The 60,948-nt window shown below is 37.4% G+C and overlaps 2 protein-coding genes across 3 annotated transcripts; one reads left to right on the top strand and one right to left on the bottom strand.

Moving 5' to 3' along the window:
- Positions 1–878: 878 nt before the first annotated feature.
- LYRM7 (LYR motif containing 7) lies at positions 879–9,122 on the bottom strand. 2 transcript variants are annotated; one of them, XM_053701651.1, is made up of 5 exons: positions 9,071–9,122; positions 5,819–5,891; positions 5,558–5,628; positions 3,256–3,337; positions 879–1,192 (listed from the first exon to the last, which is right to left on the bottom strand). In XM_053701651.1, the coding sequence occupies exons 1-5, from the start codon at positions 9,086–9,088 to the stop codon at positions 1,128–1,130; spliced, it is 309 nt and encodes a 102-aa protein (XP_053557626.1). In that variant the 5' UTR covers positions 9,089–9,122; the 3' UTR covers positions 879–1,127. The 2 variants fall into 2 exon arrangements, with proteins under 2 accessions (XP_053557626.1, XP_053557627.1); XM_053701652.1 differs by lacking the exon at positions 9,071–9,122 and adding an exon at positions 8,227–8,311.
- Positions 8,579–42,503, top strand: HINT1 (histidine triad nucleotide binding protein 1). The gene is made up of 3 exons (XM_053701650.1): positions 8,579–8,735; positions 23,087–23,191; positions 42,165–42,503. The coding sequence occupies exons 1-3, from the start codon at positions 8,625–8,627 to the stop codon at positions 42,327–42,329; spliced, it is 381 nt and encodes a 126-aa protein (XP_053557625.1). The 5' UTR covers positions 8,579–8,624; the 3' UTR covers positions 42,330–42,503.
- The last annotated feature ends 18,445 nt before the right edge of the window (positions 42,504–60,948 follow it).

The raw sequence follows: 60,948 nt of genomic DNA, 5'->3' as shown, positions 1-60,948 counted from the left end.
GTTTTCAACAAAGGATACCAAGAGAACAAAGCAAATGAGATATTTGAAGTACATTGGAAATACATTAAATTACTTAATTTTTTTAACATATATATTTTTAACAAGTTCGTAGTATCTAAATGATTAGACTTTGTTAGACATATAGCTTTGCCATGTTGCCAACGATAAAAATAACATGGTCTAAAGTATCAGAGCATTTAATTTTAGCACTATAATGGGCGGGAAATTTGGAAGTGCACATGAATGAATCGCAAGCCAAACCTTGCAACTTACTGGCCTCAGCAGGGTTTATTTGATAGCTATGGTCATTCTGTTAGCAAAATATTTGCAAAACAAAATATTTTGCTAACAGAATGACCATAGCTAGTCCTGTTTGACTACTCCAAATCATATAAGTGGCCAATGAAGATTGGCTTTTAAAAAACAAAATTGTAGAAAAAAAAAAAGCAATAATTTTAAGTCGCAATGTAATTAGCCACACACAGTTTGAGTTTCAAAAGATTGTCTGCTTGTGCCTTTTTTTGTGCAGTTTATTTCAGCAAGAAACCTCAGGCAGAAGCAAAACAGACATACTGATTCAGTTCACACACCCAGGAGAATACTGTGGGATATACTCACAAGGGTTAACAGGAAAACAAAAGAACACAGCAAATTTGATAGTAAAAGTAAATTGGATGGTTGTTTAAAATTGCATGCTCTGTCTGAATCCTGAAAGTTTATTTCTGACGTTACTGTCCGTTTTAACCATACATGAAAGACAACACCATTCAGTGGCTAAACTACAGATACATTAATGTAAAATAACTGCAATAAAGTTTAGTAGATGTATCTATAGGGCTTTAGAAACTGACCTAATACAAATATGCAATGAACCAGAATAAATATAAGCAAAATAATTTATTGACATTTTAAAAATCATGAGAAAACATGTTTGCAACAAAATAAGGGTCCAATGTAAATGAAGTCTCCATACAGCTCAAAATGCATTTCATAATTTATAGATTTTCAAAATATTTTTCTGTTTAAAATGTTTACACAAGAATGGACAACTATACAATTGAAGCAAAAAACAAACAAACAAACAACAAGACAGAACAGACTCCCCCCACCCCCTGCAAATATTTTGGCTACTTTTCAATTGCGTTGCAATATGGCACATTGTCAAGGAGAAGATCTTTCCTGGGCTGTAACACTACAAGAGGAATGGAAAATACAGTAAATGGAAAGACAAGTGAAAGTGAACAAAATGCAATACAGCTTTACATGTCATCTTTGCAGAACATTTGAATGTTTGAGGAATGCCACAGATACTAATGCAGGCTGGGATGCCAATTTTGTAAAGCTTGCCATGCACAATAATTGCTTTCATAAACGGTATCCTAATTCACTAAGAAACACGAACTAGGCTTCTGGGGTATCTCTGGTTTTTGATAGACCTTCATAGGAACAGCCAAAGGAAAAATACATTGTAGTTACATTTTTGGATATTGAGGGACAGGCTAGTTAAAGGGACAGTCTACTCCAGAATTGTTATTGTTTAAAAAAAAGATAGATAATCCCTTTATTCCCCAGTTTTGCATAACCAACAATGTTATATTAATACACCTGTGTGATTACCTTGTATCTAAGCCTTTGCAGACTGCCCCCTTATTTCAGGTCTGTTGACAGACTTGCATTTTAACCAATCAGTGCTGACTCATATATAACTCCATGGGTGTGAGCATGATTTTTTTAAATCTATATGGCACACATGAACTAGCACTAACTGTGAAAAAACTGTCAAAATGCACTGAGATAAGAGGCGGTTTTTAACAGTTTAGAAAACAGTTTGAGTCTACCTAGGTTTAGCATTCAGCAAAGAATACAAAGAGAACAAAGGAATTTGATGATAAAAGTAAATTGGAAAGTTGTTAAAAATTGCCCGCCCTATCTGAATCATGAAAGTTAAATTTTGACTTGACTGTCCCTGTAAGCACATTGAAAGAGTTTGTGTGAGTTTTTCATTTTTAAAATTAAATATCTAAAATGATTTGATGTATTATAGACACGCACATCCAACACTGAATACAGGGGTTACCCTTGGCCTATAGACTCAGATCTTTTTTCTGGTCCCATCCTCGGGTATCTTGCCTATCAGGTAAGCCTCTTACTATAATGAACAAAAATCATATCTGAAACTACTCAAAATCAGGTTTTCTGGTGGATTAGAACGGCTGTGAATTTAAATACTCTTTATTGTGCTGGTAAACCTGTGACAAAAAGCTCTTCTGTAGCTTACATAGGACTTAAAAAAACATGTTTACATGACAACATTTAAATATAGAGCATTGTTTTAATTGATTTAACAGGCAACCACCTCTGCAATGTTTCATCTCGTTGGCTATCGATTAAGTAACAGAAGAATTTGGCTTTGAGCATTAGTTTTATGGATCCTCAGTGGTGGGGCAAGCGCATCAAATTAGTGGAATAAAATCATAGCTAACACAAGTCCTAGATGATAATGGGAAAGATTTCTCAAAACATGACGCATATTTCAGTATGTTTAATTCCACCAAAAAGGACTGTACTTTGTAAGTTATCATATTTCAGGCTCTTCCAGTAAGACTGCACTCTTATGTTACCATAGCTAGTTGTGTGAATACAGGCATTACAGACTTGTGAGATGCGGATTATAGCAGTTATTTGGGTAAATATGATACTAGTTCCACATCCACCACAAAATTTGCTGTTTTATGAAAATCATATTTGAAGATGTACTATGTAAAGTATGGCATTCAATGGCTGAAATATTATAAAAAAACCCTCCTTTTTTCTGTTATAAGTAAAATATCCTGATGACAGAAACATGAATCTGTTAAAAAATATTTTTAAATAAATATTAATTTGGATGGAATAATTGACAATACATGCATTTTGTGTCCATTTTGTTTTCTATGTTTAAAAGAAATATATTCATTTTGCTGATAACTTTATATCTACACATTTATCCAGAAACAAAATGTAATTGGTTGCAATAATATCTAATACCTATTAATACATAATATATGAAATATGTCTCTGTAAACCTATGGAAGGGGATCTATAAATTGTAATAAGTCTTTTATAGCGTTGATGTCATTTGGATGGCTGGGAACAGTATTTATTAAATACATTCATAATTTTACACTAAAGTATAGCATTTGAAATCTGAGTTTGTGGTTATGCAATAATCCAACACACACTAAATATATTAATTTAAATTAGAAGAGCCTTTACCTATTGTATTTGAATCGGAGTGAATTCCTTGAATAACAGACGTCCGAAGAATAATTTCAACATCAGTTCCTATTTTTAGTAGCTGAAAAAAACCCAAACACATTATTTGTGTGAAGACACAGGTTTAACATATAAAAGGCTGATGGTTGCTTATGTGTAGACAAATGAATATGTAAGGTTGATAAAAAAAATAATATATATATATATATATATATATATATATATATATTTATTTTTTTAAATGTCTGTGTGTATATGTGTGTGTATAATTTTTATTAAGTCAAAAATAAATTACTTTTAAAAGTAACAGAATACAATCAATGCATCACTGTTTACATTTAAAGTGATAATTTGTGCAGACAATAAAGCCTTTCATAGAGATACAAATGTCAGACAGAGATTTACTTGTATGTACTTATCTGGTTGATGCTAAAAGACACATAATCTCCTTTTGAATACAGGTTGTGATGAGTAAGGGTGAAATATACTACAAATGTTTTAAAAGTAATATGAAACCACAATTTATTTGTTTAGATTTGTCAGATAGAACATACAATTTTAAACAACTTTCCAATTTACTTCTATTATCAAATTTGTTTCCTGCTCTTGGTATCCTTTGTTGAAGGAACAGTAATGCACTACTGGGAGCTAGCAGAACACAGGTGAGCAAATTACATATATGTGCAGCCACCAATCAGCAGCTAGCTCCCAGTAATGCATTGCTACTACTGACCCTGCCTAGGTATTATTTTCAACAAAGGATAAGAAAAGAACAAAATCAAATTAGATGATAAATTGCAAAGTTGATTCAAACTGTATGCTCTATCTGGATCATAAAAGAAAAATATGGGGTTTCATGTCTATTTTAAAAAAGCAAACAAAAGAAAAAAAAGTTTCTATTTCATTATTATTCATGAAATAAACAAATGTATAAGTTTAAAAATACATCTGTTGACTTTAAAAAGAAAACCTGTACATTGTCTATAGCAAAATCACATTTAAAAACAGCCCCACCCAAACTACAGCAAGTCTTTTTGTTTGGCCCTCATGGAAAACAAAGAATCATCAATAAATTTGTTTGTCACATAAGGTAATTAAGCAATTAAGTAATTAAAAAATAGTTACAAGTACATATAGGTAATTTCATAAATAGTAACTAATTGGTGCAATTTTGTAACTAAATATGTGGCGATAATCTAAAATGTAATGTGGATCCTAACCCCCTTAGAGGAAGTATTTTTAAATCAATATTAAAGGGACACTATACCCAAACATTTTCTTTCATGATTAAGGTAGAGAATACAATTTTAAACAATATTCCAATTTACTTCTATTACCTAATTTGCTTAATTCTTTAGATATACTTTAATGAAGAAATAGCAATGCACACGGTGAACCAATCACAGGAGGCATCTATGTGCAGCTACCAATCAGCAGCTACTAAGCATATCTAGATATGCTTTTCAGCAAAGAATATCAAGAGAATGAAGCAAAATAGATAATAGAAGTAAATTAGAAAGTTGTTTATAATTGTATGCTCTTTCTAAATCATGAAAGAAAAAAAATTTGGGTTTCATGTCCCTTTAAGTTCTGCCTTTAGAAAAGAGAAATAAATAAAAATTGACAATGCTGGAACAAACTGATGAATAAAAATAATCTGCTCAAATTATTTTGGTGCTCCATCCAAAATGACTTGTTACTACGCATTAGGGGTCAACAAATCCGTTTAAAATGTAGGAGCCATTAAGTGATTTGTATATAGATACATGAAGAATAACCCAAAAGGTTAGGAGCCATGGGTACATTTCTAGGAACCATTGGCTCCCAGCAATAGTTTCTTTCCAGATTATTTATGTCAGAAGCAGAGTAAATTATCAATAGTGTTAATTAGCTTTATTAAAGTAACAAGGTCATGCCCTAATATCAGACTTGATTAAAAACAAAATGGAGAGAAATAGCTCCTTGAATTTTACATTGAACTACTAAACCTTTGCAATATTTGGAATATAGTTATATACAAAACACCCATGTCTAAAAAGCATGCAGCTGGCGTATAAGTTAGAAAAATATATGCCAACCCACTAATGATTCACTCATGTTGAACCATGGGGTACATCAAATGAAAATGGATATCTCATAGTAAAAATAATAATGTAAATGCATTATACAAGTCTTTAAAAAATAAAATAAACATTTTAAATGATGACCGTACTGCTTCTATACACTGACAACAGTAAAGCAGGTAATTACAATAAAAAATAAGGTGATCTCACTTTGTATACAATATTTTAACAAATCTTACCTCTGATATTTTTCCAGGGGAGCTTTCCATTTTGTTCTTTTTGAATTCTTCATTGATCTTTTGCCTTGCGGCTAAAAATAAAATAAAAAGCAGATTTATTCCTGATTTACTTGTATATTATTGTTCTAATTTAAGACATTTGTAAAGAGATTGGTTTCTGTTATACAAATAAACTATACTCTTAATTTTCCTTTCAGGTTTCCTTTTAAAAGCTATGTACATTTTATTTTCCATACGCATTGTACCAAATCACAAACATACCTTCCAAAGCCCTCGTATCATTCTGAAACACAGCCTGTCTTGTCCTATGTAAAGATTTAAAAAGCTGCAGTACCTGCAAATCAAATAAATATTATGAACAAGTTAACTAAATGCTACATTTTCACAATCAGGGCTTCCTGTAACAACAGGAAGAGTTTATTACCACTATTGTGACATTAATTTGACAAAGATGTAAATTTGCAAACATAAAATGCAACCCCCCCCCAAAAAAAAATACAAACAAAAACAACACACAACTAAACAATATTACAACCTGCCAGAACACACAAATCAATAGATGATAGAAAAACATGAAATAATAGAGGGGCTTTCAATATGTAACAAATTACCTCCAACTTTTCAACACTGTTAAAGGGACCTAATAGCCCTTGGTTGTAAAATATTGCAGTCCATTCTGACAACCTATGTGGCTTTGCAACCTCTTAAAAAGGGCCATTATAATGAATTCATTAGAGCATGCAATTTTAGCTCTAGCAAGTCATTGAGTTAAACCCCCCACAAAGGGATTAAAAACATAGTTAGAGAACTGCTTAGGAGTCGCAGAGAACTGATGATACGAAGTGGAAAATGCAGGTTGACCTAAATTAGCAGTAGTACTTTACTTTTGCAAGGAGTTAAGCACATAATTTGTCAGAGCATAAAATTACATGCTCTGACAAATTACAGTATGTAATGTTTGCACTACAATGGCCCTTTAAAAGGTTGACAGGCCACAAAGGATGGCAAAATGTACTGCCATGGCAACCATGGGATTAACCTCTTAACATGGCCAACAGCTGGTGCCATTCTGATCTTGCCAAAATAGACAGAACATTATGAAAACTTTATTTTTGCATTGCAATTAGAGCAAATTATCAAAGAAACATAGAAAAATCAATTGCAACCACATAAAACAGTTGCTTGATGTGCAAAGATGTATTACCGATCAGGTATAGGATAAAACAGTGTCTTGAGAATGTGCTTACAGACCTAACATGTCACAGTGACTGCAATCACCTAGGTCAGTGATAACCAATTTCCTAACACATGTGGACCGCAGATCAATATGTATTTAAAAAAGCCTTAAAGGGACACCGAACACAAATTTTTTCCTTTCGTGATTCAGATAGAGCATACAATTTTAAGCAACTTTCTAATTTACTCCTATTATCAAATTTGTCTTCATTCTCTTGGTTTGTTTACTTGAAATGCAAGAATGTAAGTTTAGATGCCGGCCCATTTTTGGTGAACAACCTGGGTTGTCCTTGCTGATTGGACAGCACAAATAAACAAGTGCTGTCCATGGTCCTGAACCAACAATTTGCTGGCTCCTTAGCATAGATGCCTTCTTTTTCAAATAAAGATAGCAAGAGAATGAAGAAAAATTGATATGAATAGAAGTAAATTAGAAAGTTACTTAAAATTGCATGCTCTATCTGAATCACAAAATAAAAAATTTGGGTTCAGTGTCCCTTTAAGAGTCACATACAAACGTAGGACTATTAAACACACAAATGATAAGTCTCCTAAAATGTCCAGTGATTTAGGTTAGGTTACAGGGTAACCGCTACCTGCTGTTCTCTCCTCCAAGGGCTCTTTCTATTTGTAGCCATCTTGCTTGCCACTCTCCAGAGGTCCTGTATACATATTTTAGTTACACTTTTTCCTTTGGCAAAAAAACCCCCAAAAGACAATTCTAATTCAGTTTTTTTTTCCAGGGGTTGCAAAAATGATTGCAGTTAACTATCCCTGACCTAAGTAATAAATAACACTTGTCATTTCTGTTGACTACCCTCTCCTGGCACTTTGGTGCCAAGTCTCTTTAGCCTTTCAATATGTTATATTCATCCACTTGCCCAGAAACTCTTAATTCATCATTTTATTTTATTTTGGGTTGGGGGTATACAGTTTAAATCAACATGAAAGCCAAAATGTTTATTTTATGATTTGGATTGAGCATACATTTTTTTTTAAAAAAAAACTTTCATCTTGACTTCTATTATCTAATTTGTTTAATTTTCTTGTTATCCTTTGTTGAAAAGAAAACCTAGGTAGGCTCAGGAGCAGCAATGCACTACTGAAGCCAATTTGATATTGGGGAGTTGCTTAACATTGTATGCTTTATCTGAATAATGAAAAGAACTTATTTCAGATTTGTAGTAATGTGGATGTCAAACACAGCTAAATCATCTATTGAAAGCTATAGTAAATAACTCAACTATAGATCATAGGAGGATTTTCTGCATTTCTAGCGAGCAGCATGAAATAAAACAGATATAAAAGCTTCATATAGGAGACGTATTCACTAGATACAACTGTTTCCACAGACCTTCGCAAACAGAACACTGTATTCGTCGCACATTTAGATACGAACATACTAGTACTACAGTAACGCATATTACCCTCACCTTCATACTCTTTTTCCATAAAGACGCTCTCTCCTCAAGGGTCACATAGCCACACCCTCCTATAAAGTATCCAATCACTGCAGTTCTAGGATTCTAAATGACATCACAATGATTGAAGCTTTGACATCCATTATAGTGTTGGAGTTATTTCCCTTACTATGCAACATAACTATTGTCTGTAATAACAGTCACATCTAGAATTTACAATTCAGATAGAGCATTGGTTTACTGTATTAACTGTAGTTTTGCTTTGCATTAGTTTGCCCTCAGCAAAGATGTCTGAAGAGCCTCGTCGCGCGTCTTACATCGAAGAGAAGGTGGGGTTTTGCTTGTAAATGTCAGCGGCAGAGCCCGCCCCTAAGTGCTGTGCTGCTGTCACTCTAAGCATTGCAGACGTCATGGCTGATGAGATCAGTAAGGCTCAGGCTGCAAAGCCTGGTGGAGACACAATATTCGGGAAAATCATCCGCAAGGAGATACCGGCAAATATCTTCTATGAGGATGAACAAGTATGTGGAGTGGGGTGGGTGGCAGAGATTGAGGACATTGGGTACTGGCCTATAATGAAAAGTGTGCTGGAGGGAAACGTGGTACAAGTGCTTCTTTGTCGTCTCCTCAGCTAACTCGTTATTTAATATACTGCTAATTGTGTGCACACATTTAATACGTAATCTTAGCCAACATGCTATTGAAAAAGAAAAGGGCCTTTTGAACTTTAGCTAAGCATTGGTTGGAAAAGTAATAATCAGGTAAAGTGTTGAGGAGACTAAGACACAAGTAGCTGTATACAGACATAAGAAAGCCAATATAAAATAGGTACCACAAGCCCCAAGGCAGAACATACAGTGATCTGAGATGTCATCGCAGAAAATGCAGCATGTCTGCAGAAAGAACAGGGCACATGCAGGAACCGTTAGGGCTTGAACTTTGTACGAGTGCTGCTCCACATTAGACAGTTCTGCCTCTGGGACCACAAGTAGAATGCTAGAAGCTGAGCCTGTCGCCCTCTACATGGAGTTTCCAAGCCTTGGTCTAAGTGGGAGGAGGCGCCCCCTATGTATATTACTATAGCTTTTCGTATAACTTAAAGAGACATAAAACAAGTTGGGATAGAGACAACATATAATAATATGTACTTTAATTACTTTACCTGCAAATGTATACTGCAGTGACTGGCCATTAACCCTTTATTTTAAGTTTCCGAATTGTGCATCTCTAACTCCCCCCACACATTTCCTTCTATGGCTGTATATTTATCTATCTTTGATTTGGTAGAATGCAAACTTTAACACTCATTGTCTGCTGGAGCATGCCTAGAAGCAAATAAGCAGCTGTGAACTCAGTTGAAATACAATGCCTGTGTTTCTGATTCTAAACACTGAAATGGGGGGGGGGGGGGGATGAGACTACTCCAGACAGAATTGCTATGTAACTAATCTTGCTTATTTTTTAAACTTTTTTTGTGCAAACTATTTTTACTTAATTATCCCTTTTAGTATATGCACAGATCTCAACATGTTTTATGGCACTTTAAAGGATATGAAATCCAAATTTTTCCTTTCATGGTCCAGATAGAGCATGCAATTTTTAAACTACTTACTTCTATATTAATCTTTTGTTGAAAAGCAGGGACTTATTCTTAGGAGCTTGCCCATTTCTCAAGCCTTATATGGCATCAGTTTTGCAAGTTTATTATACATTAGCAAGGGCACTAGATGGCAGCACTACTTCCTGTCATGTAGTGTTCCAGATGCTTACCTAGGTATCTCTTCAACACCCAATATCATGGGAACAAAGAAAATTTGATAATAAAACTAAATTAATTTTTTTTTTAAAATTGTATTCTCCGTCTGAATCACAAATAAACATTTTTGGGTTTCATATTTGAGCTGTGCATTCAACAGTTTCGTTCACTGCCGAAAGGTTAAGTAGGAGGTTGCTTTCCGTGTTCAGCTCTTTTTGGAGCCAAATATTCTCTTGTGCAAATGACACACTAAGATTTATTATTGGTTATTTGTAGAGCGCCAACAGATTCCGCAGTGCTATAAACAACGGCTGAGTACAACAAAACAATTATAGGGATCAAATGGGTAGAGGGCCCTGCCAAGAGTCGCACTGTTGTAGTCCGCTCTTAAGAAGGTGATCTACAAACAGCAGGGCTCTTAGGCATACATGCTAAGGGGGTTCAAGGGATAGCAATGGAGAACTGGAACTGGTATAAAGTAAAGTTAGCATAGGTTGTATGCATCCCTTAACAGTAGAGTCTTTAGGGAGCGCTTTTTAGTTTTTAAAACTAGGGGAGAGTCTTGTGGAGCGAGGCAGAGAGTTCCACAAGATGGGAGCCAGTCTGGAAAAGTCCTGTAAACGGGAGTGTGATGAAGTAACGAGAGAGGAGGAGAGTATAAGGTCATGAGCGAAGGGAAGAAGAGTATCTGGAGACAAGGTCTGAGATATAGGGGGGAGCAGTGCAGTTTAGGGCTTTGTATGTCAGAGTGAGAATTTTGTGTTTAATCCTAGAGGCAAGAGGAAGCCAGTGAAGGGATTGGCAGAGAGGTGCAGCAGATGAAGAGCGACGTGTAAGAAAGATGAGCCTGGCAGAGGCATTTATTATGGATTGTAAAGGAGCTAGGTGGCAGCTGGGGAGACCAGAGAGGACAGAGTTGCAGTAATCGATGTGGGAAAGGATGAGAGAGTGGATTACAATCTTAGTTGTGTCTTGTGTAAGGAAATGTCTAATTTTAGAGATGGTTTTTAAGGTGGAAGCGGCAGGCTTTAGCCAAGGACTGAATGTGAGGAGTGAAAGAAAGATCTGAGTCAAATGTGACCCCGAGACATCGGGCATGTGGGGTAGGGGTAATGATGGAGTTGTCGACAGTGATAGAGAGATTGGGGGTGGAGATTTTGGAAGAAGGGGGAAAATAAGGAGCTCAGTTTTGGAGAGATTTAGCTTAAGGTAGTGAGAGGACATCCAGAAAGAGATGTGAGAAAGACAGTTAGTGACACGGGTTAGCAAGGAAAGAGATATATCTGGTGCAGAGAAGTAGATTTGAGTGTTGTCGGCATACCAATGATATTGGAAACCGTGGGACTTTGTTAGGGAATCTAATGATGACGTGTAGATTGAGAAGGGTAGGGGATCGAGGACAGAGCCTTGCGGTACCCCGACAGAAAGTGGTGACGGGGCAGAGGAGGCCCCAGAGAAGGCTAAACTAAAGGTACGGTTTGACAGGTAGGAAGAGAACCATGAGAGGGCTGTGTCACAGATGCTGAAGGATTGGAGGGTTTGGAGCAAAAGAGGGTGGTCAACAGTATCAAAGGCTGCGGACATATCAAGGAGGATAAGCAGAGAGAAGTGACCTTTTGATCTGTGCAAATCCAGTGTGTTCTACTTGCACAAGAGGATGTTCGGCTTGAAAAAAGCTGAATACCGAAAGCAGCCTCCTACTTCTGCTTTAGGCAGTGAACAAAACTGCCGAATGCACATATCTATTTCATAGCCTTTTAAATTTATTACTTATTTCGCTTTTTATGCATTTTAACTTTGGATTAAAGGGACAGTCTAGGCCAAAATAAACTTTCATGATTCAGATAGAGCATGTAATTTTAAACAATTTTCCATTTTACTTTTATCACCAATTTTGCTTTGTTCTCTTGGTATTTTTAGTTGAAAGCTAAGGAGGTTCATATGCTAATTTCTTAGACCTTGAAGGCCACCTCTTTTCAGAATGCATTTTAACAGTTTTTCACCACTAGAGGGTGTTAGTTCACGTATTTCATATAGATAACACTGTGCTCGTGCACATAAAGTTATCTGGGAGCAGGCACTGATTGGCTAAACTGCAAGTATGTCAAAAGAACTGAAATAACTGGGCAGTTTGCAGAGGCTTAGATACAAGATAAGCACAGAGGTTAAAAGTATATTATTTTAACTGTGTTGGTTATGCAAAACTGGGGAATGGGTAATAAAGGGATTATCTATCTTTTTAAACAATAAAAATTCTGGTGTAAACTGTCCCTTTAAAGGGACATGGAACCCAACAAAAAAAATTTATTTCATGATTTAGAAAGAGCATGCAATTTTAAACAACTTTCTAATTTACTTCTATTATCTAATTTGCTTCATTCACTTTATATCCTTTGCTGAAAAGCATATCTAGATAGGCTTAGTAGCTGCTGATTGGTGGCTGCACATAGATGTTTCATGTGGTTGGCTCACCCGTATGCATTGCTATTTCATAAACAAAGGATATCTATTAGATAATAGAAGTAAATTGGAATGTTGTTTAAAATTGTAATCTCTATCTGAATCATTAAAGAAAACTTGGGTTTATTGTCCCTTTAAATCATTTTTGAGAATAATGCCCCTATATAAAGATATTTCTGTTTAGGAGACAGCTTTCAGTGTGCACGGACACATGGAGCATATCTAGATATGCTTAGTGCGTTAGGATTTTAAACAGTGTGTCTAGAGAGCCTTGTTTTCAAACCTGTCCTCAGACCTCCCTAACAGGCCACATTTTGAGGATATCTGAACTGCAGCACAGGTGAAATAATCAGCTGATTAGTAAACCTGGTTATTTTACCTGCTCTCATCCAAGGTTATTCTGAAAACCTGGCCTGTTGGGGAGGCCTGAAGAAAGGTTTGAAAACCAGTGATCTAGACCTACTGTGCACAGAAAAAGCACTTACTAAAACTGTAATAGATTTGGCATTATTGCTAATATATGTGTGTACTGCATAAATCTACTCAAATTGAAATGCAGTGGTTTGTATTGCAATATTGGCATGGACGTCACTTCAAGCCAATACCAACATCTACATTTTTTTATTTTTAAAGGGCAAGTTAGACAGACAATAAGTTAAAGTGGCAGGAAACCCATTTTTTTTTCTTTTATGATTCAGATAGAGGATTTAGGCATCCTTTTGTTAAAAGCATACCTAGGTAGGCTCAGCACTTTGGTGCTATTTCCTGATTGGTGGCTGCACATATAAAATGTGGGACAGCCTTGCACACATTAATTCTGTTCTTTGTTTAAATGCATATGCACATATCATCAGCGGCAGCAATGCCCATCTGGGGCTTAGCTGCTTTTTACATATGTTCAATATAATACATCTATCATCTGTCTATAGCTCAAAAGTCTAAGTATAGTAACACAGCATTTTTAAATGATTTCATGGGTTCATCTGCATCCATGTTTCCTCTCTCACTTATAAAGTGTGGTGAAGTATGGTAGCAATTTCTTCTGAAACTGTTTTCCATTTCACATGTTTTTCTTAATCTATTTCCTTTAGGTACCAAATAATTGTTCTAGGGCTTAGATTAAACAAAAATCACTGACACATTCTCTCTCACACTTATGCAAAGTTGTAGCAGTTGTCTTATTTCTATAAAATGATTTTGTCTTTTTTAATCTCCATTATCAATTAAATACTTCTTTTTCATTGCTGTCCTTATTAAGTTTGTCGCACTTTCACATCCATTGGCAGACAAATTGAACTGATATAGATAGTGCCCTTACTGAAAATAGTCTATACCTAATCTCACATAAAATTGAACTGGGAAGTGATAGACACATTTTAAAATCCTTCCTAGTGTGTGTGTGTGTGTGTGTGTGTGTGTGTGTGTGTATATATATATATATATATATATATATATATATATATATATATATATATATATATATATATATATATATATATATATATATATATATATATATATATATATATATATATATATATATATATATATATATATATATATATATATATATATATATATATATGTGTGTATATATATATCTCTATATATATGTCTATCTATCTATCTATCTCTATTAGGGATGCACCGAAATTTCGGCCGCAGAAAGTTTCGGCCGAAAATGACATTTTTGGTTATTTCAGTTTTCGTTTTTTTTACCTTTTTTATTTTCGGTAAAATTATTGCGTAGCATATTTTAAAATTTGATGCCAGCCTAGAGCTGCTGTTTGAGTTCATTACTTGACTTACTGTTTTGCATATAATAATAGTTTTCTTGGACTATACATTATTTTGATAATTAGTAAAAAACAAACAAAAAAAAAAAACGGTTAAATCTGATTCTGTTACACAGAACTAAATAAAGAATAATACTAGCGATGCACCAAAATTTGGGCTGCCGAAAATGTGCAATTCCAATTTCGGCCCAAAGAGGACCAAAATGGCTAAAAATGTACAACCCGCCCCTGTTCTATTGAGTTACATGTCTATCCTTAGCATAAGGTGAGCAGCACAGCACTGGCATGGTACACAGAGCACATACATAAGTACCATGACATAATGATATTTGAAACCAGCAGTGCCCTTTTTTTTTTTTTTTTTTTTTTTTTTTTTTTAGAAGGAAACCAAAGTTCTGAACACAGTATTCAAAGGGGGATAAGTAACATGTTTATAAACACTTGATATTATCAGACACAGCCCTAAGCACACACATAGAATATGTATAAGCCTTAAATACAGTGCTTATACATCAGCCTCTTGTGCGTAGACATTCTATTCGCTTGAGGCAAATATGCGTGCACACTATATATGCATAAGCCCCAAGCTCGCACACAGTTGGTACAAATTAGCACCCACCAGACAGTGTATACAAAAAAAGCACAGTAACTTTATATAACTACCTTGCACGTAGGGTCATAGCTAAGTCCGGTGGTCCTGGTGATAGGTGACAGGCACACTCCATTTGGGGCTCCGGACATATAATCTGACGGTCAGTGTGAGACCCAAACCAGGAACTAGGCGGAGATACGATGAGACGATCAGGTGCAGCCACGCCCATCGCACGGATAACTACAACCAGAAACAAAACACATGTCCACCTCGTATTGTTGTCTGGCTATAACCACGCTCTCCCTTGTAGAGCTCCACCAGTTTCACTGCAGATCACGCCCTACGGTACAAGTGACCATGCCCATTTGTTGGAGCTTTCCCGCCTACAAGCTCTCTCAGCTACACACACACTGTAGTTAAAGGAACATTAAACCCACATTTTTTTCTTTCATGATTTAGAAAAAGCATGCAGTTTTAAACAACTTTCTAATTTACTTCTATTATCTATTTTCCTTTATTCTCTTTATATCCTTTGCTGAAAAGCATATCTAGATAGGCTTAGTAGCTGCTGATTGGTGGCTGCACATAGATGCCTCGTATGATTGGCTCACCCATGTGCATTGCTATTTCTTATGAAAATGATATCTAAAGAATGAAGCAAATTAGATAATAGAAGTAAATTGGAATGTTGTTTAAAATAGTATTCTCTACCTGAATCATGAAAGATTTTTTTTTTGGGTTTAGTGTCCCTTTAAAAAAGAAAAAAAAATATTTTGGTTCGGTTTTCGGCCAGGGGCATCCTGAATTTTCGGTATCGGTTTCGGTCCAGAATTTTCATTTCGGTGCATCCCTAACATATATATATATATATATATATATATATATATATATATATATATATATATATATATATATATATATATATATATATATATATATATATATATATATATATATATATATATATATATATCTCTATCTAATCTCCTCCCTTCCCTCCCAATATATATATATATATATATATATATATATATATATATATATATATATATATATATATATATATATATATATATATATATATATATATATATATATATATATATATCTCTGCTGAGGTGCTCTTTGCCTCCTCCTGCTGACCAGGAGGCGTGATCCCATAAGTAAGGATGAAATGTGTGTGTGTGTATATATATACTATAGTAATTACGGTAATACTCTGACACTAATTGGACAAAGAACTAATGACTTGTTTAATACTTGAAGCCTTGCCTGTCTTGACTTGTTCCTTGTCTGTTTTGAAAAAATCTCCACAATGAGTAGCAGCAAAAATAGTGTTTATTATATCAACACAACACAATCAATTAATAGAAAGTTGCCCTTGCAGCGCCACCTAGTGGTGATAAGGTATAAATGGAATCATTTCAGTATGGTACTTAGCATGAATAAGGTAGAAATACCGAAACGTCGCTGATTGTGTTGTGTTGATGTAATAAACACTATTTTTGCTGCCACTCATTGTGGAGATTTTTTGATGTCTCAGAGACTGGAATGGGTCTCTGGAGTGGCTGGCAAGAGGGTTGCTGTGTGCTGGATTAATACTTTGATTTGGGATCCTTGTCTGTTTTTGACTTGGGACTGGAATGCAAAGACTCAAGACTTAAGTGTGAATTGCAAAAAATGACTCGGTCCCACCTCTGCCAAACAGGTGCTAATGATCATCAATTTAATATGTAGTTTGAAACACAATCATTAACTGAAACATAAACGGCTGTGTAGTAAGAATAAAACTGTATGAGGAAGAGCCAAACTCTGCTAACAAGGTGAGATGGGGTTGGTCTTTATGGAAGACTTGCGGCCAAAAAAACATACCTCCTGACATGGAAACAAGGCCAATTGAATCAACAATGCACAAAAACTGGAACTGGAGTGCAGAAAAAAAGGCAGCAGATATTCTGGGCTGATGAAATATTTGGCTCAGCTGAAGGCAGTTTGTTTGCCAAAGAGCTGGAGAGTGGTACAAGAATGAGTGTCTGCAGGCAACAGTGAATCATGGTGGAGGTTCCTTGCAAGTTTCAATCTGCATTTCTGCAAATGGAGTTGGGAATTCTGGTAAGAATTAATAGTCTCAATGCTGAGAATTACAGGCAGATACTTATCTATCATGCAATACCATCAAGGAGACATCTGATTGGACCCAATTTTATTTTGCATCATGATAACAACCCCAAACATACAGCAAAAGTAATTAAGAACTATCTTCAATGTAAAGAAGAGCAAGGAGTCCTGGAAGTGATGGTATGGCCTTCACCGAGCTCTGATCTCAACATCATTGTCTGTCTGGGATTACATGAAGGACAGAAGCAACTGAGGTTGTCTAAATCCACAGAAGAACTGTGGTTAGTTTGGAACATCCTACCTGCTGAAAGTTAAAAAGTGATGTTTAGCGTTTAAGCTGAAAAGAGTTATGTAAAGATGCCCCTCTCTACAGTCGCCCAACAACACTTGCCACTGTAGAAACCATGAAGAAAATTTAAGACCGGGTGATGGGTGACTGAAGATTAATACTATCTAAATTTGCTGACTCCATAGGGTGTCATATGGCAAATTACAATCAAGTTAGTAAATGTCTTGGACAAGAGAAAATAGCACAGTGGGTACCCCAAATGTTGACTGGAAACCAGAAGAGACACTTGATAGTGAGATTCACAAGAAGTTCTGACTAGAATTCAGTTGAATGTTGATTAGTCTATAGGTGACTTCCTGACCCAATTGCCATACACCCACACGCAGTAAAAAACCCGTGGGTCACTCCCCTCTATTCCTGTCCGATAACTGGAAGCGTCGGCTTCAGGTGACAGGAGTGGCCTACACGCTAGAAATAGCAACAAACGCGTTTTGTCAGTTACCCGGCCTTTCTCAATGTTTTCATTATTTTCAACATTGAGAAAAGCCGGGTAATGGCCGAAATGTGTTTGTTGCTATTTCTACCGTGTAGTTCACTCCTGTCACCTGAAGCCTACGCTTCCAGTTATCGGACAGGAATATAGGGCAGTGACCCACAGGTTTTTTCTGTGTGTGGGTGTATTGTAATTGGGTCAGGGCTTCTCCCTGTTTTAATTTTATTATAACGATTAAAGTTTATTTTTTATGTTGTTTATCTTAGTAGCAGGAATGAGTGCTATTCAAGCCCCTATCTTTTTTTCTTTTTTCGTAATTCTCATTAGTATTAAAGGGGCAGCACCAGAACCCTGAGCAGGGTTCTTTATCCTATTATTTATCACCATCATAGTGCCAGTACTTATTTTCTATCCCTGTTCTATAGGAGATTTGTCAGTATGGATGAGTAGTAGAAACACCACTTTGATCCTGAGACAAAAGTACAATCCAAGTAGTAAAAGCACCATGGCTCCACCCCCTCAGAAACTTTGCATTCAGGCTAGTGCTGGCAAGATTATAGCGTCTGTATTTTGGGATCGAGAGGGAATTTTGAAGGTTGCCTTCCTGCAGCTTGAGACAGGTGATTACTTAGCCAACTTGATTGTAAAATTGAAAGGAGCAATTAAAAAGAGAAGCGATGTAGCAAGTTTAGTCAAATTGCTTTTCCACCAAGACAATACTACTGTGCACAAACCTTTTGTCGCTTTGGCTGCCATTGCTGAATTTAGCCTATTACATGTTAAAGGGATAGCAAACACTTTGAGATTTGTAAATTCTATATTTAGTTGTGTGTAATTAAAAACTTTGCTATATCCTTATTTTTGTCCTCTTTTCATGTAATTTTATCTCTAAAATTGAGAATTTTCTAATTCTCAGAACATGAATCTGTCCCGTATTGACTTTTACTGATAATATTGTACTTTATATTATCCTGACCACACCTAGCCTTATCTGTGCATTAAAGCCCAGATTGGTTCCTTCAAATAAGGCAAATGGTGGGTGGTGTTTGGTTTTTGAAAAACAATAGCAGACAAAAGGATGTTTTGTTTTAAAGGGACAGTCAAGTGAAAATTAAACTTTCATGATTCACATAGGGCATGCAATTTTAAACAACTTTCCAATTTACTTTTATCATCAAATTTGCTTTGTCCTCTTGGTATTCTTTGTTGAAAGCTAAACCAGGGTAGGCTCATATGCAAATGTCAAAGGCAGCCTCTTATCTCAGGGGATTTCTACAGGTTTTTTTTTTACACCTAGAGGGCATTAGTTCACATGTACCTTTATAGATAACAATGTTCTTACGCCCGTGAAGTTATCTAGGAGTCAGCACTGATTGGCTAAATTCATGTCTGTCAAAAGAACTGAGATAAGGGGGCAGTCTTAAGTGGCTTAGATGCAATGTAATCACTGAGGCAAAAACTATATTAATATAACTGTTGGTTATGCAACACTGGGGAATGGGTAATAAAGGGATTATCTATCTTTTTAAACAATAATAATTCTGGAGTAGACTGACATTAAACCACTTTCCAATGAACTTTTATCATCAAATTTACTCTGTTTTTGCTTTTGTTGAAAGCTAAACTTAGGTAGGCTCCGATGCTAATTTCTAAGCCCCTGAAGGCCGCCTCTTACCTCGGGGCATTTTGACAGTTTTGTTTTTTTTTTTACAGCTAGACAGCGCTTGTTCATGTGTGCCATATAGATAACATTGTGTTACCTAGGAGTCAGCACTAACTGGCTAAAAATGCAAGTCTGTCAAAAATACTGAAATAAGGGGGAGGTCTTCAGAGTCTTTGGATACAAGTTAATAACAGAGGTAAAAACTATTTTAATATAACAGTGTTGGTTATGCAAAACTGGGTAATGAGGATTTATCTTTTTAAACAATAAAAATTCTGGAGTAGGCTGTCACTTCATGGGACATTATAATGCAACGATAACATGCTCTAATTATATATTATATTTTTGCATTACCGTGTTTAACATTTTGCAGCTCTGAAGGTGGACATGACCAGTCAGCCAATTAGGAGTGACAACTGTATGACCTTACCAGTTTTACAATATTTGCATTAGAATGTGGTATACTGCTTGATTTGTTTGCATTATAAGCTATGTATAAATTAAAATATCCAGAAACTGGTGAGTTTTGGGATTGAAAAATAGTATTTAGGTAGAAAAATTCTGCATTTTATCTACAGTCCAATTTATATCTGGTCTTATACTAAAAATCCATTTGGCTTGTTGAAATTCCATAACATGCCTGGATTGTAAGCAAAGTTCAAAAGATTTTGTGTTTTATCTGTCAATATATAGCATAGGTGAATAACCTTTTTCTGTCAGCAGAGATCTGGTTACACTGAGCAGAGCTGTCAGAGCTAAATATGTCCTATCAAGGAAGTGACAGGAATAGATCAAGCACAATTGATTGCCAGTAAGGGCCAAATATTTTATAAAACTGAAATCAAACTCATGCAATGCTTTCATTTTACTTTGTTGTCATTTAATTATTTTAAATAGAAAATGTTGAATACAACCCTTCCATCATTAAAAAACAAAACAATTCAGTGTGTGCTAATTTTTGTCCCTTTTTTAAAAGAGCTTATTAAAATACTTAAATGTATAAAAAATAAAACATTAGTTGTATCAGTGTATATATATATATATATACATACACACATACACACATACACACATACACACATACACACATACACACATACACACATACACACATACACACATACACACATACACACATACACACATACACACATACACACATACACACATACACACATACACACATACACACATACACACATACACACATACACACATACACACATACATATACATATATATATATATATACATATACACACATACACACATATACATATATATATATATATATATATACATATACACACATATACATATATATATATATATATATATATATATATATATATATACATATACACACATATACATATATATATATATATATATACATATACACACATATACATATATATATATATATATATATATATATATATATATATATACATATACACACATATATATATATATATATACATATACACACATATACATATATATATATATACATATATATACATATACACACATATACATATATATATATATATATATATATATATATATATATATATATATATATATATATATATATATATATATATATATATATATATATGTATACATATACAAAAAAAGAGAAAAACAAGCATAATGAGTGCCTTATGCCAGCAACTTCCCTTTATACAAAAATATATATATATATGATAAATCAGGGTGACCACAGAGGTGGGATAGAGGGATGCACATTGCGACCCAAATATTAAAGGGCATTAACAATTTTATTCAACATACCAAATACCAACATATCCACCTTAAAAATCAACAATACTAAAATAAAACTAGTGGCCACTAGAAAATACGGTCTAATACGCTTAGAAAGGATGCTCAAAAAGAGCGCATATGTATAGAATAGCACCATAAATCAAACGCCAATTTAATAAAGTATAGCAGATATAGTCATAGAAGGCAATATCAATGTCCTCAGAATAAAGCAGTATTAGGTAGGTGAGAGGTGTTACCAGCTGACTGACTTATTCCCTCTCACCTACCTAATACTGCTTTATTCTGAGGACATTGATATTGCCTTCTATGACTATATCTGCTATACTTTATTAAATTGGCGTTTGATTTATGGTGCTATTCTATACATATGCGCTCTTTTTGGGCATCCCGTCTATTTTCTAGAGGCCACTAGTTTTATTTTAGTATTGTTGGCTTTTTTAAGGTGGATATGTTGGTATTTGGTATGTTGAATAACATTGTTAATGCCCTTTAATATTTGGGTCGCGATGTGCATCCCTCTATCCCACTTTTGAGGTCACCCTAATTTATCATATATATATATATATATATATATATTTTTGTATAAGGGAAGTTGCTGGCATAAGGCACTCATTATCTAATCCTATTCTCCACTATCTCATGCTTCCTATCTTGCCTTTTTTTTCTCTTTTTTTGTATAAATTTATATATATCTCAGGGTATATATCTCAGGGTTGATTTCATTTAAAGGGATTTGAAACCCAAATTTTTTTTCTTCCATGATTCAGATAGAACATTCATTTTTTAACAACTTTTTAATTTACTTCTCTTTTTTATAAAAAAAAAAATCTTCATTCTCTTGGCATCTTGTTGAAAAGCAGGGGTGTATGCTTAGGAGCCGGCCCATTTCTGGAGAACTATATGACAGCAGTTTTGCAAGAGCACTAGATGGCAGCACTACTTCCTGTCATGCAGTGCTCCCGACGCCTTCCTAGGTATCTCTTCAACACAGAATATCATGCAAACAAAGCAAATTTACACACACACCTCTATCTCAAGCTATCTCTATCTCTATATCTCTCTATCTATCTCCTCTCTCCATCCATCCATTATTTCTTTTGTTTTTGGTGATGATTTGTGCAATTTTGCTCCTCATGGCTCCCATTCATAATGTTAGAATACTTATTTGCATTGTGTTCTGGAGAAGTTCCCCAAGCAGTGTGTCATACTGTTTTGGGACTTTACTCTTCTGGGTGTGCATGCTATATATAAAGTATGATGGTTTTATTTAAAGAAATAATTAACAGCTAATGCTATTGATATTTCTTTTTATCCCTGAGTAAAATACACCCATCTAGCTTCTCTGTGATGGATTGAATGTGTTGCGCACAGTATGTTGTAGCTGTTAGCATTGATGCTCCCACAACTGAGACCCTAAGGTGCTCAGATACATATGATTTAACATCCAGCAAATCAGTAAAATTGATGCATGATTTCTTGTTTTCCCTAACCTTTCCCCGACTCTGTGTAGCTTATTGCTGCTTTGTCTCCCTATGCTTGTTTTTAATTGGTCCATCTATAAATATGTGCGCACAAATTGCTCATTTTATAGCTATACCATTGAGTAAAATTAACATACTTTACATGGGAAATGGTTATGGTTGTATAGTCATGCAAAACCACTTTTTATTGGAAAACTCCCAGAAGAACCAACCTTGTGAGATTACAGTACTCTATAGACACTAAAAGAAAATGCAGAAGTAATAAAATCTTTAAATCACTGATTTCTTGTGCATTTTATACCATTTCTAGTTTATTCCTATTTAACAATGTAGCTTCCATAATAGTTTATTTAAGCCTATTGAACATAAATACATCAACACCAATACTGTTGTTAGTTTCCTTATTAACTATTCTGTCTGATTTCTTTTTTAGTGCATTGCTTTCCATGACATTGCTCCCCAAGCGCCAACACATTTCCTAGTGGTCCCCAAGAAAGCTATCACTCAATTATCTGAAGCAGATGCCGCAGACGAAGCAGTAAGTGAACCTCCTTTTTCTGATGAATACTTATCTAGTGCCTATCAACCATCAGCAGACAAATAGCTGTATTTAAAATTGATGTCTGGGAAATATAAACATTTTTCTATGTTTTTTCTTTTGATTTTATGGTAGTAAATGTTTACATTGGATTTTTTTAAAGTTAATAAATATTATGGTTTTTGAAATCCATTGTATTTATAAGTTCTTGCCTTTAGTAGTTACATGGTTTATCAGTAATTGTCATCCATTTTCCTTATTATGGCTAATTTCTTTTATAAGATGGCAAGAGTCCATGAGCCATCACATGGTGGGATTATTAAAGTCCAGTCCTACAGGAGGAGGCAAAACACCCCACACAACTAAGCTTTAGCCCCCCCCCCCCCCCACACACACACTGATTGAAATGAGTTCTTAAACTGATGTGAGTCCCGATATCCCCCTCAGAAAGATGGGAATAGGACAGAAGGGTGTAAAGGAGTACATTAGCAGTGAGAGTACATCTCCTGAGGGAGTTTGTCACTTGCCTGCCATAGGTGTCACTGGTCCTGGTCCTGCAGCCTCTTCCTGTTGACCTCGGAGTACTCCTTCCTTAGATCCTGTGCCAGTGCATACCACACAAGATTTGCTATTCTACTGGAAACGATCCCCATGCATGGTAAAGTGAGTGCTGCCAGGTAACTACTCACTACTATTGGGCACAGAAATAGATTATTGTTATCGGGTCACTATAATAGATCACTCTATTAATTGTAATCTAAATAAATATTTATCACGTTTTTAATTAATAAGTAATAATTTGAGAACCATATAGTTATAGTCAACATAACATAGAAGTGCATTGCATTTTGTATTGAGCGGATTAGGATTATAATACATTTGTAAATTTATACACAGTAATCCTCATACATCTGTTATTACAGATACAATTACAATTAAGAGAACATCATTTCTTAAATAAGTTGCATATACACAAACACACTGAGCTAAAATAAAATACCTATCTAGCTCAGCAAAAGAACCTCCATTTTCTTCCTCCTGGACCCCATTAAACATGTAAGGCAGCATTAAATTAACAGGAGAGTGTTATGGTATGACAATTTATTGTCCTCCTCCTGAATGTAAACGTCACACACCAATAAAAACCCAATAAACTTGAAGTGGTAGAGGAATTGAAGCAAGTCTAGGGGCCACTTTAGGACCCTAGAGTAAGTAAAGCAAACTTAAGTTAGAACCCGCATAATGGTAAAGTATGTGTATATTAGTCTATACTAAAGAAATATTAAATTTATATAAAACTACATTGTGAGTAAACAGGCATAGCATAAATGATCATATATGTCATTATATTGCATTGTAATCTTAATGCAAAAATTAAAGCATAAAATAAAAATGCTACTGACTCCGGCAGAAACTATGAAAGTCTTACATAGATCTATTCTAGCAGAGTAAGCTCATAGATATGCCATCTTAGGGAAAAAGAAATGCCCATTCTCAGTCATCTGCTCCAGCAGTAAACTGTAACATAACCAAGATTGGGTGAGTACTGGAAGTGCATACAACGTTTAACTTCTTAGAGAGGATTGAACTACTTTATAATATCACAAAGATAAAGCTGAGGCAACATGTTTCTCACAATGCTACAGATCTATTGAAATAACAGAACAAACTGGCTAGAATATTTAGGTAAAGGGTTGTCCCATTAAAATGATCCAAATGTTCATCAATCTTAGACATTGCCAAATAATGTGAACAAAGAAATGTTCTCTTGGCCGAAAAATGAACAGGTTTGGATGTGAAAAGTAATTCAACTGTGGAAGAGAATATGTTCATACCATAGTGCCAGTTTATAGCTTTCAAAGTAAAGTAAATGTCCCTTTTCATATTTGCCAGAAAGCATTTTGAGTGGTAAAATCCTCAAGATGATTAGCCCACACCAGAGAATCAGGCGTAGTGCAATGAAACAAATGCCAAATAGATCCTGTGTCAGGTTGGTGATCAAGAAAATTGCCTGAGCATGCTTGGGAAGTTGTTCTACTAGCAAATTATATGACCCGTAGATATAACAAATTATTGCAATACCAGGCGCTCTCTGTTCCCTCTGAATCCGATTATCGCATAGGTCGCTCTCTACAAATTCTCCACTACTCCCAGTAGCTGGCTTCTCATATTGTTGCGGATCCACATAATCCACCCGCTTAGTCACAACAGGAGCACGGCTAACCAGACCCCTCCTCTCCACTTTTATTATCACCTCTGTAGTTGTGGGAAAAGCTTCAATCTGATCTGCATCACTCTCTGCAGCATCTAGAGTTGTAGTAACAATTGTGGGCACTACCTTAGCCTGCGCATCATTTGCATCCTCCTCGATAGGGGAGTCGCCATCTTTACAAATTAATGGAATAAATTGCTTTGTAAAACATCGATCTCGAGTAGATTCACAAAATGTTTCTCCAATAATGCACAAATGGTTTATTCATCCGTACACTGAAAAGATGCCATTTCGGAGTCAGTAGAATATTTTGTTCACCTTGGTACTGTGCTGCGATAGTTAAGTTGAGAGGAGCAGCCTCAGATTTAGCTCCAGAATATTGTGGCTGACAAATACTAAAATAGCTTCAAACAATGCAGCAATACTTGCTGACTCAATATCTGTAAGGCTTGACTGCAGAGGACACAGGATGCCACAGATATTTAACAGCTAAGTCTAAGATCTGTAGCAGCTCACAATATTGCAGCCTTAGTTGACTGTCGCCTGGAAGTCCCCCCCAAAGCTAATTGTATTTCTTTTACAAGATATGACGAGTCCACGGATTTCATCCTTACTTATGGGATCACGCCTCCTGGTCAGCAGGAGGAGGCAAAGAGCACCTCAGCAGAGCTGTATATATATAGCTCCTCCCTTCCCTCCCACTCCAGTCATTCTCTTTGCCTGTGTTAGTGATAGGAAGAGGTAAAGTGAGGTGTTAGTTTAGATTCTTCAATCAAGAGTTTATTTTTAAATGGTGCCAAAGTGTGCTATTTTACTACTGGGCAGTTTCTGGAATCCAACTATGTTTGGGAACTTGTGGGATTTTAGTCTCGCTGTGCCTCCCTTGTTGGTGCTGCCTGGATGTGGACTTGGTGAATTTGCCTAAGCCCCTTCATGATTCACAGGACCTCAGGAGGAAGAGTGGACCTCTTGACACTGTGGGTACTTCATGCAGTTTCCTCAGCATGAAGGTAAGTGCAGTCTTTTTTATTCTGGGGCTTGGAAGCAGATACTCAGAATAGACTGTGCTTTTATTATTGCGGTTTATGGGCCTTGGTAAAGGTATCCCTATGCATATATGTGGATGTCATGAGTTTAATAAAGTGGACAACACACACATTATTATTTCCCCCAGACAGTCTGGTTTTCAAAGTTTTAGCCAGGAGCGCTGGGTGGTGTGATTTAGTTCTCAGATGACTATCGAGCGGGCATAACTGTTAGGCGGATGTCAGTGTTTTTTTTTTTTACTTAAAGTAATTTTGGTACTGGCGTTAAAGATAATATTTTTCTTTTCCCGGGCTCTACGTAATTGTTTCCGCCCACGAAGGGCGGGACTTGGGTTTGCACGTTCACCGCACAGTGACACAGTTGTTAGAGTTCTGGTGAGTGCTGTGAATGCGTGCACGCTAGTAGGAAACTAGACTTGGTCAAACGGAGGCAGGTAGGAGCCACAGCGGAGCTGTGGCGGGGTGACTGTGGGCTAGGTGTGCTTCTAAAAGGGGGCCCCATGTGAGTTGTGCGACGTTGATCGCACCTGATTGCTAAATTATTTTAAATGCTTAATTATTTTTTTGAGCATAATAATAAGCGTTGACAAATTTAAAGACATAGTACACTATAATTGCTTTCTGTTATAGACTGACCACGTTTGTACTTTGCATCTATTACAATGGAGGACATTGAACAAAATGCATGTCCTATGTGTTTAGATGCCATTGTGGAACCACCTGTCACACTTTGTGATACTTGTGTTGAACGAGCCTTACAATGTAAAGAAAAAATATTTTTTAAACAAAATATAGCTAAAGAAGGTACTCAAACTGATGAGACTCAGGGTATGTCGCAACTTTCTCCCCAAGCGTCACAGCCTTTAACGCCCGCTCAAGCAACGCCATGTTCTTCATCGGCGTCTGCTTCTTTCACCTTGCAGGATATGGCTGCAGTTATGTCATCTACTCTCACAGAAGTGTTATCTAAGTTGCCAGTGTTACAAGGCAAACGCAGTAGGACAGAAACCCATATGGTGCCTGCTACTTCTGATGCTTTGATGGCTACCTCCGATGTACCCTCCCAGGGTTCTGAGTTGGGGGGTAGGGGGATTCTCTCTGAGGGGGAACAGTCTAACTCAGCGAGTGAATTACCTCACATAGATTTGGATGTCACGTCCTTCAGATTTAAACTTGAACATCTCCGCCTGTTGCTGCGGGAGGTCTTGATGACTCTGGACGACTGACTCTATTGTGGTACCTCCCAGAGAAATTGTGTAAGATGGACAAATACTTAGAAATTCCTTCTTACTCTGATGTTTTTCCTTACTCTGATGTACTCTATATCTGACACCATTCGGGACTCCTGGCAGACGATCCCTAAGGTGGAGGGTGCTATTTCTACCCTGGCTAAACGTACGACTATCCCTATTAAGGACAGTTGTGCTTTCAAAGACCCTATGGATAAAAAGTTAGAGGGTCTTCTAAAGACGCTTTTTGTTCACCAGGGTTATTTATTACAACCGACGGCCTGTATTGCACCAGTCACAACTGCGGCCGCCTTTTGGTTTGAGGCCTTAGAGGAGTCTCTTAAGACTGAGACTTTAGAGGAAATAATGGACAGAATTAATACCCTTAACCCCTTAAGGACCAGCGACGTACCCTGTATGTCGCGGGCCTTTTTTTGGGAGTTGATTGTTTTATAGCACATTCTTGCCACCAGCGTTGAGACTGCTCTATTCCACTAAGCCTGCTGGAGGGAGGGAATTAATAGCGTGTTCTTGCTAGACTTGTGCTATTATGTCCTGAAAAAACCCTTAACGACCAGTGACATACAGGGTACATTGTGGTCATTAAGGGGTTAAGCTGGCTAATTCTTTCGTCACAGATGCCACATTTCAGATTGCCAAATTGGCGGCTAAGAATACTGGATTTTCCATTTTGGCTCGTAGAGCTTTATGGTTAAAGTCTTGGTCTGCGGATGTGTCCTCTAAATCCAAGCTTTTGGCTATTCCCTTTAAGGGAAAGACACTTTTTGGTCCTGATCTGAAAGTAATCATTTCGGATATTACGGGAGGTAAGGGTCATCTACTCCCTCAGGACAAGACATCTAAGCAAAGGGGACGACAGAGTAATTTTCGTTCCTTTCGTAATTTCAAGGGAGTCCCCCCTTCCTCTGTCGCTAAGCAGGAAGGGAAATTTCTCAGGCCAAAGCCATCTGGAGACCTAACCAGGCTTGAAACAAGGGTAAACAACCCAAGAAGCCCGCTGCTGCTCCCAAGACAGCATGAAGGGACGGCCCCCGATCCAGGACCGGATTTAGTTGGGGGCAGACTTTATCTCTTTGTCCAGGCTTGGATAAGAGACGTTCAGGATCCCTGGACACTGGAAATCGTGTCTCAAGGATATCAGCTGGAGTTAAAAAATTCCTTCCCAAGGGGAAGGTTTCTTCTTTCACGGTTGTCTGTAGACCAGATAAAAAGAGAGGCGTTCTTACGTTGTGTACAAGACCTCTCCACTATGGGAGTAATTTGTCCCGTCCCAATACAGGAACAGGGGCAGGGGTTTTACTCAAATCTTTTCGTGGTTCCCAAAAAAGAGGGAACGTTCCGACACATTTTAGACCTCAAAAGTCTAAACAAATTTCTCAGAGTTCCATCCTTCAAGATGGAGACTATTCGGACAATTCTTCCATTGATCCAGGAGGGTCAATATATCACTACCGTGGACTTAAAGGATGCATATCTTCATATTCCTATCCACAGAGATCATCACCAGTTCCTAAGGTTTGCCTTCCTGGACAAACATTATCAGTTTGTGGCTCTTCCCTTCGGGCTGGCCACTGCACCCAGGATCTTCACGAAGGTTCTAGGGTCTTTGCTAGCGGTTCTCAGACCGTGGGGCATTGCAGTGGCACCTTATCTGGATGATATTCTAATCCAGACGTCTTCTTACCAACGGACAAAGTCTCATACCGACATGGTTCTGTCCTTTCTAAGGACTCATGGGTGGAAGGTGAATCTGGAAAAGAGTTCACTAATTCCACAGACAAGGGTCCCCTTCCTGGGAACTCCTAATAGATTCTGAATACATGCCGATCCCTTCAGTCCAATCCTCGGCCATCAGTGGCTCAGTGCATGGAGGTAATTGGATCGATGGTGGCGGCAATGGACATCATTCCGTTTGCTCGTTTTCATCTCAGACCTCTACAACTGAGCATGCTCAGACAGTGGAATGGAGATTATGCAGATTTGTCTCCTCAGATCTGGATCAGGAGACAAGGGACTCCCTCTTCTTTGGTGGTTGTCACCGGATCATCTGTCCCAAGGGACGTGCTTCCGCAGACCTTCATGGGTGATAGTGACAATGGACGCCAGTCTACTAGGATGGGGTGCAGTCTTGAATTCCCTGAAGGCTCAGGGTGTGTGGACTCAGTCTGAGTCTCTACTTCCAATCAGTATTCTGGAATTGAGAGCAATATTCAATGCGCTTCAGGCTTGGCCTCAGTTGGCTTCGGCCAAATTCATCCGATTTCAGTCGGACAACATCATGACTGTGGCTTACATCAATCATCAGGGAGGAACAAGGAGTTCCTTAGCGATGAAAGAGGTATCCAAGATAATTCAGTGGGCGGAGGCTCACTCTTGTTATCTGTCAGCAATCTACATCCTAGGAGTGGACAACTCAGAGGAGGATTTTTTAAGCAGACAGACGGTTCATCCGGGGGAATGGGAACTTCATCCGGAGATCTTTGCCACCCTGATTCTCAGGTGGGGCAGACCGGAATTGGATCTGATGGCGTCTCGTCAGAATGCCAAGCTCCCGAGATATGGATCCAGGTCCAGGGATCCTCAGGCCGAACTGATAGATGCCTTAGCAGTGCCTTGGTCGTTCAGCCTAGGTTCTCTGATGCGGTCATTGATACCTTGATTCAGGCACGCAAGCCGGTTACTAGAAAAATTTACCATAAGATATGGTGTAAATATCTTTTTTGGTGCAAATCCAAGGGCTACTCATGGAGTAGGGTTAGGATTCCCAGGACTTTATCTTTTCTCCAAGAATATTAATCTGGAAATTGTTGTTCCTTCATTGTGTCCCAATCCTTCTTCTAAGAAGGAGCGTCTGTTACATAACTTGGACGTGGTCCGTGCCCTGAAGTTTTACTTGCAGGCGACTAAAGAGTTTTGACAATCATCTTCATTGTTTGTTCTTTTTTCGGGAAAACGTAGGGGCCAGAAAGCTACGGCTACCTCTCTATCATCTGTTTGGCTTATGAGACTGCTGGACAGCAGCCCCCGGAAAGAATTACGGCTCATTCTACTAGGGCTGTGGCTTCCTCATGGGCATTTAAAAATAATGCTTCTGTTGAACAGATTTGCAAGGCTGCAACTTGGTCGTCTCTTCACACTTTTTCTAAATTTTACAAATTTTATACTTTTGCCTCGTCCGAGGCTGTTTTTGGGAGAAAGGTTCTTCAAGCAGTGGTGCCTTCCGTTTACGTTCCTGTCTTGTCCCTCCCTTTCATCCGTGTCCTATAGCTTTGGTATTGTATCCCATAAGTAAGGATGAAATCCGTGGACTCGTCATATCTTGTAAAAGAATGCTTACCTGATAAATTTCTTTTACGATATGACGAGTCCACGGCCCACCCTGTCAAATTTCTAAGACAGGTCTTTGTTTTTGTTAAACTTCAGTCACCTCTGCACCTTGGCTTTTCATTTCTCTTCCTAACTTCGGTCGAATGATTAGAGTGGGAGGGAAGGGAGGAGCTATATATATACAGCTCTGCTGTGGTGCTCTTTGCCTCCTCCTGCTGACCAGGAGGCGTGGATGAAATCTGTGGACTCGTCATATCGTAAAAGAAAGAAATTTATCAGGTAAGCAGAAATTTCCTTTTTTTAAATGTATCTTTATAATTACAAAGCTCCACAATTATGTTTTCTCTGCTTTACCAATTTACACGTGATTTTCCACCTTTTAACTTGTGAATACTCCTATGCTTGACCGTTGTTTCTCTATTTAGATTTGCATCCCACTTATATTTGTAAAGATAGAGATGGCTTAATTTGAGATGACCTTTTATATGCTGACTTGCCTTTAATTTAGTAATGATCTTTTTAATATTGGAGGTGCTTTGAGTACCTTTTTATAAATGGACATAAAATACAAAATTAAACTTTCATGATTTAGATGGAGCAAACTATTTAGGGGAAAAATATAAATAACTTTTTTAATTTTCTTCTTTTAGTATACAGGTGGCCCTCGGTTTACAACGGTTCAATTTACACCGTTTCAGAATAACAACCTTTTTTTCCAGTCATGTAACTGCTATTGAAAAGCATTGAGAAGCAGTGCATTGAATAAAATAGCCAGTAGGTGGAGCTGTCCGCTTGTGTTGCAGCAAAGCCAAGCAAGCTGAAATTAATCAGTTTAACCAGACCTGAGCTATCAAGCAGATTTCAAAGGAACAAGATCTTCCTGTCTATAAATCAGTCCAGATTGGAATGCATAGAAAGAACTGTTTGCAGAAAAATGCAAGTGAAGTCTGTGTTGTGTGATTATTTTATTAGGTTTATAATGCTGTTTAGCATTTAAAGTCTTCATTTCAAAGCTTTAAAAATAATGTATTAGGTGTTACTTATGACAATTTTGGGAGGGGCCTGGAACCTAACTCCCTCACTTCCCATTGACTTACATTATAAACTGGGTTTCAATTTACAACGGTTTTGATTTACAACCATTCCTTCTGGAACCTAACCCCGGCGTAAACTGAGGGCTACCTGTATTTAGTTTGTTCTCTTGGATTCCTATGTTGAAAATAATTCTTAGTTAGCTTCAGGAGCGTGCACATGTCTGAAGCAACACTACTGCCATATAATGGTGCAATGTTTATAAAATTGTGAGCACTAAATAGCAGTGTTGCAACTCTCTTGAGCCTACTTAGATATGCTATTCAACAAAAGATACCAAGAGAACAAATAAAATAGGATAATAGAAGCAAAGTGAATTATTTTTTTCAAAATGCATGCTCTGTCGAGATCATGAAAGTTTAACTGTTATGACCCTATAATTTCATACTTAACCCTTTGAGTGCTAATGACGGCTCTAAGCCGTCAGTTTCTCACTCTGGTGCTAATGACGGCTCAGAGCCGTCATGAGCACTCTCCCACCTTGAGGGAGATCTGGGGGCTCCTTACTGCTCCTACCCCAGCGATCGTGCCTTTAGAGTGACCGGCATCGCCGGGGCTTCACGTAATGCGCGGTGACGTCACGGGCAATTACGTGATGACGTCACCGAGCAACTTTATTTATACTTAACAATGTTAAGTATAGGAGGAGGGGGCATGCTGCTTAGAAGCCTGTATCTCAGGCATCTAAGCAGCTACAGACCCCCAAGACCCATTGTTGGAAAGGCAATCGCTTAACCTTTCCAACAGTATAAGTCTTGGGGGTCTGTAAAAAAAAAAAAAAAGTTAAAAAAAATGTTTTCAAAAATAAAAAAAAATTAAAATAAAATATTAGCACCCAGGTGGGAAATGGCTTAGCAGCCAAAGGGTTAAAGGGACATGTAACCCATTTTTTTTCTTTCATAATTTTAGAAAGAGCATGCAATTTTAAACAACTTTATCATTTACTTCTATTATTTAATTTGTTTTATTTTCTTGATATTTTTTTGCTGAAAAGCATATCTAGATAGGCTCAGATAGTATTGGTTGCTGCACTTAGAATCCTCATGTGATTGGCTCACACATGTGCATTGCTTTTTCTTCAACTAAGGATATCTAAAAAAATAAGCAAAATAAATAATAGAAGTAAATTGGATTGTTTAAATTTGTATTCTCTTTCTGAATCGTGAAAGAAAAATTTTGGGTTTAGTGTCCCTTTTAAGTTACATATTGAACCTTTGTAAAATCTGGGTCAGGTCAAAGGGACATTAAATAATAAATAAAAGCTAGATATAATGATGTGTTCAAAGAAAAGGTTAGTTTGAAAATAGTATGAAGATATATACAGTACTTTCAAATCTGTTATTTAAATATTGAATAAACATTTATCATGTAATGGCTGCACAAAGTTCCCAGATAGGGAACATGTCTGCTATATTTGTGGTGAGTGGGCAGCAGATACTGCTCATCTGCTGCTTGACTCTATTATTGCACAAGGATGTTCTTTTACACCACCACCCCTTGCTCTTGAACTGTCAGTCACCCTGAATGAACAAGTTCGGGTTATTTAACTCTGCCACCTCGATTGCACTAGCTCAAATGCAATGTGTTCATTAATTGAAGAAGAAAGCAATTTTTTAAGTATTATAATATATTGCAGAAGCTGAAGATTGTATTGCAAATGAGTTGCAGGGGGAAAAAACAGAAATTGTGTTAAGTTTTCAAAATCTCTTTCGAATAAAACTTATTTCCTTTACTCTTGATATATAACATCACATAATTATAAGGTACAAATATAGTAATAAAAAAGGTGCATAGATCACAAGAACATCTTACATTCAGGGGTCACAGTTTTATAGACTGGAAAAGGCTGGGATGGGGTTGAAAAAAATCCATGAGAGCTTCCATATACTGTTCTCTTTAAACAGTGCTTTGCTCTGGCTGCAGTGTGTTAAGGAAAATTTACATAATGCAGCCAGAGCACAGCGCTGTTTGAAGAGAACAGCCTGATGTGGAGCAGCGTTTGAAAAGCAAAATTAAGTTTCTGGTTGTGTCCTGTTCTTTCTACAGACATGCTGCATTTTCTGCGATGACATCTCAGATGTCCTTCCTTGGGGGGCACCACCATGATGTACTGTTTCCTCTGAGTTTAAAAGCCTGTTTCCTTAGCTTATCTTCTCTTCTGGCTAGTTTGGGACAGTTAAATAAAATGTAAAATTGCCCTTTAAAACTATACACAATTTTGTTAGCTTTTTTCTTCTGTTAAGTGTGATCAGTCCACGGGTCATCATTACTTCTGGGATATTACTCCTCCCCAACAGGAAGTGCAAGAGGATTCACCCAGCAGAGTTGCATATAGCCCCTCCCCTCTACGTCACCCCCAGTCATTCTCTTGCACCCAACGACTAGATAGGATGTGTGAGAGGACTATGGTGATTTTATTTAGTTTATTTCTTCAATCAAAAGTTTGTTATTTTTTTAATAGCACTGGAGTGTGTTATTCCTTCTCTGGTAGAGTTTGAAGAAGAATCTACCAGAGTTTTTTACTATGATTTTAGCCGGAGTTGTTAAGATCATATTGCTGTTTCTCGGCCATCTGAGGAGAGGTAAACTTCAGATCAGGGGACAGCGGGCAGTTTATTCTGCAAAGAGGTATGTAGCAGTTTTTATTTTCTAACAATGGAATTGATGAGAAAATCCTGCCATACCGACATAATATCATGTATGTATATTTTACATTTTAGTATTCTGGGGAATGGTACTTCACTGGAATTACAATATGTATATAAGACTTTAGCCTAATTGCAATGCAACAGGCTTTTTAATAACTCTTAATTTATGTTAAACGTTTTTGCTGGAATGTAAAATCGTTTTCATTTTCTGAGGTACTGGGTGAATAAAATGTTTGGGCACTATTTTTCCACTTGGCAGTTGCTGGATCTAATTATGACAGTTTTTGATCTCTCTCACTGTTGTGTGTGAGGGGGTGGGACCTTTTTTGGCGCTTTTACTACGCATCAAAAATTTCAGTCACAAGCTCATTGTTTTTTCCTGTATGTTCCGGTTTATCTCTACAGAACCCAGGGATCTTCAAAGCTAATTTGAGGGAAGTAATCTAACAGAGCTGTGAGATTGTAGTTGACTGTGATAAAAAACGTTTATTCTTTAACTTTTTTATGCCTCAGGGTTAGTTATTCCTTGCTACTGGGTACAAGCCTTTGCTAAATTGCGTTTTGTTTTACAAAGCTTATTGATTTCATCTGTTATATATATTCAGTGCTTCTTAAGCACAGTTCGTTTTTTTCATTGTATTTTACTTGTATAGTATTTCCAAATTGCAAGTTTATTTGCTAGTTTGTTAAACATGTCTGATTCAGAAGATGAGACTTGTACTAACGCCAAGGTGGAGCCCAATAGAAATTTATGTACTAACTGTATTGATGCTACATTAAACAAAAGTCAATCTGTACAAATTGATCAAATTTCACCAAACAACGAGGGGAGAGTTATGCCGACTAACTCGCCTCACGTGACAGTACCTGCATCTCCCGCTCGGGACGTGCGCGATATGGCGGCGCCAAGTACATCTGGGCGGCCATTACAAATAACATTACAAGATATGGCTACTGTTATGACTGAGGTTTTGGCTAAATTACCAGAACTAAGGGGCAAGCGTGATCACTCTGGGGTGAGAACAGAGTGCGCTGATAATGTTAGGGCCATGTCAGATACTGCGTCGCAACTTGCAGAACATGAGGACGGAGAGCTTCATTCTGCGGCTGACGGTTCTGATCCAAACAGATTGGATTCAGATGTTTCAAATTTTAAATTTAAGCTGGAAAACCTCCGTGTTTTACTAGGGGAGGTGTTAGCGGCCCTGAATGATTGTAACACAGTTGCAATACCAGAGAAAATGTGTAGGTTGGATAAATATTTTGCTGTACCAACAAGTACTGACGTTTTTCCTATACCTAAGAGACTAACTGAAATTATTACTAAGGAGTGGGATAGACCCGGTGTGCCGTTCTCACCCCCTCCGATATTTAGAAAGATGTTTCCAATAGACACCACCACACGGGATTTATGGCAAACGGTCCCTAAGGTGGAGGGAGCAGTTTCTACTTTAGCTAAACGTACCACTATCCCGGTAGAGGATAGCTGTGCCTTTTCAGATCCAATGGATAAAAAATTAGAGGGTTACCTTAAGAAAATGTTTGTTCAACAAGGTTTTATATTGCAACCCCTTGCATGCATTGCGCCGATCACGGCTGCAGCGGCATTCTGGATTGAGTCTCTAGAAGAGAATCTTAGTTCAGCTACGCTGGACGACATTTCAGACAGGCTTAGAGTACTTAAGCTATCTAATTCATTCATTTCGGAAGCCGTAGTACATTTAATTAAACTTACGGCTAAGAATTCCGGATTCGCCATTCAGGCGCGCAGAGCACTGTGGCTAAAATCCTGGTCAGCTGATGTAACTTCTAAGTCCAAATTACTTAATATACCTTTCAAGGGACAGACCTTATTTGGGCCTGGTTTGAAAGAAATTATCGCTGACATTACAGGAGGTAAGGGTCACGCCCTACCTCAAGACAAAGCCAAACCTAAGGCTAGACAGTCTAATTTTCGTTCCTTTCGGAATTTCAAAGCAGGAGCAGCATCAACTTCCACTACTCCAAAACAAGAAGGATCTGGTGCTCGCTACAGACAAGGCTGGAGACCTAACCAGTCCTGGAACAAGGGCAAGCAGGCCAGGAAGCCTGCAGCTGCCACTAAAACAGCATGAATTGAGGGCCCCCGATCCGGGATCGGATCTAGTGGGGGGCAGACTTTCTCTCTTCGCCCAGGCTTGGGCAAGAGATGTCCAGGATCCCTGGGCGCTAGAGATAATATCTCAGGGATACCTTCTGGACTTCAAACACTCTCCTCCAAGAGAGAGATTTCATCTGTCAAGGTTGTCGACAAACCAAACAAAGAAAGAAGCGTTTCTACGCTGCATACAAGAACTATTGTTAATGGGAGTAATCCATCCAGTTCCACGGTCGGAACAGGGACAGGGGTTTTACTCAAATCTGTTTGTGGTTCCCAAAAAAGAGGGAACTTTCAGACCAATCCTGGATTTAAAGATCCTAAACAAATTCCTAAGAGTTCCATCATTCAAAATGGAGACTATCCGGACAATTTTACCCATGATCCAAGAAGGTCAGTACATGACCACAGTGGACTTAAAGGACGCTTACCTTCACATACCGATTCACAAAGATCATTACCGGTATCTAAGATTTGCCTTTCTAGACAGGCATTACCAGTTTGTAGCTCTTCCTTTCGGATTGGCTACAGCTCCAAGAATCTTCACAAAGGTTCTAGGTGCTCTTCTGGCGGTACTAAGACCGCGGGGAATTTCGGTAGTTCCTTACCTAGACGACATTCTGATACAAGCTTCAAGCTTTCAAACTGCCAAGTCTCATACAGAGTTAGTACTGGCATTTCTAAGGTCACATGGATGGAAGGTGAACGAAAAGAAAAGTTCACTCGTTCCACTCACAAGAGTTCCCTTCCTGGGGACTCTTATAGATTCTGTAGAAATGAAGATTTACCTGACAGAGGACAGGTTAACAAGACTTCAAAGTGCTTGCCGCACCCTTCATTCCATTCAACACCCATCTGTGGCTCAATGCATGGAGGTAATCGGCTTAATGGTAGCGGCAATGGACATAGTGCCATTTGCTCGCTTACACCTCAGACCACTGCAATTGTGCATGCTAAGTCAGTGGAATGGGGATTACTCAGACTTGTCCCCTTCTCTGAATCTGGATCAAGAGACCAGAAATTCTCTTCTATGGTGGCTTTCTCGGCCACATCTGTCCAGGGGGATGCCATTCAGCAGACCAGACTGGACAATTGTAACAACAGACGCCAGCCTTCTAGGTTGGGGTGCCGTCTGGAATTCTCTGAAGGCTCAGGGACAATGGAGTCAGGAGGAGAGTCTCCTGCCAATAAACATTCTGGAATTGAGAGCAGTTCTCAATGCCCTCCTGGCTTGGCCCCAGTTGACAACTCGGGGGTTCATCAGGTTTCAGTCGGACAACATCACGACTGTAGCTTACATCAACCATCAGGGAGGGACAAGAAGCTCCCTAGCATTGATGGAAGTATCAAAGATAATTCGCTGGGCAGAGTCTCACTCTTGCCACCTGTCAGCAATCCACATCCCGGGAGTGGAGAACTGGGAGGCGGATTTCTTAAGTCGTCAGACTTTTCATCCGGGGGAGTGGGAACTTCATCCGGAGGTCTTTGCCCAAATACTTCGACGTTGGGGCAAACCAGAGATAGATCTCATGGCGTCTCGACAGAACACCAAGCTTCCTCGTTACGGGTCCAGATCCAGGGATCCAGGAGCAGTCCTAATAGATGCCCTGACAGCACCTTGGGACTTCAGGATGGCTTATGTGTTTCCACCCTTCCCGATGCTTCCTCGATTGATTGCCAGAATCAAACAGGAGAGAGCATCAGTGATTCTGATAGCACCTGCATGGCCACGCAGGACTTGGTATGCAGACCTGGTGGACATGTCATCCTGTCCACCTTGGTCTCTACCTCTGAAACAGGACCTCCTGATACAGGGTCCTTTCAAACATCAAAATCTAACTTCTCTGAAGCTGACTGCTTGGAAATTGAACGTTTGATTTTATCAAGACGTGGGTTTTCTGAGTCAGTTATTGACACCTTAATACAGGCTAGGAAGCCTGTTACCAGAAAGATTTACCATAAAATATGGCGTAGAATACCTATATTGGTGTGAATCCAAAGGTTACTCTTGGAGTAAGGTTAGGATTCCTAGGATATTGTCTTTTCTACAAGAAGGTTTAGAAAAGGGTTTATCTGCTAGTTCATTAAAGGGACAGATCTCAGCTCTGTCTATTCTGTTACACAAACGTCTGTCAGAAGTGCCAGACGTTCAGGCTTTAGCGAGGATTAAGCCTGTGTTTAAGACTGTTGCTCCACCATGGAGTTTAAATCTTGTTCTAAACGTTTTACAGGGCGTTCCGTTTGAACCCCTCCATTCCATTGATATAAAGTTGTTATCTTGGAAAGTTCTATTTTTAATGGCTATTTCCTCGGCTCGAAGAGTCTCTGAGTTATCAGCCTTACATTGTGATTCTCCTTATTTGATTTTTCATTCGGATAAGGTAGTTCTGCGTACTAAACCTGGGTTCTTACCCAAGGTAGTCACTAACAGGAATATCAATCAAGAGATTGTTGTTCCTTCTTTGTGTCCAAATCCTTCTTCGAAGAAGGAACGCTTACTACACAATCTGGACGTAGTTCGTGCCCTAAAATTTTACTTGCAGGCAACTAAGGAATTTCGACAAACGTCTTCTCTGTTTGTCGTGTACTCTGGTCAGAGGAGAGGTCAAAAGGCTTCGGCAACCTCTCTTTCCTTTTGGCTTCGTAGTATAATACGTTTAGCTTATGAGACTGCTGGACAGCAGCCTCCTGAAAGAATTACAGCTCATTCTACTAGAGCTGTGGCTTCCACTTGGGCCTTCAAGAATGAGGCCTCTGTTGAACAGATTTGCAAGGCTGCAACTTGGTCTTCGCTTCATACTTTTTCCAAATTTTACAAATTTGACACATTTGCTTCCTCGGAGGCTATTTTTGGGAGAAAGGTTCTTCAGGCAGTGGTTCCTTCTGTATAAAAGAGCCTGCCTATCCCTCCCGTCATCCGTGTACTTTTGCTTTGGTATTGGTATCCCAGAAGTAATGATGACCCGTGGACTGATCACACTTAACAGAAGAAAACATAATTTATGCTTACCTGATAAATTCCTTTCTTCTGTAGTGTGATCAGTCCACGGCCCGCCCTGTTTTTAAGGCAGGTAATTATTTTTAAATTATACTCCAGTCACCACTACACCCTTGGTTCCTCCTTTCTCGTTGGTCCTTGGTCGAATGACTGGGGGTGACGTAGAGGGGAGGGGCTATATGCAACTCTGCTGGGTGAATCCTCTTGCACTTCCTGTTGGGGAGGAGTAATATCCCAGAAGTAATGATGACCCGTGGACTGATCACACTACAGAAGAAAGGAATTTATCAGGTAAGCATAAATTATGTTTTTTATAATAATAAATACAACTCCATGCACATGATTTTTCTCATCTATGTAGTTTAAAGATTTGCCACTTTAAAACTCTCAGGGGTTAACACATCATTTTGAGCAGCCAGCAGGCTTGTCACCTTTTGTTGATTATATGCTTTTTCTATAGTAAGTAATCTTCAGGTAATGTTTTTTTAACTTCTCGTTGCTATGCAACCGGATTGTATTTTTTTAGAATTATTCCTGGGAGAGTTCTAAAACCATTGTTAAATTGTCATTTTATATGTATTTTAAGCATTGCTTTAAAGGTTTTTCTCCCCCTGAGAATAATTGTATAAAATAATGTAATAGCAAGTTGCTAAAGCTTCAGTTAGACATTAAACATTTCCCCTTCAGGCTATCTAGTGCCGATAGATTTTAATTGAAAAAAACAAAGCTGACTATTATAATAAATCATTGAAGAAAATTCTTATTATGACTAAAATGGTGGTCAGTTTTTAATTCCAAAGGAGTTAAAATGGTTATATACAATTCCAGTGCAGACAAAATCCACTTACATAAGATTAATCATAGTTACATAGTAAATACTCTATTGAATCTTTAATTATTATTTTTTTTATGTAGCTACATGTTATAGATGCTTTTTATGTTCTAAAAATGTCAGGTGTAAGAAAAAAATATTACCACTTCATAGTGATTAAAATGGTAACAAGGAGTAGTAAAGGAATGGAAGTATGTATGCAGTTGTGTGTCCTCACAGATGCTACATGCAAGGACAAGTAGAATAAGACTTAAAGGACCAGCTAGGGAACCTGGCTGCTGGCATTTGTCGATGCTGCCCACATTTGTTATTGCATAAGAAACTGCTTGTGCAGCACAGCCCCTGGCCTGAGAGCAGGGCCTGCCAGTCATCCTGAACAAACCGGTTTGGGATGATTAAAAGGAAAATGACACACAAAATGTATTTCATGATTCAGATAGAGAGCACAACTTTCCAGTTTATTGCTGATATCAAATGTGCTTCATTCTCTTGGTATAATTTATTGGATGGGCAGCAATGCACATCTGGGAGCTAGAACAAATTGGATGAGCCAATGACAAGAGATATATACTCTATATGTGCAGCCACTAATCGGCAGCTATATCCCATTGCTGCTTAAACAAAGGATACTAAGAGTATCAAGCAAATCACATAATAGAAGCAAACTGGATAGTTGCATGCTTTTTTGTTCCTTTCATTATTTAGATAAAGTTTCCAATTTACTTCTATTGTCAGATTTTTATTTTTATCCTTTGTTGAAAAGCAGAGATGCAGGCACAGGAGCGTGCACGTGTCTGCAGCACTATATGGCAACAGTATTATACATTTGCAAGAGCACTAGAAGCCAGCACTATTTCCTGTCATGTAGTGCTTCAGGCATGTGCACGCTACCTACCTAGGTATCTCTTTAACAAAGAATAACATAAGAATGATATTAGAAGTAAATTGGAAACTTTTTTTTTAAATTGTATTCTCTATCAAAATGAGAGAAAAAAATGATGTCCCTTTTTAAATTGTATGCTCTATCTGAATCATACTAGAAAAAAATGATGTCCCTTTTTAAATTGTATGCTCTATCTGAATCATACTAGAAAAAAATGATGTCCCTTTTTAAATTGTATGCTCTATCTGAATCATACTAGAAAAAAATGATGTCCCTTTTTAAATTGTATGCTCTATCTGAATCATACTAGAAAATAATGAATGTCCCTTGAACTTGCACTGCAAGGGCTCCATAGTAGCCTCCACCGCTTGATAAAAGGAGCCCTAGCTTTACACAGACGTGCACAAAATTTATATCATTAATATATCCCTTGCAAAAAATGTTTTTAACATTGTTTAAGTTGTGCTCTTTCATAGTTTAAAAGTGTGTGTGTGTTTAATATGCATGTTTATGGTAATATATATTTTTTTTCTATTTGCAATTTACAGCTCCTTGGACATCTCATGATAGTTGGCAAGAAATGTGCGGCTGATTTGGGTTTGAAGAAGGGCTACCGACTTGTTGTAAATGAGGGTCCAGATGGTGGCCAATCTGTATATCACGTTCACCTGCATGTACTTGGTGGCCGTCAGCTGGGCTGGCCCCCTGGCTAACATTGAGTTACAATACATACTTATAAGGCAGGTGTAGTCTGCCTTCTCACGTGAAATGAGTTCTTGAAACATCCGCCTCCTATGCGCTGCAGTTATTTGCTCAGACAGACTAAAAGCTGTTTCATGTGATGGCAAAAAAAACAAATAAAAATGAATCTGCTTTTTCAATATCAATTTTGTGTGCAATATATACTTCTGTTGTCATTGTCTAAATGTTTTATTTTCTTAGTGGTTGTTTCTTGACATGTTGTTGGAGTATTTCATAATCTATCCGGTATGAGAAGATGTAACAGCTATTGCCTCCTGTTACCAGAGGCAGACTTTTTTTTTCACTTTCTTCAATGATAATTTTTTAATTAAGCAGTTACAGTAAAGCACCAGTTCAATTAACTGGAGGATAAAGCATTTTTTTAAGTTTTATAATATAGTGCAGCAATTGAAAATTGCATTGCACGCTAGCTGCAGAGGAAAAATAAATAAATAAAAAAAAATGTGTTACGTTTTTATAATGTCTTGAGTCAGTCAACAATAATAAATTCAGTGCTGCTTTGCAACTATGCTCCATATTTGACTGTTCACTTCAAACGGCACTGTGTTCTGGATGCACTTTAAGGAAAACTTACACAGTGCAGCTAGAGCGCTGTGCCATTTGAAGACCACAGCCTGATGCAGTGCAGCGCTGCAAAGTGAAAGAGCCAACAGTTCCTGCATGTGTCCCATTCTTTCTGCATACATGCTGCATTTTTTGCGATGACATCTCAGATCACAGAATGTTCTGACTTGGGGTTTCTGTTATCAAATTTACTTTGTTCTCTTGCTTTCTTTTGTTGAAAAGAATACCCAGGTAGGCTCAGGAGCAGCAGTGCTCTACTAGAACCTATCTGGTCATTTTTGGCTACACACATATGCTTGCCATTGGCTGATGTGTTCAATCTGTCATTGCATTGCTGTTCTGGAGTTTAACCCCTTTGCAGTTAAATCGTTCTATATATCCAAATTGAGAAATAAAAATTGTGGGTTTCATGTCATCCTCCAATCACGGCTCCCCCCCCCCCCGGGGTAATCAGTGTCTGATTCAACACCTTGATTGGCGGAAGCCGTATTCCTCATTTTAGACCCAGGAAGAGGCTTTGCGACGGGCGGAGGAAGCTGGAGCGGCTGTCAAGTTTAAAAGGTAAGGTTTTTTTTTCTCTCAACAGGAGTGAAATGTAAATTTTGATGAATTAAAGTGCCCCGGTTTTTAATCGAATTTCGAATTTTTAAATACCGGGTACTTTAGCATCAAAATTCACGTTCACTTTAAATGGCTCCAACAAAAAGCATACGAATATGCATATAACCTAAAATTTAAGATATATAGATATAGAGATAGAGAGAGATAGAGAGAGAGATATAGAGAGAGAGAGATATAGAGAGAGAGATATAGAGATATACGGCCAAACCAGAGAATTGCAAGCTTGTAGAAGTAAGTGGTGCAGCACAAACTATAGAAATGATTAGCCTCAGAGAAGCACATTCTGCAACATTTGTGTATGAAATGTGCTCCTATTGGATCTTTAACATCTATTTTGTGTACTGATTTGTTTCTGCAAGTTAAGGGGACAGTCAAGTCAAAACTAAACTTTCATTATTCAGATAGGGCATGCAATTTAAAAAAAACTTTCCAATTTACTTTTAGCATCAAATTTGCTTTGTTCTCTTGGTATTTTTAGTTGAAAGCTAAACCTAGGTGGGCTCATATGCTAATTTTGAATGCCACCTTTTATCTCAGTGCATTTTGATGGTTTTTCACAATTAGAGATAACAGGTGGCCTTCAAGGGCTTTAAAGTTAGCATATGAGCCTACCTAGGTTTAGCTTTACATTACATCACTTTAACATTGCAAACTGTTAAAACAGAGAGATAAATTTGTTGGGTGATAGCCTTGTACTCTTGTTTGGGGACAGCTCACAGGCAGCCATCTTATCTTCACTTTTGTTAAAGTGGTCTTTAAGCATAAAAGTAATATTAATTGGTTAATTCAAGCAATGTGAGAACTAACTTTTTATCACAATTTAAAAATAAAGAGATGTGTGCACTCTACTATTGAGATAAATATACACAACCAGGTGCCTGCAGTCATTAAGCAATATTCTTAATAAAATAGTAAAGAGAAGACGTAACCATTATTATCTGTAGTTATGTAAAAGAATGACAAGGCGGCACTCAAAGGTCAAGGAAAATAAGTGGTTTATTTTACTCAATCACTATACCCAAGGGACATCAAATGACCCCAAACTATTAGTGCAAGTAAAAAGAGGAAATAAACATTACCAGGCCTGGTATTCTATACAATCTAAACACATAGTAACTATACATGTCAAGAAAGCACAACAGTGTAACAATACGCTTCCTTAGTATAATTATAACTAGGCGTTATGTAGGATTAAGTTGCAACAATATAACCATTGATTATTGAGAAACAATTGTCCCAAAACTGGAGCACTTAGTGTGTATAACACGCTCCAAAAAGAATGAATCAGTTGCCACAAAAGAGTTCCAATGTTCCTGTATGAACCAGCTGATAACAAAAAAGCAGCCTCACCACAGATTTGTGGTAAATTCCTTTAGTCTGCTGGATTCGTTTCCACCAGATCCGTCACAGAAAACTGCACTCCTACAGCAGCGGACTCCGGTATATCCACGGCACAATAAACCTCCTCTAACTTTGCACCTTGACGATTACAAGAAGGAAGCTCTTGGAAACAAGGCTGCTATTGTATGCGCTGGTAAAACAACTTCACAGGGAGCACGGTACTTCCATTACCCACTGCCAGGTAAGTATTCCTCCACTTCAAAAATTGCAGCTCTCATGAACCTCAGGCATGACGCGTTTCGCCCCTCCCCTTTGTGGGCTGACCTTAGGGCTTCATCGGATGCTTGAGAATGGCTGATACAACCCTTTTATACCGCTTTAAAGTGTATTAACATATTTCATTGTCAATCATAATCATCACAATACAGCAACTTATTTGAAAGCAAATTAGAACACAATTTGCGCATATATATTTACACATTACAATTTTTATCTCTGCGCAAATACAAAAAGGGTGTATATTTTTGGAAATGGCAGTCTAGCTCACACTAAACACAGTCTAATACATAAACAACCCTTGGCTCCTTGTAAATCCGGGAGAGGTTATATTATTCAGCTATGATGCTGATCAATTATTTACTAAAAGTATTAAATCAGATAAAAAATGTAACCCCCATATAAGAAGCATGAGAAATCAATTTTTTTCATTAAGGCCTTTTGGAGCCAGTGTATCTAATCGATAAATCCAACAGGATTTATTTTGGAGTAACATTCTATCTACATCACCACCACGGCGATGCTGTTTAATGTGTTGTATCCCTGTCACTTTCATGATTGTAAAGTCTGAGTTATGATACATTTCAAAGTGTCTGGCCACTGGACAATCCTACACCTTATTTTTAATGTCATCCCTATGCTCCCTCACTCGTTCTTTCAGGTCATGTTTGGTTTTCCCTATATAATAAAGGGGGCATGAACAGTGTAAAAGGTAAATGACACCTGTGCTATTGCAGGTAATCCATTGCTTTATATTGTATTGTCTTACCTGTTGTGGTTTCAAATTTGCAGGTTTTCTGAATAAACCTGCAATACACACAATGTCCACATGGGCTGCAGCCCTGCCATTTACCTCTTTCACTCAACCATGTAGATGTAGGTTTTTTCTTTCTATATTCACTTTGCACAAACTTATCTTTAAGACTTAAAGCTCTGTGTGCTGTTAAGAGTGAGATAATGAGGGGGGGTGCCCAGGCGCCAACTAACGGAGGCTAGGTGTACTAAAGGATCTAGATAAGATTTGTGACAATCAGTATAAAATTTATTTCATTCAAATTAAAAATTCTTAAAAATCAGTGAATACATACATATACTCATGGATCCATGGTTAGTAACATAAATAATAATAATACAATCGACATTAAAACATAATTAAAAAACAATAGAGGGTCTATATCAGTGTAGATATATATATGCTGGCTTGTGCAGTGTGACCTCTAACTAATAATCTGTTCCGATAAGGTCTGGTGAGACCAGGGGATAAAAATGATATACGTGATAGGAAATAATAATGGGTGTCTTTAGAAAAAATGATCACCAAATTTTGAGTAAGAGGTTGTCACAAAATAATCCTGGTGCTCCTATATGGATCAGGGAAGAGACCCAAAAAAATGTGTAATAAAAAATGGGGTGGAAAAAAGGAGTGAAAAAAGGAAAAAAGGGAAAAAAAATGGATATAAACAAACTAAAAAAAACTCTCTGGTGTTGGGTAAAACAATATAAAACAATATGAATCCCAAGAAGTAGGCAATTTACAGTCTGTGTGCAAAAACCTATAAAGAGACAGTTGTTGCGAAGGACGATCTGATTCCCCAAAAAATAAATAAACAAAGAAACACTTGATGTGAAAAAGTCTAAGTGCGGTATATCCAAATAGAAGCTGGACTGCTGGCTCCTTAGTGCAGCTTGATGAAAAAATGAGACAGCGGTCTCAAGTGATAAAAGAAAAACTCCAAAGTGTATAAAAGAAAACGTCAATCCAACCTGTGAAAAAAGCAAATAACAGCAATGTGCAGAAAATCAATAACAATCAGCTAAGATTGAAAATAAACTCACCAGTACTGGTCTACGCGTTTCGGCCTGATATAGGCCTTTCTCAAGACTGTTAAGAGTGGATAATCTTCTACATATTCTTTTAGTTCAGCATCAATAGTTAACATATGCCAATATTTTTTCATTATGCACCTCAATTTTCCCCAATGTGAGTTGAACTTTGTAATCAAACGTACCTTGTCTACATTTTCCCTAGCTTCACATTTTTTGTATAGCAAATCATTCCTTGCACTATTCCTTGCTCTTGCCCATGCTTTTTTAACTTGTCTTTTTGAGTAACCTCTCTCAATAAACCTGCGGGACATATCTTTTGTTGCTTTTCAAAATCATCAATATTGGAACAGTTCCTCCTCAACCTGAGGAACTGATCCACAGGTATCCCAGTTTTTAAACTTTCAGGATGGTGGCTACTCGCATGTAACAGGCTATTTGTAGCTGTTGACTTACGATGTACCCTGGTGACGAGACGTCTCCCTTCTTTTTTTATAGATAAATCCAAAAATGTTGCTTCATCTCTACTGATTTCACTAGTGAGAAAAATATTATACCCATTATCTGTATTTAGAATGCTCAGTAAGTTTTCCAGTAAATCCCTGCTGCCCCTCCAGAGAAGAAGGATGTCGTCCACAAACCGAAGCCAGAGTGCCACATTTGCCTCCACCAGTGATTCAAAGCACGAAAAAAATTCTCGAGCCTCCCACAAGCCAAGATGTAAACAGGCATAGGTGGGGGCACATGTGGCACCCATGGCTGTTCCCTGGAGTTGTCTATAATATCTTCCATCAAACTGAAAGACATTATTATTTAATATTAGGTGCAGCAAGGAGATGACAAAATCCGTATGAGCCTGAAAATCCTGTCCTCTTTGTTCTAGAAAAAACCTTATAGCTCTAATCCCTACATTATGAGGGATCGATGAGTATAACGACTCGACGTCAAGGGTGACCAACCAGGTATCGTCATCAACCTCAATGCCATCAAGTTTTCTGAGGACATCCGAAGTATCCTGGACTTTCGGTTTGTGGACGACATCCTTCTACTCTGGAGGGGCAGCAGGGATTTACTGGAAAACTTTCTGAGCATTCTAAATACAGATAATGGGTATAATATTTTTCTCACTAGTGAAATCAGTAGAGATGAAGCTACATTTTTGGATTTATCCATAAAAAAAGAAGGGAGACGTCTCGTCACCAGGGTACATCGTAAGTCAACAGCTACAAATAGCCTGTTACATGCGAGTAGCCACCATCCTGAAAGTTTAAAAACTGGGATACCTGTGGGTCAGTTCCTCAGGTTGAGGAGGAACTGTTCCAATATTGATGACTTTGAAAAGCAAGCAAAACATATGTCCCGCAGGTTTATTGAGAGAGGTTACTCAAAAAGACAAGTTAAAAAAGCATGGGCAAGAGCAAGGAATAGTGCAAGGAATGATTTGCTATACAAAAAACGTGAAGCTAGGGAAAATGTAGACAAGGTACGTTTGATTACAAAGTTCAACTCACATTGGGGAAAATTGAGGTGCATAATGAAAAAATATTGGTATATGTTAACTATTGATGCTGAACAAAAAGAATATGTAGGAGATTATCCACTCTTAACAGCACGCAGAGCTTTAAGTATTAAAGATAAGCTTGTGCAAAGTGAATATAGAAAGAAAAAACCTACATCTACATGGTTGAGTGAAAGAGGTAAATGGCAGGGCTGCAGCCCATGTGGACATTGTGTGTATTGCAGGTTTATTCAGAAAACCTGCAAATTTGAAACCACAACAGGTAAGACAATACAATATAAAGCAATGGATTACCTGCAATAGCACAGGTGTCATTTACCTTTTGCACTGTTCATGCCCCCTTTATTATATAGGGAAAACCAAACATGACCTGAAAGAACGAGTGAGGGAGCATAAGGATGACATTAAAAATAAGGTGCAGGATAGTCCAGTGGCCAGACACTTTGAAATGTATCATAACTCAGACTTTACAATCATGAAAGTGACAGGGATACAACACATTAAACAGCATCGCCGTGGTGGTGATGTAGATAGAATGTTACTCCAAAATGAATCCCGTTGGATTTATCGATTAGATACACTGGCTCCAAAAGGCCTTAATGAAAAAATCGATTTCTCATGCTTCTTATAGGGGGTTACATTTTTTATCTGATTTAATACTTTTAGTAAATTATTGATCAGCATCATAGCTGAATAATATAACCTCTCCCGGATTTACAAGAAGCCAAGGGTTGTTTATGTATTAGACTGTGTTTAGTGTGAGCTAGACTGCCATTTCCAAAAATATACACCCTTTTTGTATTTGCGCAGAGATAAAAATTGTAATGTGTAAATATATATGCACAAATTGTGTTCTAATTTGCTTTCAAATAAGTTGTATTGTGATGATTATGATTGACAATGAAATATGTTAATATGCTTTAAAGCGGTATGAAAGGGTTGTATCAGCCATTCTCAAGCATCCGATGAAGCCCTAAGGTCAGCCCACAAAGGGGAGGGGCAAAACGCGTCATGCCTGACGTTCATGAGAGCGGCAGCTTTTGAAGTGGAGGAATACTTACCTGGCAGTGGGTAATGGAAGTACTGTGCTCCCTGTGAAGTTGTTTTACCAGCGCATACAATAGCAGCCTTGTTTCCAAGAGCTTCCTTCTTGTAATCGTCAAGGTGCAAAGTTAGAGGAGGTTTATTGTGCCGTGGATATACCGGAGTCCACTGCTGTAGGAGTGCAGTTTTCTGTGACGGATCTGGTGGAAACGAATCCAGCAGACTAAAGGAATTTACCACAAATCTGTGGTGAGGCTGCTTTTTTGTTATCAGCTGGTTCATACAGGAACATTGGAACTCTTTTGTGGCAACTGATTCATTCTTTTTGGAGCGTGTTATACACACTAAGTGCTCCAGTTTTGGGACAATTGTTTCTCAATAATCAATGGTTATATTGTTGCAACTTAATCCTACATAACGCCTAGTTATAATTATACTAAGGAAGCGTATTGTTACACTGTTGTGCTTTCTTGACATGTATAGTTACTATGTGTTTAGATTGTATAGAATACCAGGCCTGGTAATGTTTATTTCCTCTTTTTACTTGCACTAATAGTTTGGGGTCATTTGATGTCCCTTGGGTATAGTGATTGAGTAAAATAAACCACTTATTTTCCTTGACCTTTGAGTGCCGCCTTGTCATTCTTTTACATAACTACAGATAATAATGGTTATGTCTTCTCTTTACTATTTTAATAACTTTTTATCACAGCTTTGCCTACCTTTACAGCAATGACATATCTCTTATTAAACTGATTTGAATTCTTCAAGATGGTGACAATAATCGTCATGACAATCTTCCCATTTTTATACTTTTTCCCTCCATTTCTTTATTAATTTCTTTGTTTATTGTTTTCTACTGTGCTACTTTGCATCAAATGTATTTAAAGGGACATTCAAGTCCAAAAAAAACTTTCATGATTTAAATAGCGAATGTAATTTTAAACAACTTTCCAATTTATTTTTATCGCCAATTATGCTTTGTTCTTTTGGGATTCTTAGTTGAAAGATAATTCTAGGAGGTTCATATGCTAATTTCTTAGACCTTGAAGACTGGCTCTAATCTGAATGCATTTTGACCACTAGAGGGCATTAGTTCATGTGTTTCATATAGATTACATTGAGCTCACGAACTTAAAGTTACCCTGGAGTGAGCACTGATTAGCTAAAATGCAATCTGTCAAAAAAACTGAAATAAGGGAGCAGTTTGCAGAGGCTTAGATACAAGATAATCACAGAGGTAAAAAGTGTATTTCTATAACAGTGTTGGTTATGCAAAACTGGGGAATGGGTAATAAAGGGATTATCTTTTATTAAACAACAAAAATTCTGGTGTTGACTGTCCCTTTAATATTTTTTAGGAGATATTGTAAATTATATATAAAAGATTCAGTGATGTTGACCAGAAGTGTATACATGCCCCTTCCAAATTCTCCTATGCATTGTTTAGACATTGCATAGGGAAAACAGAAGGTGTGAGACTGCGCCAAAATAAAACTACTACACAAACTCCAAAACAAATAGAAGTCTCTCAGATTCTATAGAAACTAGCAAATATTTAAAGTGTGTGATAATGGAGCGCTCGAGGAGAGCTAAAGTACAGCCGTATTGGACAGATTAAAAAATACCAGATATGAATAGACTATAGCAAGCGCAGAAGATTAACCACAAAAGCCTAATCTATAAGTCCTATAATAAATACTGGGCAGTACTGCAAATAAATTACTACAATAAATGCAATCAATAAAATGCGGATAAAAAATGGGTTATTTTATATAGAGCAATTCATATGTATATTTGAAAGAAATTTACATAGATATACTGAAATTCATAAAAATGCATTTAATACAATAAGTAGAAGGTCGACCTTAATATCTCAAATAACAATGCATCAATAAATAAAATACAGAAATAAAAATATACAAAAAACAAAATACAAAATACAATGGTTTGATACTGTGTATCCAATAGAACAAATGTGAAATTGTCTATAAGAGAGTCTTTTAGTCCTTTGTGCTTGCAAACTTGAGTATCCGTGTAGACGACAAGCCTCCTAGTGACAAAGGACAGATTCCTTAAGGCAGTGTGAAGAGCCTTATGTGAAATATATAATCTGTACTCACAGTTAAGAAAGTCGATATCTGCAAAAGTATAATGCCCAGGTGCATATACTGTGTGCTTAATAGTCCCAGAGGATCACCACACCATAAAATTGATAACAATTGGATTGATATATATGATAAAAGTATAATTCCGATATGGATATAGATATAAAATTACAAGTAATATCTACTCGCAATCCTGGAGCCTTAGATCCTACAAGCGGCTGCTAACTGAATAACCCCTGAGAACTGACAGGCTGAATTGCAATCAAGCTGAACAGTCAAGGGTGCCGTGGGCCAAAAATTCAGATACGCCGTCTGTCACAGGAATACCGGCTCTATGCGAATAAAGATAGTAACTCCGTAAACGGAGTGATTATGAGCAACGCGTTTCAATTTTTCAATCTTTGTCAAGCTCGAGCTGGTATTTTTTAATCTGTCCAATACGGCTGTACTTTAGCTCTCCTCGAGCGCTCCATTATCACACACTTGAAATATTAGACATTGCATAGACATTAAATGTGTCACTGCTCATAGCTGAGAACAAAGACCACTACCTGGCTCTACAAGGTACTTAACATACTTTACGTGAATCTAGCAGGTCAGATGTGTCAGTGCATTACAACTCACCCTGGATAAATGTTTATGCTTTAACAGTCTGATATTTTCCCATTTCATTATTGTTGCCCTCCTGTCATTCAGTTTATGTTCGTTTTCTGTTTTCCTTTTATATAACTTCCATTACAATTTAAAGGGACATTAAACCCATTTTTTTGTTTCATTATTTAGAAAGAGAATACAACTTTCTCATTTAGTTATTATCGATGTTGCTTAATTCCCTCGATATCCTTTGCTGAAAAGCATATCTGGATAAGCTTATTAGTTGCTGATTGGTGTCTGCACATAGATGCCTCATGTGATTGGCTCATCCATGTGCATTGCTATTTCTTCAGCAAAGGATATCTAAAAAATGAAGCAAATGAGATAATAGAAGTAAATTGGAATGTTGTTTACAATTGTATTCTCTACCTGAATCCTGAAATAATTTTTTGGGTTTAGTGTCCCTTTAAAATAAGTAATTTTAATTTTGGAGTTCATACAAGGCACATTAATATTCTAAGTTTTTATTTCCCTTTAAATTTGTTACTAATAATTAAACCTAATAATAATTATAGTTTTAACAAATATGCTATCATTTTGTAATTATTTTAAACCGTTTGGGTGTCTTCAGGATATTTTTTAATGGATGCACCACCTGGCTGATTTTACTGACCGCCTAGCTAAAATGTTAGACAATATTAAAGGGACATAATACTCATATGCTAAAGCACTTGAAAGTGATGCAGCATAAAAAGCTGACATGAAAATATCTCCTGAACATCCCTATGTAAAAATGGAAGCTATTTTACTTAGAAATTTATTTAGCTCACCAGAGTAAGTGCTCTGTAAACAGAGCTGCTATAAAGCTGCAAGTTGGGTAGAAAAACAAAAAAACACAATAGCCAATCGGCATCAGCAGTGCCGAGGCCTTGCATTGCTTCACCTGTTATCTCATGAGATTTAACTTAAAGGGACAGTCTATCTACACCAGAATTGTTATTGTTTTAAAAGATAGATAATACCTTTATTACCCATTCCCCAGTTTTGCATAACCAACACAGTTATATTAATATACTTTTAACCTCTGTGATTATCTTGTATCTAAGCCTCTGCAAACTGCCCCTTTATTTCAGTTCTTTTGACAGACTTGCAGTTTAGCCAATCAGTGCCTGCTCCCAGATTACTTCACGTGCGCAAGCACAATGTTACCTATATGAAATACGTGAACTAACACCCTCTAGTGGTGAAAAACTGTTAAAATGCATTCTAAAAAGAGGTGACCTTCAAGGTCTAAGAAATTAGCATATGAACCTCCCAGGTTAAGCTTTCAACTAAGAATACCAAGAGAACAAAGCAAAATTGGTGATAAAAGTAAATTGGAAAATTGTTTAAAATTACATGCTCTATCTGAATCATAAAAGTTTATTTTAGCCTAGACTGTCCCTTTAAATGTTATGAGATTTCATAGTAAACTTCCTTAAACTTCCTTAAACTGAACAGGAAAATAACATGACTGTGCCTGAACATGCCAGATGCACATTTCCTTGCAAGTCCTGGGGCTAGCATCCTGACTGGCTGCTTAAAGTCTCTCGGGTGAGAATACTTAGGAAATGTTGAGGTAAATATTTTCCTTTTTTACATGTTAGGTGATATTTTCTAGTCCGCTATTTACAGCTATGTTCCCTCTCTTTTAAGTGCTTCAACATTTGGGTTCCATGTCCCTTTATGTATTGTTTTGATTTTAAACATCTTTTTTTAATAATAAAAAGAACACGAAATATAAAAGATGTTTACAATCAATACAATACATAAATTAAAATGCATTACACAAGAAAAAACATAATTTAAACATTGTACATGTGTAATGCTTCTCTAAATTTATCAACCCCTTACGTGCCCTCACCCCCAGGGCAACCTAACCTGCAACACTATTAACCCCTAAACTGCCAATACCCTACCACAATAACATTTCTACTCTACTTAACCACTAAACCACCACAACCCCACCACAAAAACCCACAAATGTTAAGCAACTTTCTAATTTACTCATATTATCAAATGTTCTTCATTCTGTTGCTATCTTTTTTTTTGAAAAGCAAGAATGTAGATTTAGAAGCCGGCCAATTTTTGGTTCACATCCTGGGTTTTCCTTGCTGATTGATGGATAAATGTTGTCCAGGGGGCTGAACCAAAAATTGTCTGGCTCCTTAGCTTAGATGCCTTCATTTTCAAATAAAGATAGCAAGAGAACAAAGAAAAAATAATAGGAGTAAATTGGAAAGTTACTTAAAATTGCATGCTCTATCTGAATCATGAAAGAAAACAATTTAGCTTCAGTGTCCCTTTAAAGCTAAACTCCCCTTAAAGAAAAAAAGCACAACCCAAAATAAAAAACCATATACTAACACTAAAACCTACTCTAAAAAATGCCCTGATTTAGCTCTTTTAAATCCCTATTCTAAAACTAAAGTAACCCCCACTCCCAAATAAAAAGCCTATCTTAAGAACTTAAACTAAAAATTGCCCTGAGGAGGGGTGTTTAGTATGGCATTGCCCTAAAGTGATTATAAACATCAGGAAAAAGAGCCGCACTACCAGTCTCTTCAACAGATTTATTCAGTACAATCTGTACATTAGTCACAGCCAGACCACAAAACAAACAACGTTTTGGACCTAGTCTTTAGTCATGTATGGTTACACCTGGAATCAATACATCCTTTAAACCCTTACAAACCACACCCCCACCCTACCTGTTTCACAAGAAACACCTGAAGTAATGCCATCTAGTGGTCATACACAAACCAAACAGCACATCACTCATCTATATTACAATACACAGATTATTGTTAGACAGGATTATTATCTTAAAACAAAAAATATTTGGAAATAATTAGTGTCAATCTCATTACACATAAAAAAAAAAAGATTAACCATGTCAATCATAACCCGTAACCCCTTTAAAGGCAAAGGGACCAATCTAGCTAGATCCATATTCATCCCCTTAGGGTGCATGGTGTCCAGTTTACTGATCCAAAAGGCCTGCCTTTTTTTAAATCTTTTAGTTCTATCTCCACCCCTCCTCAGATGTCCTACATGTTCCAAAATCTGAAACCCAAGTTGGCTCAGATTGTGGCCAGCCATCAAAAAATGATTAGCGACAGGGGCATCAACTTTTTTAGTTCTTATGCTATGCCTATGTAGGTTGATGCGTTCACGGACAGTACGGGTGGTCTCACCAACATACCCCATCCCACAGGGGCATTTAATATAATATATTGCATAATCAGTATTACATATAAAGTGTCCCCTTATTTCAAATTTCTTCCCTGTACTCAAATGACAAAAAGAAGGGCCTTTAATAATATTATTACAATTGGAACAGCCAAGACAAGGGAAACTACCAAAATTCTTTTTACCAATATGGCCCTGGACTAAAAATCTTGGAGGGACCAATATCCGCATGCACCAGCACATCTTTCAAATTTCTACCCCTTCTATATGCGGGTATCGGGGGTTCTCTAAACTCCACTACCTCAGGGTTACATGTCTGTAATACATGCCAATCTTTAAAGATAATCCTACGGATCCTGTAACTCAATTTAGAATATTGGCTAACAAAAACCAACCTGTTTGATTTTCTTTTGTCCCCAACCTCTTTTTGTTCTAACAATGTTTGTCTAGGAATTTGTCTAACATTTTCAATTTCCTTTTTATTAATCCTGGTGGATGTCCCCTAGATTTAAAGCAATCACAGATTTCAGTCAGTCTCTGCTCAATAGGGCCTGTTTCAGACACAATCCGTCTCACCCTCAAAAGTTGGCTAATTAAAGATTTAATTAAAGAAGGGGGGATGCATACTATTGTAGTGTAAGAGAGTGTTGCAATCTGTTTCTTTCTTCTGTAGATCCACTACAAGATCATGGGTATTCTTTAGAACCCTTGTGTCAAGGAAAACAACACTCTCCTCACTTCACACCAGTTTAAATTTGATATGGCGAGTTGCAGAATTCAAATCATCTACAAATCTTTCCAGGGTCCCAATGTCACCCAGCCATACGCCAAATATGTCATCAATGTATCGCCACCAGGTGGCGCCATATTGCAAAAATAATGGATGACTATATACAAAATGTTCCTCATAGATATTCATGTATATATTGGCGTATGTAGGGGCAACATTGGAACCCATGGCTGTGCCTTGAAGTTGCAAGTAATAATCTTCAAATAAAAAAAATAACAACTCAGGACAATATTCAATAGCTGAAGAATAAATTCCCTCTGTAAGGGATCATATCTATCATATCTATCTGGCTCATCATCTTACAGCCCCAATCCCAGCCTCATGAGTAATAGATGTATACAATGACGCCACATAAAGACTGAAAAGTATTACCTTAGTACTTTCAAGGGGCATACCTTGTAATTTTACTAAAAAATCCCCTGTGTCTTTAATATAAGAACTTAAATCTACATAGGGTCTCAATACCCTATCCAAGTAAATGGATACTTTGGACATTTGGCTGCAGTCTGAACACAACCCAACAATTCCTTCTTAATTTAAAAAAAAGGATTGTTAGAAAGTCTTGTCCGGTCTAACTATAATCTGTGTATTGTAATATAGATAAGAGTAATGTGCTGTTTGGTTTGTGTATGACCACTAGATGGCATTACTTCGAGTGTTTCTTGTGAAACAGGTAGGGTGGGGGTGTGGTTTGTAAGGGTTTATAAGATGTATTGATTCCAGGTGTAACCATACATGACTAAGGACTAGGTCCGAAACGTTGTTTGTTTTGTGTTCTGGCTGTGACTAGTGTACAGATTGTACTGAATAAATCTGTTGTAGAGAATGGTGGTGCGGCTCTTTTTCCTGATGTTTATATGCTATAGGGTATTGTGCAGTACCCCTTGAGCTGGCACACTGTTTGCTCCCAGGTGCTGGAACTCTCTTTGGGTTCCTAAAGTAATTATAGCTCTTTTGCTTTAAAAATCTTTTCAGGGCATTTTTTTTAGAGTAGAATTTAGTGTTTAGTATTGTTTTTTTATTTTTTATTTTGAAGTGTTTTTTGTTTTTTTAATGGGACTTTAGTTTTAGGATAGGCCTTACAGTTTGTTTGTTTTTATTTTTGGTTGTTTTCTTTTTTTTTTGTAGTAATGTGTTTTTTTAATGTTAGTGTTTTTTATTTTCTGTAACTTAGGGGGTGTTTGGTTGGAAGTCTGGGGGGTGTAAGGCAGTTAACTAGTGAAGGGGTGTTGTGGTTAAAAGGCTAGGGGGTGTTTGTGTTATTGGCAGTTTAGAGGTTAAGTAGGTTAGGGGGATAATACAGGTACAAAAAAGAGAGAGAAGTTTGACAGTACCCAGCACTCACAAAACACTATATAGTAACAGTATGCATTGAAAACCGGATTGTGTCCAGAACTGGTTATTAAAACGTAACTTTTACTAATGATAGAATAAAATAAAAAAGGTTGGTAAATAGTACCAAATGTATAACATAAATATGTGAGACATACATTTAAAACTTAGATTAAGAAACAGATCAGGACTGTGTGTGTGAGACTTCAAAAACAGAATTACTTCCCTGGGCAATAGTTCAAATACACCGTAACCCTCATGGCTCAGAGAATACACGGATTGCTCTAAAGCTAATCTAAAAAGGGGATTGACCCCAACAACATTACCTAATCTGAGCAATACTGGTACCTAGAGCAGGAGAGGAAACGGTTTATAAATGACTGATTAAGGAAGGCAATTGCCACATCAATATAAACTTAGAAAAGTCCCAGGTAAACACAAATTAGCAAGTCTCATGCACACAGACAAGGCCTGATGTACATTTCGCCGCTAGCACGGCTTTCTCATAGGCTATGTACCTATATATCTATCAGACAGTCAGCACCCCCCTTCTCCTACACTTCACCAGTGATACTAACTGGTATATAATGAATACTGAATAGATTATATATCTACTATTATTTCAGCATACTATATTATGAAGGGGTTGATATTTGCTTAAACTAACACCGTTGCCACTATTTCCATTAGGGGGATAATACACTGGGGTGTTGGCGATTTAGGGTATTAAATAGGTTAGGGAAATAATGCAGTGGGATATTGGTGGTGTAGGGGTAAAGTAGAGTAGGCATGTTTGTGGTGGGCTTGTAGCAGTGTAGGGGTTAATTAGAGTAGGGGTGATTGCGGTGGGCTTGTGGCGGTTTAGGGGTAAATAGGTATATTTATTAGGCTTGGTACTATATTTCAAAGGGATCCTTTACTATACAATCAATGTTGATGCTGATGCTGCTTGCAATATTTTGCCAGCATTGCCACCCATTGAGATGTATAGTAAACCGCCGCTCAGCGATGCTGCCTTTAAACAATGATGTCAGCAGCTTGAAATATTTCACCGGCTCGCAGCACTTTCAATCATCAGTGCCCCAATCCCTCCACGCTGAAATAAACCATAACCACTGCTAAATAATAGTGTGGCTTTGATCAGTTTGCTAGTTACTATGAGAAATTTGCTATACTTAGATTTTTTTCATAGCTCCAGTATAGGGACTTTGCAACTGTATTGTTTTTGCTTCAACTGTAAATATTTATCAGACATAAATGAATTCAAAGATAAACAGAATTAAACTAAGACCCCATAAAACATTAAAGGTATACAAAAAAAAACAACGTTTTTTTTATGATTCAGACAGAACATACCATTTTAAAAAAAAACTTTCTAATTTCTTTTATAAAATTTGCTTTGTTCCCATGATAATCTGTGTTGAAGAGATACCTAGGTAGGCGTCTGGATGACTACATGGCAGGAAATAGTGCTGCCATCTAGTACTCTTGCAAATGGATAACAATCTTTGTAAACTGCTGCCATATAGTGCTCCAGAAATGGACCAGTTCCTAAGCTTATGTTCATGCTTTTACCAAAAGATACCATGATATCAAAGAAGATTTGATAACAGAAGTAAATTAGAAAGTTGTTTAAAATTGAGCGCTCTATCTTCAAACCACAGGTCGGGACCCATTACTGGGTAGCAAAACACCATATTTACTGGGGTGCAACTTGTGTGTGTATGGGGTTGTATGAGAGTGTGTGCATGTGTGTTGTATGTGTGTGTTGTCTAAGAGTGTGTGTGTGTGTTGTATGTGTGTGTTGTATAAGAGTGTGTGTGTGTGTTGTATGAGAGTGTGTGCGTGTGTGTTGTATGAGTGTGTGTGCGTGTGCGTGTGTGTTGTATGTGTGTGTTGTATAAGAGTGTGTGTGTGTTGTATGTGTGTGTGTTGTATGAGTGTGTGAGTTGTATAAGAGTGTGTGCGTGTGTGTTGTATAAGAGCGTGTGTGTGTGTTGTATGAGTGTGTGTGCGTGAGTGTTGTATACGAGTGTGTGTGTGTTGTATGTGTGTGTTGTGTGTGTGTGTTGTATAAGAGTGTGTGCGTGTGTGTTGTATGAGAGTGTGTGTGTTTGTTGTATAAGAGTGTGTGTGTATGTTGTATGTGTGTGTTGTATAAGAGTGTGTGTGTGTGTTGTATGTGTGTGTGTTGTGTTTGTGTTGTATGAGTGTGTGAGTTGTATAAGAGTGTGTGTGTGTGTTGTATGAGAGTGTGTGTTGTATGAGAGTGTGTGTTGTATGAGAGTGTGTGTGTGTTGTATGAGAGTGTGTGTGTGTTGTATAAGAGTGTGTGTGTGTGTTGTATGAGAGTGTGCGTGTGTGTTTGTTGTATAAGTGTGTGTGTGTGTTGTATGAGAGTGTGTGTTGTATAAGAGTGTGTGTGTGTTGTATGAGAGTGTGTGTGTGTTGTATAAGAGTGTGTGTGTTGTATAAGAGTGTGCGTGTTTGTTGCATGAGAGTGTGTGTTGTATAAGAGTGTGTGTGTGTTGTATGAGAGTGTGTGTGTGTTGTATAAGAGTGTGTGCGTGTGTGTTGTATGAGAGTGTGTGTGTTAGTTGTATGAGAGTGTGTGTTGTATAAGAGTGTGCGTGTGTGTTGTATGAGAGTGTGTGTGTGTGTTGTATGAGAGTGTGTGTGTGTTGTATAAGAGTGTGTGTGTGTGTTGTATGAGAGTGTGCGTGTGTGTTGTATGAGAGTGTGTGTTGTATGAGTGTGTGTGTTGTATAAGAGTGTGTGTGTGTGTTGTATGAGAGTGTGTGTGTGTTGTATGAGAGTGTGTGTGTGTTGTATGAGAGTGTGTGTGTGTTGTATAAGAGTGTGTGTGTGTTGTATAAGAGTGTGTGTGTGTGTTGTATAAGAGTGTGTGTGTTTGTTGTATAAGAGTGTGTGTGTTTGTTGTATAAGAGTGTGTGTGTGTGTTGTATGAGTGTGTGTTGTATGAGAGTGTGTGTGTGTGTTGTATGAGAGTGTGTGTGTGTTGTATGAGTGTGTGTGTGTTGTATGAGAGTGTGTGTGTTGTATGAGAGTGTGTGTGCTTTGTTGTATGAGAGTGCGTGTGTTGCTAGAGAGAGTGTTATTACTTTTACAACACTTTCAAGTTTGACTACAATCAGGAATAAAGTACATACACCTTTAAAGGGACATTCCAGCCAAAATTGGAATCCACATGGGTGCACTTCAGTTTTGACTAGAAGCATTTTTGTAATAAACGTATTAGCAAAAATGCTTCTAATAAAAGCTATAACCGTTTCAAAGTGTATTTAAGTATGCACCGTACCCCAGCG

This window comes from Bombina bombina, chromosome 2 (assembly GCF_027579735.1).
Source record: "Bombina bombina isolate aBomBom1 chromosome 2, aBomBom1.pri, whole genome shotgun sequence".
Lineage (NCBI taxonomy): Eukaryota > Metazoa > Chordata > Amphibia > Anura > Bombinatoridae > Bombina > Bombina bombina.
Note: the sequence above shows the minus strand (reverse complement) of the source record. Positions and strands in the feature narration are given on the sequence as shown.

Coding starts and splice junctions, on each gene's coding strand:
- HINT1 (XM_053701650.1), top strand. CDS start 8,625: ATGGCTGATGAGATCAGTAAGGCTCAGGCTGCAAAGCCTGGTGGAGAC. Junction 8,736..23,086: donor TCTTCTATGAGGATGAACAA/GTATGTGGAGTG, acceptor TTTCTTTTTTAG/TGCATTGCTTTCCATGACAT. Junction 23,192..42,164: donor CAGATGCCGCAGACGAAGCA/GTAAGTGAACCT, acceptor TGCAATTTACAG/CTCCTTGGACATCTCATGAT.
- LYRM7 (XM_053701651.1), bottom strand. Junction 5,629..5,818: donor TGATACGAGGGCTTTGGAAG/GTATGTTTGTGA, acceptor TTTTATTTTTAG/CCGCAAGGCAAAAGATCAAT. Junction 3,338..5,557: donor CCCCTGGAAAAATATCAGAG/GTAAGATTTGTT, acceptor GGTTTTTTTCAG/CTACTAAAAATAGGAACTGA.